The sequence below is a fragment of the Trichosurus vulpecula genome, chromosome 3, assembly GCF_011100635.1.
Source record: "Trichosurus vulpecula isolate mTriVul1 chromosome 3, mTriVul1.pri, whole genome shotgun sequence".
Classification (NCBI taxonomy): Eukaryota; Metazoa; Chordata; class Mammalia; order Diprotodontia; family Phalangeridae; genus Trichosurus; species Trichosurus vulpecula.
The window spans coordinates 258,896,791-258,968,879 of NC_050575.1; the positions used below are offsets into that span (position 1 = coordinate 258,896,791).

Below are 72,089 nucleotides of genomic sequence, written 5' to 3' on the forward strand. Positions count from 1 at the left end.
CCAGGTACTCTCCACATCACAAAGATACTCTGGAGAATAGAGTTCCTCCCCCCTACCCCAAGTTCCAAATGTTCTGCATAGTCAACAGAGCCTGAAAACATTTATCCTGGCTCTTACCTGATGTTGCCAGGGACAGGACAAAGACACCAATGAAGAGAAAATACAGGAATTTCATGGTAGAAGGGTGATTGATGGCTGTCTCAGAACCCAGAGAAATGAGGGTTGAGTTGCTGATATCTTAAGTGAGGTGTGTAAAGAATCTCTGAATTTATAGAGCTGCTATCACCCCACAAAAGCAGAACTAATGTAGTAATAACTCAAGTCCTTCTGACACTCAGAAACCACACCCCTGGCAGACCAAGACATTAGCAAATGTCTGTTTGACCACTTCACCAAACCAAGGACCACAAATATAACTCAGTATCAAAATTCACAGAATCTTAGCCTTGCCAGGGATCTCAGAGGGCTTTTAATACAATCCGTTACATGAGCAGGAATTATATGTACTGAATGCTTATTATTTGATAAGTATTTGTCTGGCTCTTGTTTGAAGACCTCCAATAAGGGTAAACCTACCCAAATCTATGCATATAGCTTTATTCTCTCTCCTGAACTCCAATACTGCATCACTAACTACCTTTTGGACATCTTGAATTGACTGTAGTAGAAGCATCTTAAACTCAAGATGTCTAAATCAGAACTCAGTATCTTTCACCTTAAAACTTTCCCCTCTTCCCAACTTTTCTGTTACTGTCAAGAGAACCACCATCATCTCAGTCACACAAGGTTGAAATCATGGTATCATGCTCAACTCCTCACTCTTATCCTATTTTTACCTTCACAACCTCTCTTATATATTTCCCCCTCACTCACACAACTAACTTTTCACAGGCCCTCATCCCTCTCATATAAACTATTCAATGTCCTTCTAATCAGTCTTCCTGCCTGTCTTTCCCCACTACAATCTCTTTTCCATTTAGCTTCCAAAGTGATTTTCCCCAAGTGCAGGTCTGATGATGTTGTACTGTCATTCCCCTCCAATGAACTCAAGTAATTCCCTACTATCTATACTCTACTATCTTACGCTGGCCTACTTGCTGTTCCTCACACACATGTAACACTACATCTCCACACTCCAAGAATTTGCACAAGCTGTGCCCCATGCCTGAAATGCTCTCTCTCATCCTGAACTCCCTGGAATCCTTCATGACTCAACTTAAAATATGTCTTCTGCAGAAGGCCCTTCCTGCCCAATCCGCCAGAGGCCTCTCTTTTTTAAATACCCAGTTATTTGAATGTTGCCCCCCCTATAGAATTTGAGCTCCTCAAGAACAGGTACCATGTTTTTGTCTTTGTATCCTTACGGTGGATTAGCACAGGACCTTGCAAATAGCAGGCAGATAATAAATGTTTATCACCTGGCTGACATCATGAGTCAGTCTATTCCACTTTAAATAACTCTAATTGTCAGGAAGTTTACCTTATCTCAAGGCCAAACTTGCATCTTTTCAATGTTCATTCGTTGCTTCTAACCTCTGGGGCCAAACAGAAAAAGTCTATCCGCTCTTCAGCATGATGGCTTTAAGTCTTCTTTTCTCCAGGCTGAATACCTCCAGTTCCTTCCATTAATCTTAAGCAATGCCACCATTCTGGGTAACCTTGCTCCTCACCTTGTCAATGTCTTTATTAAAACGTGGCTCCAAACCCTATTCATATGTGGACTCACCATAGCAGAACATTGTCTACATGGTCCTGAATGCCAGTGTCTATCTTAATGCAACCTAAAATTGTACATATATTTTTCCTGACATATCACGCTTATGTTTCCATGCCATTTTTTTTGCAGGGGAGAAGGCAGGGCAATTGGGGTTAAGCGACTTGCCCAAGGTCACACAGCTAGTAAGTGTACATGTCATTTTTTTGTCATGTGAGTAGGGACCATTCACCACCAAGAGTACCTAGCTTTCCAAGCTTTCAGTGGCAGAATGGTGTCCTTTAGGATCGTCCTTAGAGCTTCCTGAAAAGACCCTCACCCAATAAAGGGTCACTGTCTGCCTTGGCATGTCAAAAGGGAGCTAGGTAGCAAGCTGATAAAGCTTTAGAAGAGGGGTCAAGAAAACTCGAATTCAATTTTGGTCTCACATACTAACCTTGATTGACTCTAAGTCTGAAACAGAGATCATAATAGTACCTACCTCCCTAAGCTATTATGAGCATCAAATGAAATAGCATTTGGAATATGTTTAGCATACTGAATGGCATATAGTAAATGTGTAAAAAAAAATGCTTATTTCTTTCCTGCTTGCCTTCCAAAGGACACATTTCTCTCAGCTCAGTTGCCTAATGCCAAAGTGTTCTACTCCTTGGCTGCTCTGACCCTTTAGGGGAAACTTCTCCTTTGTTTGTAGGAAAGAAATTTTACCAAGGCTTCATGTCTTATCTTTCTTTGACCATTCTGAGGGGCCAATGTCGCAATATTTTCAGGAAGCAATCTGGAATAGTGGAACAAGTACTGACTCTGGGGTCATAACTGTCATTGTTTTACTCTTTGTGACCCCACTTGGGGTTTTCTTGGCAAAGAAACTAGAGTGGTTGCAATTTCTTTCTCCATCTCACTTTACAGATGAGGAAACTGAGGCAAACCGGCTTAAGTGACTTGCCCAGGGTCACACAGCTAATTAGTGTGTGAGGTCAGATTTGAACTCGGGAAGATGAGTCTTCCTGACTTCAGGCCCAGCACTCTATACACTGTGCCATCTAGCTGCCCTCTGGAAGAGCTTAGAAACTTTAAAATGACATGTATAGTCTTAAATTGGAAGAGAGTGCTTTTTAACCCTAAAAGGTCAATCTATGTGAATAATATGTTGCTTAGGGGGAAAAGGTCCAAGGCAAATAAAAATATTCCCAATATTTCTGCCTTTATCAATATTACCCCTTCCTAGGACTATTGTTATAACTAGTCTCCCTGCCCTCTACTCTCTTCTCCACATCTATCCATTCTGCATACAATTATTAGATTAGGTTTCGTTTCTTAAAGGACAGGGTAGGGAGGGGCAGAGAAGATAGAAAGGAGAGAGAGCTCTATATTTCTAACACTTGGAGCTCCTTTGCAGGTCTAACCACTGCTGCTGCTGCCTGGGGAAAATGAAGCTTCTGGCTATTATGTGCACTAGATGTCATCGCCACTCCCTCTCTTTCCTTCTCTGCCCTCAAAGCCCCTTCTCAGGTACTAGTCCCCGTGCTCTCTTTGACCAGCTGCTCTGCACAGGCCCAAGCTCCAGTCATTTAGCGAACTCAATTGGCTACGATACATACATATAGATTTATTGCAGTATATATACAATATATACATGTATCTATATGTATGCGTATTTGTATGCTGACCAGTCCCAAATCCTTGATGATGGCTTCACTGAGGCAACAATTCACATTTCCCAGAGGGGCTATATATTTAGTCCTTGGAAGCTATATTTCCAGGAGAACAGACATGATTTTATTTGATGTCCACAATGTCTAGTCCCATCTAGCTCTTTTAAAAGGAAGTATTCAAGATACATAAGATGTGCATTAAAAATTAGGTTTCTGAGTAGTGTGCGCAAGTCTTTGACTTCTTTCATTTCATTAATGCTACTGTTTTTCCCAACATGTATTGGGGGGGGAGGGGTTTGTTGGGTTTCTTCTTTTGGTTATTTTCTCTTCTGCTCACCTTCTCATTGTAGACATCAAGAATCAAGGTATATGTGGATTTAGTCCCATTAAGGGTTCTTGTCAAGTTCTACAGAGAAATTTTCTTCCTCTGAAACAGATGTTGGCACATAAGCTACCAAACATAGAGGCCTTCCTTGGTTTTTAAATCCCTTAGCAGCTTGACCCTAAACTATCTTTCCATTCTTATTACATAATATTTCCTTTCTCAGTCTCAACAGATCAGCCAAATTGGTCTTTTCCCTATACATCACCCATAGCACTCAATCTCCCATCTCCATGTCCTCCATGCTTGGAATGTACTTCCTCCTCACTTCTATCTCATAGAATCTCTCACCTCCCTCAAGACTCAGCTCAAGCACCAGCTTCCACAGCAAACATTTTCTGTTCCCTTTACTGATGGTAATCTCCCTAACTACATTGTGTTTGACTACCTTCAGTTTGCTTTGTATTTGTTCTTTATATGTTTATTCAGTATACATTTCTATATGTATATGCTGTCTCCCCCCAATAGACTATAAATTCCTTGAGAGCAGAAATCATTTCAAATTTTGTCTTTGTATACCCAGAGCTGGGACTGTGACATCTTAAGAACTTAAAAAAAAAAACATGGTGATTAGTCAACTGATTAATTGAATATCTTCATTGTGGTCTCTTTGCTTACATTTGCCATGATCATTTCAAGGGCAATTAACCAAATATTCCATCAAATTATATTTTTGTTGCCTTTGGGCACATAATGAAGCCATCTCTTAACTTATCTTTTTTTCAGGAGGTTCGGTGAGTTGTCCTTCCATTTGGCTGAAAATTTCTGTTTTCCGGTTTTACTGATAGGCCAGAATGTCAATAAAAATAGAGTCCAATTCTTCCAATAGAAGAGCAATTTGTTAACTGTTGAACAAAATCTCACGTCTTGAGTACCAAGAGTTACACTCATGTCAAATAAAATTATGTTATATCCCTTGAGAATGTAGCTTTCAGGGACTAAATATATAACCCTGTAGGAATCGTAGTTTGCTACTCCACCAGGGAAGCTATCATCAGAGATTTGGACCTGGTCAGTATATGTGTGTACACACCCACACCCACACCCACACCCACACCCACACACATATACGTATAGTGTGTATGTGTATAAATGTGTGCAGCGCATATACATGCTATGTATATATATGTGTGTGCATGTATGTGTGTGTAGATGTGTGTATATATTATTGTATATGTGTATATATATATACATATATATATATATATTGTGTATATGTATCTATATCCAGTCCCACTTCTACTTGGTGGAAAAGGAATAGAAAAGATGACAGAAGGTGCTATAATCACACAATTCATAGGCCTTCTAATTAATACATATATACACACATGTATATAACATACAAATATCTATATATGTGTATTATGTGTATGTTCATATGTGTATATATATGCATAGTATATATGCACAATATATAAATGTATACTGTATATATAAGGTATAGAATATGCATATGCATGTGTATTTATATGTATGTTTGTGTGTACATGTATGCATATATGTTTATATCTACATGCCTGTATGTGTTTGCTGTGTGTATATTAATTGTGTGGTTGTACTTTGTCCTTCGTTCTCAAAGAGGACCATGATATCAGGAAGAAGATGCCACTTGCAAGTTACTTGGATTTAAATGAGGGAGGGTTGTGCTAAGTCACCAGCCTCACTCTCTCCTCTGGATCCATCTGGGTCCGGATATAGATCAGGACACCTGGAGATGGTCCAAGATGCAGTGGGAGACATTGGCCTTTTTAAGCTAAAGTCTTTCAGAGTTCTCACTTTGACTGAGGCAGTGCCCATTCAGTAATTAGGGCTGTTTAAGAAGTGAGCCAAGGGATGACCCCTTTAATAAAAAAAAAAAAATCAAACTAGGTGGGGAAGACCCTGAGGATTTCTGGCCAAAAGAGAAACAATTGCTATTTACATTCACTCTGAGCCACCAGGGCCCAAACAAGAACCATTAAGTTGTGCTTGGGTAAGGACCTATTGTTGGCCAATCAATGAAAGCCAGACCACTCTGGCTTTAAGACATGGTTCTGTAATGTTAATGGGATATGAAGATCTTCCCAGCACATTAATAGGCCTCACATGGAGCCCATTAAGGGAAGCTTGATTAGGTGAGGCTTGCTTGTAGGAAGGCTTTCACACGTTTTGGTACTAAGTTGATTAGGCACTGAGTCAGGAGGGTTGTGACGCCTTCTGGCTCTGAGCAGTGTATATATACCCTGAGTTGGTATTTTGCTTTGGGGAGCTCGCTTAGGAGAAGGATCTTGTGATTCTCTGGTCGAGACTCTGAGTAGCCGTATGTTCAGACCCCCCATAGCTCAGATATAAGGGCTCTCACGATCCAGTGGTATATGTAAAGTGTATAGCAATATTGCTTTGATTCAAGCAGTCAGAGCCCTGTCTGTTGGTCTTTGTTGTAATTTCTCTGCTTGTATTTTCTCTAAGTCAGGGTGCTGACTTTTCCCCTGAACTAGTGATTAAAGAAGATTGTTGACACCCTTTAAAAGCAGATTAAAGAACCTGTGCTAGCAGGCCTGGGTATGCTAAGCGGCTTGCTACAACACGTCCTTAAGAAAAAATTTAGCTAGTAAACCCCAAGATATCTAGGTAGGTTTCAGCCTTCTAAATTTGCCTTCCTTTTGGCACAGTACTGTTAGGTGGGGGCGTGATACCCCATGTGGAGAGAAGAGAGGAGGGGAGGGGAGGAGCTGAGTATATTAAAGAGTAAGTAATAATAAGAGGACTTGACCTGGGATTCCCAGTGTAGGTCAGCACCAGCTTTGCAACCTGTGGCCTTAGAGAGTTGCCTGAAATGCCAAGAAGTTAAGTGACTTGCCCAGAGTCACACAGTCAGTATGTGTCAGAGGCAAGTCTTAAACCCATGTCTCCAGGGCTTTGAGGCCAACTCTCTGTCCACTACTTCACAATTTGATCTTTACAACAGTTCTGTACAGGATTCAGGGCAGGTATTTTTATTGTCTCCGTATTATAGATGAAGGAGCTGCAGTTCAGAGATGACATAGTTTACTACCCAAGTTCACCTAGAACCTGGGTCCAATGGGACTAGAAGCCATATCTCCTGGTTCTAAACACAACACTGTTCCTCAGTACCATCTTCCCTCTCTATAACCTTCGGAGTTTAGAAATAAGGAGCCAGGAAATGTATCTTTATCTGGCACAGTGCAAAGAAAGCAATAGTTTTGGGGGTTTTTTGAAGAACCATTTAAACTAATAATGGGCAATGCCTAACCCATTCCGGGTCTGCCCAGGGAATCACTACATCTCACTGGCAGGAAATATGCTAGCTAACCTTACTCAGCCACAGTTTGATCATTTCACTAAACCACCTAATCCCCCTCCCCAACAACCATCCAGTGAGTGACTCGTTATTCCACCCACAAGGGAACCTACCAGATTGAATGAAAATCCTTAAAGATCTGTGAAGAGTTAACTATTGAAGAGCTAATAAGCATGTCAAGTCAATGATAACAAATATTAGCTTGTTGTGGCAAGAACCTTATTAAAAACAGTCTGTGAATTTTATCTTCCATTATAAAATACCTCCTTAAGAGCTTAGTGGACTTTTCTCACCTTTTCTTTGTTTTTTTTTCCCCAACTTCTCTTTCTCCCCGTTCACTAACTTTTCTCCTTCATGAAATTCTCTGTCCTCCTGTCTTTCTTTCTCCTCTTTCTCACTTTGAATCCCAGTTCTGTTGCTTACTAGTTGTGGGGGCCTTAAACTGTCTGGATCTCCTTGCTCTCATCTGTAAAATGAAAAGCTTGGATTGGGTCACTTTTAGGTCCCTTCCAGCTCTCAGTCTATGATCCTAAGGTCTTTGAGGCATAAAGCTCTTCTCCCTGCCTCTACTCCGTCTTTTCCTCTTCCCTTTTCTCATTCTCTATACCTGTCCCGCTTCGATCTCCATCCATCGTTCATTACTTGAATTGGAAATACATCTATGAATGTTGTTCATTGCGTTCTTGTGTTTTTTAATGCAAAATCATTCCCTGTTGTTCTTAATTTTAAAAACATGTAACTTGAATGTTTTATTCTTTTAAAAAATAACTGAAGACTGAACCTCTCACAAATTAAATTTTACTGGTTTGTTATGTGTATATGGCCCTAGAATTGCTTTTTCCTATGTGTCAGTATCTGCTGAAGAAAATATTTCCTTGATCCTGACTAAGATGCTGCTTCTCTCACTTCCTCTTTACTTGGTCCTACCCCTCAAACTGTTTTTCATTTCCCTGGCACATTGTCTGGTCAACATTCACAGCCTGTCTCCTGTGTATTCCCTCAACCTGTTGCAACCAACTGACAGTTAATTTTGTAACCCTCCATTACCCCCAACTTTCCACTGGGAGCATTGCCCCAAGTTCCTACACTAGCACCTGCTGACTTTCTGTCCCGACATCTTTGAATTAAAAGAGTCATTGAAACTTTCCATTATGTGAAATTGGATTATCATTATAGCTTAGGGGCTTCATTACCTAGGCTTTCTTTTCTGACCTTCTGTTCTTTAAAGGTCATTTTGTTCTAATACATGTCATCTATAGGACCTGTATGGAGAACCATTCTAACCTTAACCTCTGGCCACCACAAATAATAGCGGACCACGGCTGACAGAGTCTCAGAACTATTGTTTTCTACATTCCCTGCTTTACGAAGTTTTCGTGAGCATCTCCAGAAATGGCATATTTAAAAGCATCATGACCCAAAGAGATTTACCCACATCCCCAATATGAGAATTCCTCTGGCAGCAGAGGTCTTTCACCACAAACCTTATCTTGGCCAACTGATCCCTTGCAAGGAGCTATTGGTTTTGTTCTCCTGCTGCCTATCTCTCTCTGCCTCTCTCTGTCTCTGTCTCTCTGTCTCTCTCTGTCTCTGTCTCTGTCTCTCTCTCTCTCCCTCTCACCCCTCCACCCCCCACACCCCAAAATGATGATCTTAGCCTCAGAGAATAAACAGGTGGAACTTGAAGACAGGCAACTTTGATTACATATTTTCTCACTTGATAGAAAGTAAGCCCCTAGTGGGCACAGTATTTTATTTTTGTCTTTGTGTGTGATTGCCTAGCACGGTGTCTGGCTCATAGAAATCGCTTCCTAAATTCTTCTTGATTGATAGATTTATTAATTAAAGACCATCTTCCTAACAGTGAGCATTATCCCAAAAAGGAATGGGTTACCTTAAGACGTAGAGTTTCCTTTCACTTCTTTAAAAGTCTTCAAGCAAAAATTGTTTTTGCTGGGATTTTATTGAAGGAATCTTTGTCCTGGTATAAGTTGTCACTAAATGTTATCTGAAGAAGCCACTAATTCTGACATTCTGTTATTTTTTTTGCACCAAGTACAGGCCAAGAGAAAAAGTCATATGTGCCAATCATGAATCTCAGACTAGATGTTAGAACTTCCTACCCCCAGGTTCATGAGAAACCATCAGGTCTATGAGAGTCAGAGAATTAGGGTCTTTATGCCTCAAAATCATTGGATCATGGGTTTAGAGCTGGAAAGGGCCTATAAGTTATCTGGTCCAACCATTCCATTTTACAGATGAGGACAATGGTATTCCAAGAGTTAAAGATAACATAGCTCGTAAACAGAGAGGAGATTCAACCCCAGGCAATGTAACTCCTCATATAATGCTGCCTTACAAGGGCACATCATGCACATGCCTCAGAAGATGCAATTAGCATCCCTTGTCACAGCCTTAGTAAAAAGTCAATCACCTAAGGAGGGTTGTTTTTGTTATAGTATCCCTGCCTCATTCTTTACTCCATGCCTTAAGGAAGGAATTCCATTAATTTCCTATCACATTCTGTACTTGGCAAAACTTCCGCATGAGATTTGATTCCCTACACCCCAGATAGGCTGTGGTTGTAATGATGTGGAAAAAAAATAAGTACTCAAAGAAAGTACTTAATAACTATGTGACTCTAGGAAAGCCACTTATTTCACCTCAGTTTCCTTCGATTTCCTCACCTGTAACTTAGTAACACCTCCCTCATAGGGTTTTTATGAAAATAAAATAAGAAAGTATTTGTAAAGCATTTTATAAAACTTAAAGTACTGTATAAATGCTAGCTATTATTATCATTATTTAAAGGGGAGAGTGGGAGGTATGTGCCTTGTAGACATTTTAATTGATTACTCATTCACCCAACCAACATAATTTTATTAAGTGCTGCTCCATTCCAAGTACTGCAGTAGTCCCAGAGACAAAGAGACAAAACCTTAAATTACTACACTCAAGGAACTTCTTATATTTTACTGTGATAGTAATTACATGCAGCAAGTGTCAGAATCAGGATCTAAACACAGGTCTTCTGACTCCAAGAGCAGCCAGCCACCTTTCCTTTATCCCATGTTATCTCTTTACCTAACAGAATCTGGTGCCTTTTTTTGGTGTCATGTAAATTCATTGTCTATTGTAACTTTCAATATTAATGAAATTTCTGTTTATTTTTTTGTTATTACTTTACCAAGTTCCATAAAGTATCTCTTCAATAATTTGATTAGTATATTAGCATTAGTTTTAATATATTAGTTTAGTTTATTAGTATTTTAGTTTAGTTTTATTAGTAATATTATTAGTTTATTATTAGTATATTAGTTTAGCATATTAGCATTAGCATATTAGTATATTAGTATTAGTATAGCATTAAAGCAATAAATTAACATCAGTAGTTGTCATTTTTATTACATTTGCATGGGTCCAGCCATGAGCAATGAATACTCTTCCAGTTATTTCAGGTATTTTTTATTTCTTTAAAGGACGCTTTGTAATTGAATCTGTGCAAGTGTTTTCCATGCTTCGGTAGATTGATCTCCAGATGCTTAACGCATTTTGTAGTTATTTGGTAAAGTATTTCCCTTTTGTTGTAGGTATTGCTCTAAAGCTAGCACCCTCTTAGTTCAAGTTCAACATTCGGATGATAGGACTTTGTCAAGTCACTAAACATTGAACAATGAAGGGGGTTTACTCTGCCTTAAAATAGCAAGGGTGTGCCACAAGTGGGACACAGTAGCACCTCACTTCTCTGGGCCCCATCTCCATCTGTCAGTCAGACATCAGGATATGGTGACTTGTGTAGTCTCAGATACTCACTAAGTCAAAAGCTTGAAGTCCACATAACTGTGGCCAGGACACTGAATGAGAGAAACTGGGGCCAATCAGGTTTCATGGGGACAGAAAACTGCACCAGGAAAGCTGAGAAAGAAGCTGTGGCCAGTGGAGGTTGTGTAGTGATTTCCATGAGGAGGAAACTATGTCAGTGAAGCCTGGGCCATCACGGAGAAGAAACTGCTGTTGCTATCACATACCACCCCAGGTGGCAAAGTCCTAAGAATTTTCAAGAAGATACTTCCACCATTTAAATGTTAATAGGGTTTTTTAATGGACCATCTTCCTATCATGAATAGTATTAAGCAAAGTGGAAAAGCAAAATAAAACAAAAACAAAAATGAATATCAAGTCCCAAGTCATTTCCTAAATAGTTTTCTCAGGATGGATTGTAGTAAGCTGGGAGTGAGAGGGAGGAGCAAGGAGAAGAGGAAGGAGAAGGAAAAAAAAAAACAAGATGTGGAGAACAAAAGCAGAAATTCTAGACCTTTCCTCCAACCCTTCAGAAGGATCAAGTCTCAGGTCTTTTACTCCTCCTCACATAAAAGATTTTTTTAAATTTAATTTAAAAAAAGAAAAAAATTAAACATACAAAAAGTACAAAAAGAAGTACAAAAGCCAGAAATCCTAAGCCTTTCCCTTCTCTTCCAAAAAGACAAAGTCTCAAAGTCTCACAATCTGTTTGTTATGGGTGATGTCACATCTTTGCAGTTCACAGTAGGTCTCTTAATGTAAAGGGGTAATGGTGAACCAGAGAACCACCAAAGGCATCAGAGCCACAGCAATGATGGTTATACCTCCAATATAGTAGAAAATTTCTTGTCATAATGTGAGACGGTGATGAGCAGCTGCTCTGCTAACATCAGGGACTCTGCAAGGACACTATGGTAGAGTCAGCATTTCTTTATCCTAAATAAGGGCTGTCCAACCTTAGGTTTTTATTGAAACAATAGACAATATATTTTGATTTGCCATTTTAGTGAGAGCTCTCCGGTAGGTTCGTTTACTAAAGCATTTATGCAAATTTCTATGCTTGTAGGTGGGTTTCATAAATTGCACTGTGGGCTGCATGTGGGGGGGGGCACATTTGGGACAGGCTTGTCCTAAATCAAAGTCATCTGGAGTGATGTGACTAAGAGATCACAAGCTCTTGCATGCATCCCATTCCAGGATCTAAACCGATAGAGACTCTCCCTGTACAGCCACCCACTGAATATTCCCTGGAACACCTGGCAAAACTTCCCCACCCTAGAGAAACTCCCTTCAGTTGGTACATCTCTTTTCCCCTGGAATGGTTCAGACTTTCTTCCCACTCCCATGGCTCTGGAGCACCACAAGGTACAATTATTGGGAAATGCTCTACTTTCTAATAACATGGGGGAAGAATCACACCATAATAGTCTTTCAGAGGTGGGCAATTTTATTGGAAGGAACAGCATCATTGGACAGAATAGCTGCTTCATCCTTTGTTGAGGGATCATATATCATCATGAGCTCACTGCAGCATGTCAGAACAGCCTTCATGTCCCAATTGGCAATGGACCCACTTCCCAAGCTCTGTCATGCTTGTAAGGATATCAACTTGCTTATTCAGTTCAGCTGAGGGCATAGGATGTTTCTAATGGGTATTAACATGCCCTACAATGATTGTATAGTGGAAGGAATAAGCAAAATTCTACCATTGTTCCTCACCCCTAAGGGGAGAGCCCTTGATTGTCCAGTCCTGTCCCTTCTAGCGTCCACATCATTCTGCCAGACTCATAGGAACTTAGGTTTATGGGGGTAATATTTTATTTTAACTATTTATTGGCAATGATGACAAAAGATGGAAATAGTCCATGTCGGAGGCTCTGTGGAGAGATAGAAATGCTCATACATTGCTGGAGAAGCTGCACGAAGATGATTCTGGAAACCAATTTAGAATTATGTAAATAAAGTAAGTAAAATATCCATACCCTTTGACCCAGAGATACAAGGGAAATTTAGTTAAAGTAATAACAAACAAAAAAAAGTATCCCCCAAACCATAATGAGGGATCAGTAAATGTCTGAACCGAAGATGATGATTATGATTATGTTTATGTTTATCATACACTTCTGGAAGGGAGATAGGAGGCAGCTTTGTCATGTTAACAAAGTACTAAGAAAGGTTCTAATAGTAATTTAAAACTGACATTTGTAAAACATAAGCATCTAGAAGGTAGGAACTTTCTGTCTCTGTCTCTGTCTGTCTCTCTCTTTGTGTGTCTCTGTGTCTCTGTGTCTCTGTCTCTCTCTCTCTCTCTCTCTCTCTCTCCTCTCTCTCTCTCTCTCTCTCCCTCCCTCCCTCTCAGTCTTTGAAACTCTGTGAATTTGTACATTCCCCAATTTCTTTCTTTCAGTCTTTCTATTTTTCTTACTTCCTCCCTCAGGTTTTCCTGACTCCAGAACCAGCACTATATCCACCATACTAGGCTACTTCTCTTTCATTTCTTCTTTCATTTTCTTTCATTTCATTTCATCTTCTTTCATTTCATTCATTTCTTTCCTTCTCTTTTTTTCTCCCATTGAGCCTTTATCCCTGTTTCTCCTCCAACTTTTTGACTCCCGTTTTCTCATTCTTTCTCCTTCCCCCACTTACCTTTCAATCTCTCCTCTTCAACTGCCCATTGCACATGGAACAGTAGCATATCCATCAATATAATTGTGTCGTTTCATTTCTTTAATACAGATTTGTGTCCCCATTGCCCTTAATTTTGAAAGCATGTGTATGTTTCATTTGTATATTTCATTTATTTTTAGGAGCCCTCTCTCCCTCCCTCTAACACTGAACATCATTCGAATTAAATTTCAATGATTTTACTTTATGTAGTCCATATCTCCCATGACTTATCTTTTCTATACAACTACGACCTGTTTAGGAAAAAAAAATGGTTACCAGTTTCTGAGATGCCGGTTCTCTCACTTCCTCTTTCTTTGCTCAATTCTAAACCACAAACTGTTCCTGGTTTCCATGGCATATTTTTTACCCAAAATTATGTATTACTTTAAATATTCCTCTTACAACCAACTGGCTGTTAATTATGTAAACTTCCTTTACCCCCAACTTCCTACTAGGAATATTGCCCCAAGTTCCTACATCAGCATCTGCTAATTCAATGTCCTTAAGCTTTGGGTAAAAAGTGTCATTGAAACCATCCATTATATGAAGCTGAAATATTTTATCAATATGGTTATGGAACTTCATTACTGGGACCTTCTCTTGTCATCCTCTCTCTTCTTATAGGCTACCATATCCTGTCACATGTCACCTACATGTCCTATTTAAAGAATCATTCTCATCTTAATTTTCAGCCACTACTAGATAACATAGTTATAAGGTTGACAGAAGCCCAGAATTATTGCTTTCTGCACCCTCTGTTTCACAAAGCTGTTGGGAAGATCCATAGAAATTATATGTAGAAGCATCATGACCCAAAGTTCAAGGGACACTAGGTCATCTTTGTCTCAATTCTTACCTAACCTTTAATCACTGAATTGGCCTTGCCTCAGACAAACTGAGACCTGGGAAAGTCCTTAGCTTAAAAGGCTGTTCTCGCACTATACCCTGGACCATTGCCAGTTGTCTCTACTTATGTCTTGCTGCTGGACTCTGATGACTCTGGAAGAGAGAGTGAGGCTAATGACTTTGCACAGCCCTGCTTCACTCAAATCCAATTCATTTGCAAGTCAAGACATCACCTTCCTGATGCCATCAGTCCTCTTCAAGAAGGAAGGATGAACGACAACAACAGACACTTTGGAGGACCAAAGGTCATAAAAGCTTGGCAAATTGGAATGTGCATAGACAAGCATTTCCCAGATTCATACAGTTTCTAGTCCTTTGGCCTTGAAAACATTTGCTGAGCCTTTTGGTGCACATGCATGGAGAGATATAGACAAAAGAAGGGAAAGGAATAACCATTCTGGACTCCATGGATGTCTTTCCAGTAAGGAGTAGGATAGATATCCTGCTCCAGTGATTTCAAGCAAAAGTAAACAAAGGCAAGAATTCCGAGAGTAGACATAAAATGTTGGGTTGTGGAGGAAATGAGATCACTCTTTGACAAAGTTTATAGTATAGTAGCAGCTTGTGAGACAATTTGTGATTCTGTGAAAATCGTGAAATTATACTAGGAATAATCTATACTGAATTTAAGAGGCAAAGCCTCATTTACCTTCTTGAATAGCTTTAGGGAGGAGGGAAGCTACTGGGCTGGGAATAATACACTGCCTTAGTTTACTTAATATTTAATTATTTGTCTTTTATATGATAATTTTAGTAGGGGTAATGGAATATAGGCCTTCCCAGTCCATTAATAGGCCTATGGGACCACATGTGTCCTCTTTTTTCCTGGAACAGGGGCCATGTTCCCAGGTCTAAAGGTGCACAGGTATTTCATTTGTTTGGGTTTTTTTGGTTTTGGCAGGGCAGTTGGGCTTAAGTGACTTGCCCAAGGTCACACAGCTAGTACATGCATCAAGTGTCTGAGGCCGGATTTGAACTCAGGTCCTCCTGACTCCAGAGCCAGTGCTCTCCTCACTGCACTGCCTAACTGCCCTGTTACACAGGTATTTCAATCAGGATGTCTTGCTGCTTTGAGCTCTGGCCCGGCGCACAGCTGTGATACATCCTGAGTCACATAGAACCCATTGGGGGAGGAACTTCCCTAAGGAGGAGCTTGCTTAGGGGGAGACTTGTTTACTGGGAGACTTGCTTGTAGGAAGGCTTTCACACCTTTTGGTACTAAGCTAATTAGGCACTGAGTCACAGGGTTGTGATGCCTTCTGGCAATGAGTCTATTAGCCAAAAGTATATCCATATTCTGAGGTGACATTTTGCTTTGGGGGGCTTGCTCATGAAAAGGACCTTTTGATTCCCTGGATGGGACTCTGAGTAGATATTTGTTAAGAGCCACCACCACCCCAACCCCACCCCCAAATACTCAGATATTGATGTTCCCTCGATCTGGTGGTGTATGTACATGGTTGTATTGCTTTGTTCAGACAGTTGGAGCCTTGTCCATTGAATCTCTGTGCTAACTTCTCTGCTTGTATTTTCTACTTATCTATAATTAAAGTAAGATTGCTGACCCCTTTAAAAGTTGTCTTTCCTTTAGAAAAACAGATCAAAGAACCTGTGTTGGCAGGCCATCCTGGGTGTGCCAGAATGCCTAATGCTACATCTGCCGCAGCAAGCAGTGTTGCAAAATATCCCATTGCTGTCACAAAAAGCACTAAAGTCTTGGTCCAAGAAAGGCTAAGCTGAATGGTTTCTAGATAGAATCAAAACCTGGGAATCTGAGGAAAATTTACCTGGCCAAGGTTATCAGGCATATTGGACAAGCCTACTGGGCATGGAGATGGGAGAGGCAGCATGGAGTGTCCACCCTGGGATCAGGAGACAACTAGGTGGTGTGGTGGGTAGAGAGCATTGGGCCCGGAGTGAAGAGTGACTTTGATTTGAGTGAGGAAAGGTTGTGCAAAGTCACCAGCCTCACTTTCTCCTCCAGAGCCATCTGGGTCCAGTGGGCTAATATTCATCAGGACAACTAGAGATGGTCCAGGATGCAATGGAAGCAAAAGCAACTTTTCCTATTGTTACATTTTGTTAGATAATTGACTCACTGTAAGAATCTTAAGTAGGTATGTTCAGTTTGGCACCTATACACCACCAGAAGAAGGGAAGGCACCTCTTCCATTTCTTCGTTAGGCTATATATCTGGAGTCTTATTACAAGTCCTAGAATTGGAGGTCATGCCAAGATCTTCAGAGCATAATGTATCTCCCAGAGGGATAAGAATCCTGTCTTTAACTATTTCCTCCACTTCTTTAGAGTTATATCTCACAATCCTCTCTTTAGAAGGGCAGAGGAAAGGCAATGAATGAGTGGGGACCAACCATGGTGAGGAATCAAAGGTTCTATGTATGTATATGAAATAGGCTGATTCAGCTTTAGTTCCCCAACCTTCCAGGTCATCATATGTAAGTTAGGGGGTGGGGAAGGATGGTATCTTTATTTGCTTTCCTTACCCAGATGCAATAACACAAATTTCTTTTCCTTCTCCTCCACTGGAAAACTGTCACTTGAAAATACCTGCCTAATGTATTCCATACAAATTGGCACATCCAGGGGTTTTTTCACACAAACAAGTCACTTATAAAAATTATATCTTTATTTTCACTAATTTCTATACAATTTTTTTCATCCAAGTTCACATACCTCACAAAATCTACGCTCATTAAGGGATACAAGGATTCTTGTTCAAGAATTCTTGTTCTACAACATTGTGCAATGACAGCCTTTGATAGACTTAATTCTTCTCAACAATGTAAGGATCTAAGACAACTCCAAAAGACTCACGGTGGAAAATTCTATTCACATTCACAGAAAGAACTATGGAGTCTGAATGCAGATTGAAGCGTATTGTTTGCTCTCTCTCTCTTTTTTTTTGTTTTGTTCCTTCTTTCTTGTAGTTCCTCCCATGCTTCTAATTCTTCATTACGACATGACTAATGCAAAAATATGTTTAATATAAATATATATGTAGAGCCTGTATCAGATTGCATGCCCTCTTGGGGAAGGAGAGAGGAGGAGAAAATTTAAAACTCAAAATGTTATGGAAGTGAATGTTGAAAACTGAAAATAATTAATTTTTAAGAAAGAAATTTAAAAAAAGAATTCTTGCTCTAAAGCTATAAAAAGCAGAATAGGTACTGCTATTCATCTATGGAAGGAATTAGTTTGTTCCCTGGGAGTTCTTCACACTCATGAAATCACAAATCTATTTTTAACAATAAAATAAAATTATTCATCTCAGTATATTTTTCTTGATTTGGGGGTGGTTTTCTACATTATAAGGCACTTGTGCTTTCCTCTAAAATGTCAAAGGTGAGCCTACCTCAAAGGCAAAAACTGTTGGGGGCAGAGAATAATTCAGATGGTTCAGAGAGACAAGGAGATCTCCTTGTACCCTGTTCCCCATGCTTGAGCAACCCACCTGCTCTGCCTAGGCTGTCACTCTCTCATTGAGGAGCTGGATCACCTCCTTCCTTTAAGCTTCATGAAAACTTCTTTCAGGAAATGAGAATTCACAGAATGTTAGAACCACAGGGGACCTTAATGGACATTTAGTCCATTCTGGTTAATTGACAAATGTGAAAACTTTAACCCAGAGAGAAGATGGGACTTGTCCAAAGTTACTCAAATAGTTGATGCCAGAATACAGACTTTGGACTCCTGGTACAATGTTCTTTCCATTGTTCTATAACAATACTAACAAAATGTCAGGGAATTGGCTTTGTTTCAGCTACATCTGTGAATTCTTCTCTGTAGAAAACTCTCTCTACTAAAGAAGATTAGCCCCTCATCTCCAATTTCAATCCTAGAGAGCTGCCTGAAGTTCTAATTAAGCACCTTGACCAGGGTCACAGCTATTATGTGTTAAAGGTAGAACCTGAACCCAGGCCTTTGTGATTGAGGCCAGTTCTCTACCTACTTTGCCCTACAGACTCTTAAGAATTCATTATATTTGCCATTTTCCAGGTCCCAGTGGGCTTTCATATATGCTCTTTCATTGATCCTTACAACAAAACTGAGCATCAGGTAGGTCAGGTGACATTATCCAAATTTTACATATAAATAAACTTGGGCCCAGAGAAGTTAATTTTAAATCTTAAATTGAAATCTGATTCCAAGTCCATTTTGAAATCATGCAACTTCCTGAGCCAAATGAAAGATGGACTGGCTGGGGGAGACACTTGAGGCCAACCAGAAGGCTATTGTAATAATAATGTGTGAGGTAATAAAGACCTGCACCAGGGTGACAGCAGTGTCAGAGGGGAGAAGAGGTCATATCTGAGGGATGTTGTGAATAGACCCAACTAGCATCTCCAAAATTGTGTTCCTTAGAAACCTTGGGTTCATCAAAGGAAAAAAAATATTTGTAATAGAAAAGAAGGAAGTTTTGATGACAGACAAGCACACATACACCCACCAAATCCCTATATTTCTACTCTGTATCAGGCCTTATGCAGTTCAATGGAATCAAAAAGTTGGATTCTTATTGGTAACTAAAGAACTGTATTGTTTGTTATTCTGCCTTCACAAAATGTGGGCATTGGGGCATACGTGTGGATTCTTAGTTTCAGTTAAACAAAACAGAATTTATAGTCAGAGAATCTGAATTCAGACTTTTGGCTCTGTTACTACTACTTGTGAGACCTTGGGGAAGGCATTCTGCAGCCTTCAGTATCATCACCTGTAAAATGGGAGAATTGTACAAGAAAACATCCAAAAGCCTTCCTACTTTAAACAAATGAGCTATATTTTATACTATTGCTCTTTATGGTTCAGTGTACAAAATTGAGCAGAGGCAAACAGATGGGTTTACATCCAAAACTCTGACAAAATAAATAGATAACAACTAAATTGGAGCCCTTTAAGGAACATAAAATTCCCCAGAAGACTGTAATTACAATGATCATGAATTTGGGTTTATATTTAGGGATCTTGAAGCACAATGATTATTATATTATCCATGGTTCCAACAAAATTATACTTATAAAATATGGGTGCATGATCCAAACAAAATTACAAGGGCGTTTTACCAACAGAAGAGTGAATTTAAGAAGAAAATTCTCAAAATTTTCAGGTATAATGTGGTAAAGTAGAAACCCTCCCCGCCTCCATCTTGGTTCATGTCTATAAAGGAAAACATGAAAATCTTGGCTAAAAAATTTAATTCATGGTTTTAAAAATGACCACAACAAGATAAGTGGAAACAACAACAGCAAAAAGATATTGAATGCCATGTAATTATAGTGAACAAGCTTGGATCCAGAGAAGAGGTTTGCTTGTTTATTATTTTGTTGTTGTTGTCTTGCTGTTGTCATTATCTTTATTTTTTTTAATTTAAATTTATTTATTTAACATATTTAGTTTTCAGCATTGATTTTCACAAGCATTTGAATTACAAATTTTCTCCCCATTTCTACCCTCCCCCCCCCACTCCAAGATGGCATATATTCTGGTTGCCCTTTTCCCCAGTCAGCCCTCCATTCTGTCACCCCACTCCCCTCCCATCCCCTTTTCCCTTCCTTTCTTGTAGGGCAAGATAAATTTCTATGCCCCATTGCCTATGTATCTTATTTTCTAGTTGCATGCAAAAACTTGTTTTTTGTTTTTGAACATCTGTTTTTAAAACTTTGAGTCCAAATTCTCTCCCCTCTTCCCTTCTCACCCACCCTCCCTAAGAAGTCAAGCAATTCAACATAGGCCACATACGTATCATTATGTATAACCCTTCCACAATACTCATGTTGTCAAAGCCACAGGGCAAAATAGAAATTGAAAGAATCCATTGATCGCCTCCTCAAATAGATCCCAAAAAGAAATCTCCTAGGAATATTGTTGCCAAATTCCAGAGCTCCCAGATCAAGGAGAAAATATTGCAAGCAGCCAGAAAGAAACAATTTGAGTATTGTGGAAACCCAATCAGAATAACCCAAGATCTGGCAGCTTCTACATTAAGAGATCAAAGGGCTTGGAATATGATATTCCAGAGGTCAATGGAGCTAGGATTAGAACCTAGAATCACCTACCCAGCAAAACTGAGTATCACGCTCCAAGGCAAAATATGGATTTTCAATAAGATAGAGGACTTTCAAGCTTTCTCAGTGAAAAGACCAGAACTGAATAGAAAATTTGACTTTCAAACACAAGAATCAAGAGAAGCATGAAAAGGTAATCAAGAAACGGAAATTGCAAGGGACTTACTAAAGTTGAACTGTTTTATTTACATTCCTACATGGAAAGATGACATGTATGATTCATGAGACCTCAGTATTAGGGTAGCTGAAGGGAATATGCATATATATATATATATATATATATATATGTTTATGTATATATATGTGAATGTGTATGTATGTATATATCTATGTGTGTGTGTATATACATATATATATATACATATATATATATGTATATATATATATAGAGAGAAGAGAGAGAGCAGACACAGGGGGAGTTGAAGATGAAGGGAAGATATCTAAAAGAAATAAAATCAAATTAAGGGATGAGAGAGCAACATACTGAGAGAGGGAGATAGGGAGAGATGGAATGGGGTGGATTATCTCACATAAAGGTGGCAAGAGGAAGCAGTTCTGTGGGAGGAGGGGAGAGGGCAGGTGAGGGGGGGAATGAGTGAACCTTGCTCTCATCAGATTTGGCCTGAGGAGGGAATACCATACACACCCAATTGGGTATCTTACCCCACAGGAAAGAAGAGGGAGGAAGATAAAAGGCGGGGGGATTATGGAGGGGAGGGCAGATGGGGGTGGAGGTAATCAAAAACAAACACTTTCGAAAGGGGACAGGGTCAAGGGAGAAAATTCAATAAAGCAGGATGGGTTGGGAAGGAGCAAAATATAGTTTGTTTATTTTTTTAATGTACCTCCCTTTCTTCATTACAGAAATGTAGAACTATGAGTGTAGAATTTCATATGAACTTTCAGACACAGATGATATGTTGGTTAGTTGTGCTGAACCATTCTTTTTCTCTTTATTTTTAAATCTTTGTACATGAGGTGGCTTGCTGGGGAGAGGAGAGGAGAAGAACATAACTGGAAATTAATTTTTTCATAAGCAAGAAAATCATGGTGAAGCACCTCCTGATATGAGCTATCCCATTCAATACTATGAATAATTATAAAGCACTTTTTGATGGCAATTATATTCTACTCACCAAGTATGCTGTTTATAATATTCCTAGCATTATGAGATTGATTTGAAGATCCCTCCACTGGGCTCTGATGTTTGAGGTTAAAGTTTTGACCAATTCACCCCCTACCCACCCTCTCAGTATTCATGGGTTTTGCCTTTCATCTTCATTTTAGTCTCTGGAGAAATGGGGTCCTTTCCTATTTGGTCCACAGGTACACATAGTCAAAATTAAGATGTTATTGTCATCACTTCCTTTACCAAAGAAGCTTATGTTTCTGGCTTCTTCTGCCTTAGGAATCAATTGTAGTTTTGTTTTGTTTTGCTTTCTAATCTCCTTGGTCAGCCTATGCTATGGAGAAAAAAAAGACATATTAGAGAGGAAGCTTAATAATGGTCAAGTGAAAAGTTGGAATATCATGGGAAATGGGGGGGGGGGTGGCAATTCTGCCACAGGCTACTCTATAGCAGACCTATACCATCCTCTTGCTATCTTAGTTCTTCTCCCTGCCCATCTTCCTATACTTCATCAATTGCCCAGATTTCTGACTTGGTATTCCTATTCTTCTCTCCCCCATTTAAAAGGAAGTATTTTATTTTTTCAATGAACAAAAATAAGTTTTCTGTCCTTCTGATATTCCCACCCTTCCCATTGGGAAAAGAAAAAAGAAAACCTTTATAAAAATACATATAGTCAAGCAAAACAAATTCCTGAATTGGCCATGTTCAAAAATATATATGTCTCAGTCTGCACCCTCAGTTAATCACTTGTCTATCAGGAGGTAATTAGCATGTTGCAACAACAACTTTGCTAGCAGCTGCTGTGGAATCGAAAGACCAACAACAAGAGCACACAGGAGAGCTGCTAGCACAAGTTCTTTGATCTGCTTTTCTAAGGAAAGCAACTTTAAGGGGTTAACAATATCACTTTAATTAAACATACATACATATATATGTATACATACACATATATTCATATATACAAATATATATACATATATATATATATATCATTCATTTGATTCAGGAGGAAAAGTGAGCACCCTGAACTTCAAGGAAAACATAAACAGAAATTACAAGCAGAAATTATATAAACAGAGCAAATAACACACAGAAATGAACAGACAGGCCTCTAACTGTCTGATCAGGGCATTACCTACACAGTTACCAGAGAGAAAGGCACCAACATCTGGGTTTTCAAAGCCAGGGGGGCTCCTATGGCTACCCAGAGTCTTGTCTGGGCAAATTACCAACACTCTTCCAATGAGTGTACCCCTGTACCCCCAAAAGCAAAACACTAACCTCAGAGCTCATATACCCTGTTCAGGGCCCTGAGGGCTCAGAGCCTACTTAGCAAAAGGGGTGTGGGAAAGATCTTTAATCACTAGCACCATGTCATATACATTGTTTCCAATCAATGACTCTTGATTCAAACATAGGCAAGACTCAAAGACATCCAATTGCCTCAGTGCTGAGAAGCACTCCAAAACAAAAGACCCCACTTTGCTTGCCATTACATTTGAAAGGCAAGACTCATCAAAGGTACTTGATTATCTCAGTGCTGAGAAGCACTCCAAAACTAAAAACAAAAGGTCCCATTTTACCTGCCCCATTCAAGCAAAGGCAAGACTCAATAAAGGCACTTGATTGCCTTAGCATTCCAAAAGAGAAAACAGTAAAAATGTCCCACCCTTCTTACCATTACACATGTTTCATCATAAGTCCTCTGGAATCGTGATTAGACTTTGTATTGATCAGGGTTCTTAATTGTTCCAATTTATGGTGTAAATTATTCTCGTGGTTCTATTCATTTCCCTCTGCATATGTCTTCAAATAAGAGTTCATACAAGTCTTCCCAAGTTTCTCTGAAACCATCTCTTTCATCATTTGATATACCATAATAGTATTCCTTTACATTCATATACTATAATTTATTTAGCCATTCCTCAGTTGATGGGTATCCCTTTATTTTCCAGTTCCTTCCTATTATAAAAAGAGCTGCAAAAATATATTTCGAACATATAAGTCCTTTTCTTCTCACTTTGATATGTTTGGGATATAGGTCTTATTAGTAGTATCACTGAATCAAAATGTATGCGCAGTTTACTAACTTTGGGCTTAATTCAAAATTACTTTTTTTTCATAATGACCAGACCAATTCACAGCTTAGCTAACAGTACGTTAATGTATCTGTTTTCTTGCAGCTTTTCCAGAATTTGTTGTTTTCCTTTTTGCTCAATTTTACCGATCTGATTGGTGTGAGATGGAACCTCAGAACTGCTTGAACTTTCATTTCTCTAGTAGTAATTTAGAATATTTTTCATATGGCAATTGATAATTTGGATTTCTTCCTTTAAAAATTGCCTGAGAGAGGATTCGGGGAAGATGGCAGAGTAGTAGGTCAGAAAACTTTTGGCTCTCCAAATTTCCTCCACAAAAAAAAAACAGAATATTGCTTCAAAGAGAATGCAGAGCAGCAGAAATAAACAAAAGTCAGAGTAAATCCATTGTTCTCCTAAGACAACCTAAGAAGACCCTAGGAAAGACCTGAGTTAAGTACAAGCACCTCCAGGCCAACTCTGCACAAGGAGTAAGATCACTTGTGGGATAGTGTGACCATCAGTAACTCAGGAGTGGAGAGGAGACCCAAGGTTGAGCCCTAGGACAGACCTCAGAAAATAACAGTAAGAAGAACCTGAGGCTTGGGGCATTATTCCCCATACCTCCTGACTAGAACTTGATCACACTAATAGCTGCAAAAAAATTAAAATAAAACAAAAAATAAAGAAAAATGAGCAAACAAAGGAGAGAGAAGTCAACCATAGATAGCTACTATGGGGTTAGAGAAGATTTGGGTTCATATTTGGAGAAAGATAATGGAGCTAAAAAAAAAAACTTCTTTTTTTGTTTGTTTTTAGCAGGGCAATTGGGGCTAAGTGACTTGCCCAAGGTCACACAGCTAGTACATGTGTCAAGTGTCTGAGGCCGAATTTGAACTCAGGTTATCCTGACTCCAGGGCTGGTGCTCTACTCACTGTATCACCTAGCTGCCCCACTGCTTCTTTTTCAATAAGAAATGTCAATGGTCCCAAACACAAAAAGCTTTCTTAGAAGAACTTAAAAAGGACTTTAAAAATCAAAGAGAGATTGATAAAAAAAAATCAGGAAAAAAATAAGAGCCATCCCAATAAAACCAAGAAAATTATGAAAAGTCAACCAACTTAAATAGAGAACCAAAAACTTAAGGAAGAAAATAATTCCTTGAAAACTAGAATTGGGCAAAGAGAAGCTAATGACATTCTAAAACAGAAAAAAATAATAAAACAAAATCAAAAGAATGAAAAAAATAAAAGAGAATATGAAACATCTCATCAGAAAAACAACTGACCTGAAGATCAGGAAATAAGAACATATCGAGGAGAAATAATATAAGAATATTGCACTGTCTGAATGCTAGAATGTCTGAATGTTATATACAAAGGTACTGTCTGAAAATTACGATTTAAAAAAAGAATCTTGATATAATATTACAAGAAATTGTCAAGGAAAATTGTGCTGAAGTTCTAGAACAAGAAGGCAAAGCAGAAATAGAAAAAATCCACCAATCAGCATCTGAAAGAGATCCCAAGAGGAAAATTTGCAGGAATATCATAGCCAAGTTTTAAAGGTCACAAATTAAGGAGAAAATAATTGGAAGCAACAAGAAAAAAAATAATTTAAATATTGTGGAGCTACAATAAGAATTACCCAAGATCTAGCTGCTACTACATTGAAGGACTATAGGTCTTGGAATATTATATTTCATAGAGTAAAAGAGCTGGGGTTATAACCAAGGACAATTTACCCAGCAAAGTTAAATATAATCCTGAATGGGGTAAAAAATGACATTTAACAAACTGAAAGACTTTTAGTTATTTGTAACAAAAACAGCAGAACCTAAGGGAAAATTCAACATATAATATCCAGGAGAAATATAAAGTACACATTAAGGACCAATTGTAAGGGACTCAATAAGGTCAAATCATTACTTCTTATATCTATATATGAAAATATTATCAGTTCTATTATGACTGTCATTTTTATTTGGGTAATTTGAAAAAAAAGGCTTGGGCTGAGCTGAGTATGATGGGGTGATTCTAAAAAAAAACTGTATAGGGAGAGATAAAAGGAGCAATTATCTAGTACAAATGAGGCAAAAAAAAAAGAAAAGAAAAAATTGATACCGAAGAAGCTAGTAGGGGGAGGGCAGGCAGTATTGAAACCTTACTCTCATCAAGAGTGGGTTAAAGAGGCAACAACGTATGTGTGTGTGTATGTATGTATATATATATATATATATATATATACATATATGGCATAGAAGTCTTCTGTATTCAGAAAGATATAAAAGAGCAAGGGGATAGGGTGGGGGAAGAGAATAAGGGAGGGATTCTTGGAGGAATGGGTAGGTGAAGGAATAGGAGAACAAGGTAGTGGGTAGAAGTACAGCAGAGGAGTGAGGAAGGATAGGAATAGGGTGAGAAGGATAATGAGGAAAAATTGGAAGGAAGAAAATATACAAAAAGTAACTATAACTTAGAATGGGAATGGGATGAATTTACCCATCAAATGGAAACTGATCACACATTAAAAATTTGAATTCAAAAGTATGTTGCTTTTAGGAAATACTATAAAAATGAGAGATACACACAAACATAAAATAAAGGTCAGGAATAGAATTTATTATATAAGAAAAGCAGGGGTAGTAATCATGATTTCAGAAAGTTAAAACTAAACAATTTAATCAAAGGAGAAAAATAGGGAAGCTATACTATATGTCAATCATATTAATTAGTATTGTTTTAGACTATTTAAAATAACTAGACGATATGAAGTATCTGAGTGTATACCTACCAAAACAGACACAGGAACTATATAAATATAAACATGGAACACTTTTTATACAAATAAAGTTGTATCTAAATAATTGAAGTAATATTTATTGTTCATGGGTAGAAGAGCCAATATATTTTTAAATGACAATTTTACCTAATTAATCTATTTGTGTAATGCAATCCTAATTAAATTACTAAAAAATATCTTACTGAGTTAGGAAAAATAATAAGTTCATTTAGAAGAACAAAAAATCAGGAACTCTAAAGAATCCAGGGGGAAAGATATAAAAAAAGCACATCCAATAGTATTTGACCATATTATGAGGTGAGAGCATTGTTGAAGTATAAAATGCACAATTTCAATTATTTTAAATTAAAATTTTCTTATGTAAACGAAACCTATACAGCCAAGAATAGAAGGAATGTAACAAATTGGGGAGAAAAAGCTTTCATAGACAATCTCTCAGATAGAATGAAATTGGGATGGAATATTGCTATGCTGTAGGAAATGATGAGCTGGTTGATTTAGAAAAACATAGAAAGACTTGGACTTATGAAACAAGATGCTATCTACCTTCAGAGAAACAGATGACAAGTAGAAATTAGCATAGTATGATCTTACACATGTGTATGAGTGTATATGTGTATATATGTGCATGTTTATAGGTACATATGTATAATATATGTGTATGTATGTGTGTATGTGTATCCCCACTTTATTATAACCTTCTTGGGTGGGAGGAGGAGGAGCTGTAAGGGGGAGGGGGAGAGGGAAAAAATAAAGTAAAAAGTATACAGCAGATAACAAAAGAAAACCTACAAGGAAACATAGAAAAGTTGGACAGCTTTGAAAATATTGTCTAGTATTTATTATACAGGTTTTCTTGAAATGGAAACATATTGTTTTATATTGAATCCTCTCTTACGTTCTGCTGTGTACATGGCAATTTTTTTCTTTTCTTATTTTGTACTTAATTTTAAAATAAATTTAAAAACTTGAAAAATAAAAGAAAAATAGAATAACAGCAAAAAAAAAAAAAGAAAATTGCCTCTTCATATCTTTTGATCATTTATCAATTAGAAAATGGTTTTCTTCTCAAAAATTTGAATTTCTTTATAATACATCTTAGAAATGAAACATTCATTGGAGAAATTTGTTAAAAAAAATTTTTCCCAGTTACCTGCCTACCTTCAATTTTAGCTACATTGGTTTTGTTTGCATAGCATCTTTTTAATTTTATATAACCTCACTCCCACTGTTTTTTTTTAAGTAAGATGCCTTTTAGTTCTTCACAATTTTGCCCTATAGATGTAATCATCTATCCACCTGGACCAGTTAGTCTCCTTCTACCATCTTGCTTAATCCTTTTATAATCATCTGGATGGCCAATAATACACATTTAAATGTTAAAAGAAACTGCCCAAGGAATTGCACAATCCCTGCCCCTCTCCATTCACCCATTGTCACTACCTTTAAATTTAGAAACCTTTAAGACCCTATTCTTCTCTTTCAACAAACAGATCTGACATCTGGCAAGGAAATGAGTGAAGGGTAGAAGGAGAATGTCCCTAAGTTCAATTATTTTAGAGAGATAGAACATTTATCATACATCAGTATGGACAAGAAGCACCTGTGCTAGGGAAAAGGCCAAATGGGACATTGAAGAGAGCATTGCATTCAGAGTCAGAGAACCTGGGTTTGAATCCCAGCTCTGTCAATTACTATCTATGTGGCCTTAGCCAAGTTACTTCTCTGGGTGTTAGTTAACTTATCTGTAAAATGAGGTGGTAGGACCAGATGGCTTCTAAGGTCACTTCTAGCCCAAAATCAATGATTTCATGAAAGATTTAGAGTCAGAAGACTTAAATTCCAGCTTTTTATTACCAGCATGACCTTGAACAAATCACTAGGTATTAGTTTCCTCACCTCAAAAATGAAGAGTTGGTGTTAGTTTCTTTATCTGGAAAACAAATGATTTGACTCAATTAGATATCCTCTAAGGTCTGCCCCAATTCAAATTTATGATTCTATGTTACGGAACAGAGGCATTCAGAAGTGTGTGAACACTAAGTAAGCCCCAGGACCTTTATTGGACAACATCTACTCTAAACTCATTGAGGGCAGGGACTGTCTTTTTTCATCTTTGTATCCCCAGCACTTAGCACAGTGCTTGGCACATAATATTATGCTTATTATATGTTTCTTGATTGATTGATCTCTGCTACACTTACTACCTTATATTGCCTCATATCAAAGGAATTTGTGAACATGTCTATTTTTATTGACAATAATAGCTAGCATTTATATAGTTTGTTTAGTGTTTTATATATTTATATAAATGTATATAGTGCTTTAAAGTTCACAAATCACTTCATAAATATTATTTCATTTGATTCTCACATTAAGAGGTAGGTACAGTTAACCTGTGCCTGCCTCAGTTTTCTCATCTAAAAAATAGGATAATAATAGTACTTATCTCCCCTAGTTGTATAAGCATAAAATAGACTATATTTATAACGTGCTTTGCAAACTTTAAAGCATAATATAAATTCTGGCTATTGTTATTATTCTAAAGATGAGGACACTTGGGCAACAGAGAGGTTAAGTGTTTTGCCCAGGGTCATACAGTTAGTAAGTGTCTAAGGCTGGATTTGAACTCAGAACTTCTTTACTCCAAATCCAGGACTTCACTATACCACCTAACCAACCCCTTTTCCCAAACCATCTAAAATAGTGTCTTGAACAAAGATCTTCATCGATAGTTTATGAATGAATGTAAATGGATCATCTTTAAAGGAAAAAGCACTCAGGTGGAAAGAAGTGGTCAAGCCTACCCTGGACCTCCCAGACCTAACAGCCCAGCATACTCACCTTTAGTTTTTAACTTTAGAAGGATTCAAGTTGTGGATTTTAAATGACTTCAAGCAGCATGGAAGAGAATTGGGGCATTTCCCAATTTTTAATTCAAATGTTTGACAATTCCTCCGACAAAGGGCAGTACCATAGCCACAAATCTTGTCATCAATGCCACTTCTTACTGTACAAAAGAAAGAGTTATTTAGGTCAGGAGGCCCCGAGCCATGCCCTTGAGCTTCTGGAGTGGGACCTCAGTGATATTCATCTTTAAGGACTAACAGACTAAAACTACAAGTGTGGTTCAGAAGCTGGCATGTGCGTGTATACCACTTCAGGTAACTTGAACCTCTAGGATGCTTCACTTCCCACTTCAAACCCAAAGAATCCTATCCCCTAAGGAAAGTCTGTCACACTGATGGACCCATCAATATCCTAACATCCTAGGCTTTGGGGAGGACTACAGGTCTTATAGTCCCTAAGTAGCAGCCTGCCTACCTCTAGCCTCGAATCTTCTCTTCATTGGTGCTTAGGCCCAAGCAGGAGTCAAGGTCTACCCCCACTCCTGTCTTCACCCTTCTTTGGAGGGGTTGTCTTGGTCAACCAAAGGTTGGAGTGTCTTACTACAAGCCTGCAAGCTATTGAATTTTGACATCTTGGGCCATTTTTCTAGTCATACGATTATAAAATAGAGAGACTTAGAGTTGAGCAGAACCTAGTAGGACACTAAAGACACTGAATCCAATCTCACTCATCTTAAAGATGAGGAAACTGAGGCACAGAGTGCCTGCTCAAGCTTCCTCAGGGTCACACAGCTAGTAACAGTCTAAGGCTGTATTTGAAACTGGGCCTTTCTGACTCTTAGCTATTATACCATTCAAGGATTCCTTCATTGTCTCAGAGGAGAAACAAAGTGGAGTATCACGGAGTGAAAAGGATGGTGCTGGGTCTTCCCAGTACCCAGGAGCACCACAGTGTAGTGAATAGTGCACTGGACATGGAGCCAGGATGACATGGCTTTGAATTCTGCCTCAAACACTTACCAGCTATATGACCCTGAGCAAGTCACTTCATCTCTGCTTGCCTCAGTTTCCTCATCTGTAAAAAACAAGGATTGGGTTCTGTGGCCTCTAAGATCTCTTCCAGCATTAAGTCTATGACCTTATGATCCTCAGGGGTGAGAAGAAAGAGCTTCATCATAGAGAGCTATGCCTCTCAAGAGAATCCTTCCATTCAGAGCAAAAATATCAAGGAAGATAAGTGGAGTCAAGAGACCTGGTTTTGAACATCAGCACTGACACTTAATAACTACAAAATGAGAGGTTAGGGTTAGAGTTAAAATAGAACCTTAAGCAACTTACATTCTCTTCCAGAATTATCCTTTTATGTATAGACTATCCCTTCTCTCTGATCTCCTTTATTTCTCAGTTTCTCTTGAGGATGATGCTCTCCATTTTGTCTACTTCCACTCAGGAGGGCAGGGGCTCAGTCACATCTCCATCCCCTCTATTGACCTTCTGGTTGTCTCATTGTCCTCTGTCTTTGCTAGGCACTTTATGTATAAGATAGGCATGATAATATTTGCAATGTTGCAAGAAAAGCTTTTGGTAAAACAAAAACTACTGTGGGAGTATGAGCTATTATTTTTATCTCTAGTTAAGACCTCTCCTGATCTAGGCAAAGAGGGAGTCTGTATCTCCTTTTCATGCTTGTAATCATCTGCTTGCATAAAGTTTGTGGGTGATCTGTTCTCAAACCAATGGTAATTTAGGAGAGGGGAGGAGTTTGGAGGGATTCAAGGAGTGGATTGGAGAGGGTACGGGTTCTGAGCTAAATTCTCCAGAATAGGGGTAAAGTGCTGGGGTACACAGCTGTATTTATGAGGCCAATTCAGAAGAAACCCTTATCCCTCATCTAGTGCCCACCATGGAAGCAAGTCTAGCATTTTGCCATACTGTTCTAGCATTCTTCTTGGCACATATCCATTCCTCAAAAGAAATTTTGTTCCCAGTGACTGATGCTAACCCTGATGAGTTCGCTAATGCTGGTAATGAGAGAACATAAGTAAGACTGACAATAAAAGAGCCAGACAATTGGACTCAGCCTAGCCCTGGAAGGTCTTCTATACCAGTTTTGCCACCAGGATGCCTGATGGGGAGACTGTCAGAACTGCAGTGCAGCTAAATCACCAGGAGCAGCCTGTCATAAAAGCAGGAATGGCAGCCCCAGAAGGAGAGTCAGACACTGGGTTTTTTTGTTGCTATTGTCTATAGGTTTTGAGGCTGGAGTCAAGTGTGTCCAGTAACGAATGGACCGTTTCAAGGAGACAAGGTAAGTCAGGGTAACTATTGCCTTAGACTGAAGGACAATAAATCTGAATTACTAGCTAGCAGAGACCTCTGCGAAGACAGAGGACAAGGAAACAATCAGAAGCCAATAAAGGGGATGGAAATGTGACTAATTCCCTGCCCTCATGAGTGGAAGTATGGGATTCAAGACAAAGTGGAGAGCATCATCCTCAAGAGAAACTGAGAAATCAAGGAGGCCAAAGAGAAGGGATAATCTGTGTTCACATTGGATTGATAAAATAAGCTATGTCAATGTGAGAGCCCTAATTTTGGAATAAGGAGATAGAAGTTGGCTAGCACATTCCTGTAAATAAAGCAGACATGGAAAAGGGCCTGCTATTGAGAAATACTATAGTATCTATCAGTATTACATTCAATATAATACTATTTCAATCAATATAATACCATAATATTAATATTAAAGTATTTTTGATAGCATAGTACTTCAAGAACTTATGCTTGCTTAAAGGCAATCAAAAATTGGTATTGCTAAGGCATAGGTATGTCTGTCAGTCCCCTACTCAAGAAGCTCCATGGCTGCTTATTTGCCCTCAACAAGTAGATTGCAAACTATCTATGCCTTAGCGGACAGTTTCCATGAACTATGAGTGCAGAAAAATTCATCCCTCTGAGACTACCCTCAAATAGAGCCTCTCCAAACTCAGCCAGGCTGGTCCTCACATATATATATATATATATATATATATGCTCCATCACCAAGAATCTCCTTCCCTTGGTAGGATATATATATATATATATATATATATATATATATATATATATATATGCTCCATCACCAAGAATCTCCTTCCCTTGGTAGGATAGACCAAAGTTCATGTTCCACTGGTAAAACCTTTGAGAGGAAACTCGGATACCCCTCCACTCCAGAATGCAGAACCAGAATTGAATCAAAGAGCAGTTGCTATTCAATAGCATCAACAAATTCTTTTGATAAACATGGTCAACATGGGACATGGAGGCAGGGCCCCACTGTGGGGTTAGAGCATCAGTGGGATAAGTGTATCTCTGACAACTCTGAACACCCCATTATTCCCTCTCATTCAACTCTCCACTGTTTGTACATGATCACATCACAGGCTACAAAAGAGACCAACTCTGGATACGCCAAATTTTTGAGGCTGGAATTGGGGTGGAGGAGTGAAAAGAGGAGGAAAGATACAGATAGTTCTCCCAAAAGCAACAGTTTGACAATTAAAGCTTTTCAACAATGAGAAGCATTGAATAGAATGGTAGTGGGAGCCTCATCAAGAAGACACTAGAAAAGCATTTATTGGGATGCTCTAGAAAGCATTTTTCCATTGGGTTAGAGGTTGGACTGATGACAATTTATGTTCTGTCCCATCTCTAAATTCTAGGACCCTATGAGCTTCTCTCTACCACTTGAGTATAAAAGCCATGCTATACTTGCCCTACAAAGAAACAGAAAAATACAGATGGTGACTGGGAGCCCCCTAGGACTGTTGTTGCCTCCCTGGAGACTCCACCCATCAACCCCTCTCCAGATTCATACAGCTTCCTGTTGAGATTCCCATTTTACCTGTAAGCATTTGGACGAGTAAGAGGCAAATAGCCAAAACAAAGAAAAGGCTCCTCATGGTTTAGGTGTTATGAGGAAGACTGGAAGAGCGGTGTTCACTGAGGATAGAGGCCAGGAACAGGTTTATAATGGGTACAATGTTCTTACTAAGCTTATCGAGACCTATTTTTATCATTCAAGGTTGCATCATTGCAAATTTCAATAACCAACAAAAGAGACCATGGCTGACCAATTATGGGACCTGACCCATCCTGCCATTACCAAAGGCACCTTGCAGAATACTATTTCCACCTCCTTAATTCGCTTATCATGTAACATCATATATCATAGCTATGCATAACCTATAGCAGACACTTCATAAATGTTGGTTGGGTTGAATCAGTTTTGATACATTAACCCCCTACTAATCAGAGAATTCCTTGAAGGCAGGAACACTATCTAAACTCTGCATCTTCTTTTTTCCCCTCCTCTTTCCTCCCTTCGCCTCCCCTCTCTATCTTTTTTCTCTCTCTCTGTCTCTCAACACTGCCCAGCACAGCTGACTCTCTATACTAAATAAATATTGGTTGAATTAATTGGAAAACTGCAACATTTTGCACTTGAACTCGAGTTAACCCCTAAGGCATCCATTAAGACCTTTTGAGCTTGGGGCAGCTAGGTGGTGCAGTAGATAGAACACTGGTCCTGGAGTCAGGAGAACCTGAGTTCAAATCCAGACTCAGACCAAAGACTTGATACTTACCAGCTGTGTGATCCTGGGCAAGTCACTTAACCCCAATTGCCTCACCATAAAAAAAAGACCATTTGTGTTTAAGGTCAAATGAGATTGAGTCCCAATTTAATCTAGTACCACTTTAGTTTAGGACTAGGACTAGAGACACAAATATATCCTACGTGTATTTCAGTTTCATTCATTCCTTCTCTGTGTAACCTAAATCCTTATCTCCAAGAAAAAAGTAGGAGATTGTTGAGTACGACTCTGTGTGTGTGTGTGTGTGTGTGTGTGTGTGTGTGTGTGTGTATTTGGTAGGGGAACAGGGAGAGTGGCATTAGGATCTCTAGAGGGTACACAAGTTACGAGAGCGGGTTGGAGAGAATTTGCTAGTTGGGCAGACTAATCTGATAGAGGAATGAAGATAATAGAGTATACACATTTCAGAAAATGGATGAGTTTTGTGGGTATTGTATAGGATTTTTGGGGAATTCACTTAATTCCACAGTTTTTTGAATTATTGGGAAATGATGAAAAATCCTGTTTATGTTGGTTGGAGAGAAACATTCTATTGTTACATAGTGCACCTCCAAGGAGTTTTTCTAATTGTGAACCTGTATTCTCACAAGCTATTTATCTGAGGAAGGGAATATTAGCTATGATTCAGCAGTCTAGGAACAGAGCTAGAACCAATAGCAGGACATGGGACAGATGTCATTAGACTATGAATGACTCTGTTCTCCTACACCTGCCAAATATCTCAGGTTCAGGGCTAGTCCATTCAGAGGCCTAGGTCAGAATAAAAGGGATAAACCCAGGCTAAGAGGAGGTCTAGGAGCAGAATAGGGGTGCTAGGTTGAGTGGGGAAGTTCACAGAGACCTAGCTACATGGTCCTGGCCACATGGTCTTCAGAGAAGAAAGATAAGATTCTCAACCAGCCTAGCCCAGCAGGTAGAGATGATTTCATTACCAATGATTTTCATTAAGGTCAGGGACTTTCTTTAAAAAAGCCAACTAGGACTTTGAGGACAGGTTCACAGGCAAAGGAAAATCTGGCTGCTCCAGCTATATAAACCAACTGACTCATTCTTGTAAAGTAAAATCCAAAGGAATAAATTTTGAAGTCAGGCAGACGTAGGTTCATTGCTTCCAAGAAGCCAAGGACAAGAGCTTGTTGGGAGGAAAGAGAAAGGTCACTGGGTGAATAGGTTCCTGTTATCACATAGTGATAGATGTTAAGTGGGGGAGGGTAATATTAGCAAGAACTGGTCAGTCAGTATGCCAATTAGGTTATATCATGGTCCTCAGTGGTAGGTTAGTGACCAATAACAACCCAGAGATCAGTAATGCCATTCGGGAGAAAGGTGCCACTTATAGGACTAAGAGAAGAAATCAAGTAATAATAGCACTTATGCAGCTCTTTAACATTTGCAAATCATTTTATACATACAAATTTATCTCATTTGATCCTCATAACAACCCTGTAACTTAGATGCTAATATAAACTGAAGTGAGAAAGGTTAAGTGACTTGCTAGAAATAAGTAGTAAACGCCCGAGGTAGGATTTGAACTTAAGTCTTCTAGGCTCCAAGGCCAGTGTGCTAACCACTATGCAACCTAGCTGTCAAACTATAGCAAGTTACTAAACTCAATTGTTTCCACAGATGAAAGTTATTTTCACCCTTCTACTTGTGCCTTTGATTCTATCTCCTCTCTTTTCTTTGGGGATCTGGCCCTTTCAACCATTCTCTCTCTTTCCCTAATTTTTAATAACTACATATCCACTGGTTCTTTCCTTGATGCTTCCAAATATGCCCAAATTTCTCCCACCCTAAACAAAAAATGTTCACTTAATCCCATGATTCCCATCCCTTCAAGCTACTACCTCATAGCTCTCCTACTATACAAAGCCACATAGTTAGAAATAGCTGTCTACATTTGTTGCCTCCACTTTCTTACCTCCCACTCTCCCACCATCTGGCTTCTAGCCATATCACTTAATTGAAACTGCTCTCTTCAAGGTTTCTGATCACCTCCTAATGACCAAATTTGATAGCAGACCTCTTTCTTGACCCCTCTGAGGCATTCAACAATATTAATCATCCCCTTCTCTTAAGGTTCTGTGGCACTGCTTTCTCCTGGTATTCTTTCTTAATGTTTGATTCCTCCTTTATCAGATTATCATCCATGTCCCATTTCCTGTTCATACTCTCAGGTCCCTCAGGTTTTGTACCAAGCTACCTTTTCTCCTTTATCCCTACTTTACCCCCCTCCTCCGTGATCTCATCTATGAATCCTATGGGTTCAACTATATCAACACTCTCAGATCTACTTCTCCATTCCTATTTTCTCTCCTAAACTTTAGTCCTGAATTACCAACTGCCTATTAGACAGCTCCAGTCGGACATCCCATGGGCATATCAAACTCGATATCTCTGAAATGTAACTCATTATCTTTCCCACAAGATCTTCCTCCCTTCCTAACTTATTCATTAATGTTCAGAACATTACCATCCGCCATTCTTTTAATCACTCAGGTTTAAAACTTAGAATCATCCTCAACTCTTCCCTATCCCTCACCCTCATATTCAATATTCATATGGACTATTTGTGTCCAACCTGTGGTAGAGCCTTCTGAGCTCATATTGGTCTGATCAACCACAGTCAGACACATTGTACCTTGATTCTAACAGACTGAGATCATTTAGGTCCTCTTCAAATATGAAGGACAACAACCATTCAATAATTTTTATCAAATCTTCTTGATCCTACCTTCTAATCCATCTCTCATATCAATCTCCTCTCCACTCATGTGGCTATCACTCTATTCAGTCTTTGATCACCTCTTAACTAGAGTATTACAATAGTCTCTTAATTGATCTCCCTATAGCTTCCTTTTCTCTTCTGAAGTCCATCCTCTCCACAGCCGCAAAATTGATATTGCCAAAGCACAGATTTGAACATGTCAGTCTCTTAAGGGCTCCAGAGCCTTCCTTCTACCTCTAGAATAAAATTTAAACTCCCTTAATGACAATTAAAACTCTTCAAAAAACTGAGTCCAGCAGGCTGCCTTTCCAAGATTATTGTACATTACTAGTGGATCTGAGGATTCATCTAGCCATTCTCCAAACAAGTTTGGAACTATGCCCAGATAATTATTAAATGTTCCATTTGATCTAGTTGTAGTATTAAAAACCTATACCCCAAAAGAAATGAAATAAAGCAGAAAAGTATCTTTATATACAAAAAAAGATTATTGTACGTTACCCCTCCCCTTCCACACTAGATTTCAGCCAAACTAAACTACTTTCTATTTCCCAAGTGTAACATCCTACCTCTGATTTATACCTTTGCATGGGTACTCCCCTACCTGGAGTTTTCTCCTTCCTCGATAGTACTTCATAGAATCCTTGGCTTTCTCCAAGGTTCATCTCAAGGGCTCCCTCCTATACGAACCCTACTCTCATCCCCACAACCTCCCCCTTCCCAATTGTTCATATATTTCCTCCTAGAAATTACCCTGTATATATTTTGTGCATATTCTGTATTTATTTTGGGGGGATTGTGTTGTTTTCTCCCAATAGCATGTGAGCTCCTTAAGAATTGGAATTGTTTCATTTTTGTCTTGTACCCCCAGTACCTAGCACAGTGTCTGGCACATAGCAGACATTTAATAAATGTAAATTGAATGAATGAGTGAATGAAAATTAAGTATATTAGAAAAGAACTATATTTCAAATCAAGAGATTTGGTTTCAGTTCCAGCTTCAACACTTGGAAGTGGGAGAAAAGGGAGAAGAATCAAGCCTCTTTCCAGCTATCCCTTTGAGAAAGCATTTTCTGCATTTTCACTTAAGTAGAAAATAGTAGCGAAGCAATGAAGGCCATCCACTGAGAGAGGTATGTTTGAAATCACGGATCTTCTTCCTTCCTTCCTTCCCATAGTCATACTTTTACCATGCAACACCAAAAATTCCTAGCTAATTCAGCCACTTGTTCACTTGGCATTTTATGTCATGTAGACCAGTATTGTCAACCTCAACTAGAAATGGGGACCACTAAACCATACATAATATCCCTTTAGGAAGCATATTGCCTTAGAAAACCACATATTAATGTTATCTACATTTTATTATATTTTATTTACTTTATGAGATATTTCCCCATCATATTTTAATCAGGTTTGGGTTTGTACATGGGAGTGCTGGCCACAAATAACCAGTTATCTCATAGAGATGTTTATTTTTCTCCCACTTGCTAGGTTGTCCCATAGATACATCTTCAATAGAGCTCACTAATTTTTTTACTTATCCAGATGGTTTGGAGGCAAGATCATTTTCAAGTTCATCTAAGTGACAAATGATTAGTATGACAAGCATATAGATCATATTCAATTAAGATATTTCATATTAAATGATTTTTAGATTGTGGACTGGATTCACAGACAACATCCTAAACTCGGACCTAGTAGATCCCATCTGCTATTAGTCTGCCTTACTTTTAAAATTCAAATTGCTTCTTATAGAGGATTACATTAAAAGGTATTGTGCTTCTACATAGCACTAAGTACTTAAAGATCTTTTCCTTGGAAAGAGAGAGGTTCATTTAAAATTATACTTTTCCATGATACTGAGAAAAATGCTAGTGCAGACTATCAGAAACAGTCATCTGTAATAATATCAGTAATAAGAAAGTATATGGCTAACTTTGTGTAATAATCTTTTTCTTTCTAATTACTAAAACATCATGATTAGTAATAAAGATTCTTATGATTAATGACAAAATCAGATTATTTTCCATAGTACCCAAGAAATTACAATATATTCCTAGGGTATTTTGCCATATTCTGCCACAAAAAGGTTAGTACATAAAAATAAAATCTATTCATCATTCCAACTAAATTCATAGCCACAGTGGTAATATGCTCGAGATATAATTGTTAAGTACGACTAGATCAGAAAAGACCACAATCCTGAGATCAGACAAAGCTATTGCACCAGGTCTGATAATAGAGAAAGCTATTAGCTAGCAAGCACAGAAAAATTTCAGGCCAGAGGGCACATGATGTTGAGGGCATGATATTGAAGGAAACAATGATAGATCATGCATAGAGACTCTATTAGGCTGGCAGCTAGTCAGTATCTGAAACATTTGGCCACAAGGAATAGGAAATGAAAATTTGGTAATGATTTAGATAAGTTGGGTATGACTCCAATGTCCAGTGGGCCTAGAAAAATAAAGCATGATCTTAATCTCAATCTATCCCTGTTTAGGGGCAGCTAGGTGACACAGTGGATAGCACCCTGATCCTGGAGTCAAGAGGACCTGAGTTCAAATCTGGCCCCAAACACTTATTAGCTGTGTGACCCTGAGACTGAAAAACTAGAAGACTGCAGAGACAGGCTGGATGCCATGCCCATTCCCATAGCTGGGGAAAAAGAGAAACCTAAGTAAACTAATAACCTTTGGAATGTCAAAGGAGGGCCACATTTACCCTCTCACCTCATCATTCTTGGTGAATCTTATTGTCCTTGAATCATCCTTGGTGGTGGTTGTGGCCAGCTTTAGAAGGAGGCAGGGGTGAGGGTGAAGGAAGTTCAGGCCAAAGTTTTCCCACATTACTCTCTGTTCTCAACCCTCTGCCTAAGGAGGTGATAAAATCACTATGTAGTGTTCCTATGTCCATCTCCAAATGGGTAAACAAGTCTGTTGTGCTGATTGAGGACTTCTGATTACAGAGGAAAGTACATCAGAGTAGTGGGGTGGCTGGGTCCATCTCGTTGATCTCAGGGAGAACTGGAGACTTTGATTTGGAGACCAGTGGCAAATTTGGTTGCTCAGCAGATCTTGTGTAGTCACTGGCATGGCTCCATCAGCTTGCAGCATTTCTGAAACTTGCTGCAGAGAGCAGCAAGCTCTTCATTTATCTGGCACTTACTCACACATCTTCCCTGGTATTGCTGACATTTCATATCAAGGAATCCAGCCCCAACTATATAAGTGAAGGAGTCACAAGAATTATTCCCCTAGGAAAACACTGCTGATTTTTAGATAAAATTCCAGTGATGAGCTGGTCACAACTCCTGAATAATTGTTGGCTGCCAGTCTAGCCCTAACCTTAACAAGAGGAGAACTAGTCAGTGCTGTCTCCCTGATGTGATTCTTTCCACCTTGAGAGGTGTACAAAGAATAAGCTTAGACCTGAATTCTATCAAAAGGGACAGTAGATATGGCATCTTCAAAGCACAAAGCTGTCTTCTCCTGAAGATTCACCTGAAGATTCATCTGGTTATTGATCATGCCTACAATGCATACTCCTTGAATTTGGAATCCCTGGTTTCTTTCAAAGCTCAAGCACCAGCTCCTACATGAATCTTTTCCTGGTCCCCATCCTCTCTCCTAAATGTTAGTATCCTCTCTCTAAACATTATCTTGTATTCATTTTACATACTTTTTTATGTACATGTTATTCTTGTCCACGTTATCTCCCCTGTTTGAATGTAAGCTCTTTGAGGAGAGGGCTGTTTTGCTTTTGACTAGACCTTTCACAGTTAGCACAGTGCCTGGCACATAGTGAATATTTAATAAATGCCAAATCCCACTTTATAGCTGCTAGGGATGTGGGATAGGCTATTCTGTAAATATTTATGTTCTAGGTTTTCCATACTGCTCCCAGATTGTATCACCAGGGCTGGGATTGGCTTCTGAAATTCGGGGCGGGGGGGAGGAGAGGAGGAGCAATTCACAGGATTTTATCTTGTATAGGCTACAAGCAGTGAGTACAGGTAGAATATTTTATTGACCAAGGGTTGACCCTTGGAACTCCTAGGATGAGTATAAAGACATGGTTTCTCTCCCATCATTATTACTCTCTCCTGTACTTCCTCTTCCCTTTCTCTCATCTCTCCCCTCTAGGTCCTCTCTTTCTTACTGCTTATTAATAATTGAGCCTTTAATAGACTTATAAGCCACCACCCCTTTCTCAGCTCATATCAGGAAGTATAAAACAGGAGTTTGGGGACAACCCTCCCAATACCCTACCTATGTGGCAAGTCTTATTCACAAAAACCATAATTGTGTTATGTAATATATCTCAAAGCACAGATCCCCAGGAGAACACATGTCATGACTTTTTCTATTGATAGCTGTCCCTCTGACTCCAGGGCCCTCTAGTCATTTAGGATTTTACACCAATGGGAGCACCCTCTCTCACAAGAGATTAACTTGGAATTTCTCCCAGTCTATATCTGACCTATTCCTACAGAAATACCCATTTTACCTGAGTCAGCTTGAGCCAAAAAGAAGAAAACAGCAAAGAGAAAGGGGAGCATGCCCATAGCAGAAATCACCAGAAGAAGATCAGTAGAGATTAGAGCACTCCATGAGACCAAGCACCCTTGTTTATAGTTCTTTCTGGGCCAGGAAGTCATTTTGATCAGTGAAACGTGTCAGGAATAAAACGTCTTCCATTGTCTACTGAACCATGTCACCAGCAGAAAGTGAGCCATGACCTTTGTCGGTTACTCTCTGTGGGTGTCATCAGGACACTGGTCTGGAGCCCTTCCTTTTCTCTAACTCTGAAGCAGAGAAAGTGGCTTTGCTCCTCTAATTAGATACCAAGAGTGGAGGTGTAACATCTCCTTAGAGGCAAAGGAATAAAGTGTAACAGTCTGTGAAATCATAATGACCAAGCTTAAGATGAGAAAATGCAGCTCCGTTAGCCAAAGTGAGGAGCTATGGATGTGTAATATTAAACATCCCATCTCTCAATTGATGTGTTCCTTTTGTTGAGCTACTTTTCTTTCTCTTTCCTTTTCATTTTGTGTTACCCTATTTCCCCATGTATAAGATGCACCTTAATTTTGGGGTCTGAAATTTGAAAAAAAATTTATTACATAAAGTTATCGAACTCAAGATTTATTCATCTGCTCACGTCTTTCAGGCATCTGTTGGGAAAGTCTGGTGCATGTACGCATGCTTAGTCCATTCCATTTCATGAATCTGAAGCACCAACTGTGTCCTCCTTTGAAATGAGTAACTTCTTTTTCATCAGCAATTCTTCTTGCCTCATGCTGAACCATCTTTGTGGAGACAGGAATTCCAATGGCCCTTTACTCTTCACTCCATATCTTCAATTCCCTCTCTAAATCAGGCCATTTTGCTGACTTCCTCTCATGGCCTTCTTCTGCCATGGAGTTTTCAGCAGTACGGTTTCTTCTTCCTGTATCCAGTCTCGGATTGTTTTCTCAGTTGGAGGAAGACCAAACTTACGTTCAGCAGCACGATTTCCACTCACTGTTGAAAACTGGATCACTTTTAACTTGAATTCAGCACTGTACGAAAATCTTTTCTGAGCCATTTCTGGGCAGAAGGGCAAAACATAACCTAATATACCGGTAACAAATGTGAAACAATAAGCACAAAGACAAGTGTGAAAAAGCAGGAAATGAAAGTAAAAAAATCTACGAGTGTAAAAACAAGTGCGAAAAAGCAGGAAATGCAAGTAGAAAAAATCTACAACCATGTATAAGGGCAGCTAGTTTTTAGACCCCAAATTTTTCGAAAAAGGGTATGTTTTGTACATGGGGAAATACAGTATATGTGTAGGTGAACTGGTCTTCAACCAGCCTCTGAGTCCAGAAAGCCCAGAATGTCATAACAGAGTAAAGGGCATATAACAAGCTGCTGAACCAACTATAAGTCGTATTCATAAGCCCTTTTCAAAGAGTGAACAAGTATTTCCTTCATTGGAAATTGGAAGGGGAATCTCTGGGATGTTGCCCCTAACTTGCATTTACATTCTCTGTTTGGGACCTTAGAGGATGCCTATTACTTTCAAGGGTTTAAGAGTTTTTCTACAGATACACATTCCTAAAGCTAAAACAAACAAACCCCAGCTAGTGAACTTCCCTTAACAGTCAGCCAGTAGAAGGAAGAAAAGTACCTCAAAATAAAAGCATTTACTAAAAGGGCATAATAAAAAGTTTCTCCAAAACTCCTCCAACCACTTAAACTTCAAAACACTTTCCAACAAATACAGAATCCATGAGAAAAGTGGACACAGACTACAATGGTAATAAAGCACACATGTAGGGAACATGTGGCCAAGGCCATTCATACCTCTGATACTGGAAGGCCTTGTTATCTTTTTTTCTCCTGAAGGAATACTCACACTGCTCCCAGATTATTTTCCTCTCCAAATCTCAATTTTCAAATGCCAGTTAGTTATTGCTTGACACAATTGGCATTCTCCTCTGCTACCAGAGGTCACGCTCCTTAAAACTGCCATTAGATTAGTAATTAGGTTTGGCAGTTAAGAGATCATTGGTAACTTTGGTGAGAGAGGTTTTAGTTGAATAAGGAGGACAAAAGCAAACTTTAGAGAGTAAAAAAGAAAATAAGAGGAAAGGAATGGAGGCACCTATTGTAAGAAGGTTCTCTCTAAGAGTATATACACAAAAGACAAGATATGTGGAACAGCAACTAACAGGGATAGACAGATCAAGTAAGAGTTTTTTGAGAATGTGAGAGTTATAGGAATGTTTATAGATAGCAAGGAAGAAGACACTATATAGGAAGAAATTGAAGATAAGGAAGAGAGTGGAGATGATAGAGGTAGCAGTCTTCTAGAGAAGACAGGATGGAATTTTATCACTTGTACATGTAGAGGGGTTTGCTTCAGCAAGAAGGATTGCCATTTCATGCGAGAAGGGGTGAAGCAGGAAATATTGCGGAAGGCGTATGGGTTATGTAAATTGAAGAGAAGGGAAGAAAAAGGGACTTCTCCTCCCTTTCAGCAGGAGACCTCATCTCTAACTAGAAAATTGAAGCTTTCTTTTAATAATTCCCTTTTCTCTATAATCTGACTTGAAATTTCCACCGTTCCACATTTGCTCCAGTCTCAGAAAAAGAGACAGACCTTCTCCTCACACAGTACAATACATCTTCTCCCTTGATTATCCTCTCCTATCTCCTTCTGGAGTTTGGCCCCTCAATCATCTCCATTCTTTTTATAATATTAAATCTCTATCTTCTGGCTCCTTCCCCTTTACCCTAAAATAGGACCAAATCTCACCTACTCCTACAATCCCTTCACTTCATCTGCTAATGCTTTAAATTATCATGATAGCTCTCCCTTCTTTCACTACATAATTCCTAGCAGAAAAACTATATACAGCTGATGCCTCAACTTCCTCTCTTCCCAGTGACTTTTCAACCCCTTGTCATCTTACTCCAACCCTACTGCTCAAATGAAACTATTCTGTCCAGGGTTACCAATAATCTCCTAAATGATGAACACAATGGACTCTTTCTGAATCCTCCTCCACCCTAGAACTTCTGTGGCTTACGACATTATTGACTCCAAATCTCATTGACACTCTCTCCACCCTGGTATTTCCAGACATTGCTCTCTCCTGTTTCTCCTCTATACGTCTGAATATTCCTTCTTAGTCTCCTTTTTTGGACCTGATGGGGTTATGGAATTCATGCTAGAAAAGACCATGTCTTTGAACACATCTTTGAATGCAACCCAGCCCCTGAACTTTCCCACACTGGTGAAAGACCTTGTCTTTGCCTTCAACTTCCCATACTGGCATTTCACCTGAGCCATCTGGCCTACCTAGATATTCAATAATCCTTTTAACTGCCCTATGAACTCTCTGGAGCTCATAGATTAGACAATAGGTCCCTGCCCTCCTAGCACAGAGTGAATGTAAATACTAAATAGTAACTGTTTCTCTTTTAGGCTGGAACCCTGAGTGTCTTCACCTCCCAGTTTGATTTTTTTTTTTTTGAGATTTTGATTAAAGGGTCTATCCCTTGATTCACTTCTTAAAGAGGCCTATTCATTGAATGGACGTTACTTCACTCAAAGTAAGAACCTGAAAAGACCTTAGCCTGAAAGGGCCAGGGTCTCCTACTGCATCCTGGGCCATCTCCAATCGTTCTCATGAATATCTGGCCACTGGACCCAGATAACTCTGGAGGAGAAAGTGAGGCTGGTGACCTTGCACAGCCCTCCCTCACTCAAATCAAGGTCAACTGCAAGTCATGTCATCATCTCCCTGATGTCATGGTTCTCTTTGGAAACAAAGGACAAACACAACCACACAACTGCCCTTTCACTGTGGCTCTCCCACTCATACCAGGCCACTTAATTCCTTTCATGGTCTGCATTTGCCCCATCCCAGTCAACCTGCCACTCCTTAATCACATCTAGACTCTTTCTCTATTGCCCCTGGACCATCCCAGGCTATTTACCACTCCTTAATCCCATTCACATCTTCTCACAGTCTTTTTCTGTATGAGTATCAGTTCTATCCTCATCAAATTCACAGATTTACTAGGAATCTTGCCTATCTAACCAGTATTATAATAAAACCTCACTACTCTGACTGAAAGAAGGCTTGAATGGTCAAATTCTTTTGAGGCAGACCCCCTGTACCCTTGCATTTCAGGGTTCCCAGCACCCCAAACTGCAACAGATCCCCGTTTGTGTTCCACCCCTTATACTTTGTCCTGCCCTCTCTCTCTTTGCTTTCAACCAATAAACAAGTTATTTACTGAATTCTGCTATATGTCTAGTCCCGTGTTAGGGGTATGGATCTATTTTTTCATGGCCACCCAAAAAATGCCAGATCTGAATAGTATATTTTCCATTTATTCACAGAATCACAGACCATTAGAGCTATCTAAAAATGGGATGGGCTACCTTGGGAGGCAGTGGGTCTCTTCTCACTTGATGTCTTCAAGCAAAGGTCAGATGGCCACTTAGAGAGGATATTGTAAAGGTATTTCTCAGCCAGGTGTAGGTTGGACTAGATGGCCTCTGAGTTTTTCCTGAAATTCTGTGATTCTATGAGTGGATGATATATTCACTCAACAAGGAATCAACAAGGAAAATAAAGTGTTGCATGAAAGGAAGAGGGACAAGGAAAGGTCCTTGAAAAACAGTGATGTGAAGGGTTTGGGAAAAGAATGATAAACCAAAGAATGGAACAGAAGGTAAGGGGAAATGGTGTCTCTTAAACCAAAGTGAGAGAGTATTCAGCAGTATTCAGTAGAAGTGGGTGATCAATAGCCAAATGCTACGGAGGGATCAAAGAGAATAAGAGTTGAAAAGAATCTTTTGATATGTCAGTTAGAAGATCACTGGCGACATTAGAAAAAAGCACTTCAGCACAGTAGTGGGGGAGGAAGCCAGATCATAAGAGGCTGAGAAGAGGGTGGCAGATAAAAAAAAGTAAAGAATTCTGAGTTCATGTTTTTTAAGATAAATTTAGTAGTCAAGGGGAAAAGAATCAATCAACAATCACCTACTATGTGGCACAGAGAAGGAATTACGTTCTGCCTTTGACACATACTGGCTTTGTGAAGATGAGCAAGTTGTTCCATTTCTCAGTGCCCCAGGAAACTCCTTCCAAGACCTGCAAGTTACAATGGTAGAAAGAGTTTCCTAGACTAGTGAAAAATCATAGGTCCACTACTAATTCCTATCCCTACTCTGTGGTAGATATTGAGAATATACATATAAAATCAAGACAATCTCTGCTTTTAAGAAACCTAGATCATGAAAGGAGACTCAGGTTTAGCCTTCACTGAATGCAGGTTATAGGCAAAATAAACATAGTAATTTGAGAATGGCACTAACAGCTGAGGGGAATCAGGAAAGGCCTCTAGAAAGGTGTGGCATTGGAGCTAAGCCTTGAAGGGAGTTAGAGGTTCCAAAAAGCAGAGATGAGGAGGGAGAGCATTCTAGATATGAAGATAGCCTATGAAAAGTCATAGGAACAGGAGATGTGATGACATGTTTGGTGATCAGAAAGTAGGGGAGGCCAGCCTTGCTAGAGCATAGAGTGTGTTAGGAGGATTAATATGTAACAACCCTGGAAAGAGAGCCATTCCCCAATAGATAAATGGTTGAAAGACATGAAAAGGCAATTCTAAAAAGGAGGAATGCAAGCTATCATGATCATATTTTTTAAAATGCTCCAAATCCTTAATCAGTATAAAGCAAGTTAACACAACTCTAAGATTCTACCTCACACACATCATTTTTTCAAATAGAACAGAAAAGGAAAATGACAAATGCTGGAAGAGGAGTGAGTAGATAGGCATGCTAAAAAGCATTGTTATTGAAGCTCTGTATTGATTCAACCACTCTGAAAAGCAATTTAGAACTACAAATCTAAAGTCACCAAATTGCACATAGCCTTTGACCAAATGATACCACCACTAACCCTGCATCCCAAAAAAGTCAAAGGCACATGGAAAAGATATATTATAAAAAATATTAATAGTATTAAGGTGGCACAGTGGATAAAGCACCAGACCTGCAGTCAGGAAGACCTAACTCAAATCCAACCTCAGACGCTTTCTAGCTGTGTGACTCTGGGAAAGTCACTTAACCTCTGTTTGCCTCAGTTTCCTCATCTGTAAAATGAGGATAATAATAACACCTATCTCCCAAGGATATTTGGAGCATAAAATGAGATAATAATTGTAAAGCACTTAACACAGTGCCTGACATATAGCATGCACTATATAAATGTTAGCTATTATTCTTATCATCATGATTATTATTAGCAGCAGCAGTATACTTTTTGTTATAGCAAAGAAAAGGAAACAAAATTGATGTCCACCAATTGAGAAATAACTAGACAAATTGTGGTATATGGATGTAACAAAATATTATTTCACTCTAAGAATTGGTGAAAGGACAAATTCAGAGAAACATGGGAAGATTTGTATAGACTGAGGCAGATGAAAGTGAGTGAAAGCAGGATACTTCATCACGTGTCTCTCTGCTATTGCTCTTGACATCTCTCGTCCCTGGAATGGACTCCCTTCTCACCTCTACTTCAAATAGCCCTTCTGTTCCTTTAATACACAGCTCAAGCTGTGGCTTCTGCTTAAAGCCTTTCCTCATTTCCCCAACTGCTGGTGCCCTTCCTCTCTATTTTATATTAAACACAAATATCACATATTTGTGTTTATTCACAATCATTTTAGGCTATATATGCATATATATTAACATATACTGACTGTCACCCCTACTAAAATGGCATCTCCTTAAGTGTAGGGATTGTTTGTTCTTTGTATTTGCATCCCTAAAACCCAACACAGTGTTTTGGTACGTTTTAAGTGCTTAATAAATATTTGTTGATTGATTGATTGATAAGAATTGAAATGATTAAAAGAAAACCAAATTTGAAAAACTTAAGAACTTCTTATAACAATGGCCAACCATGACTTGAGGAGAGTAATGATTAAGTGTGATTCCTTCCTCTTGGCGGAGAGACTAACAGAGCAGAATCAGTCATTTTCAGAGAGGGTTAATAGGAAGATTTGGGGATTTTGACTGTGCCTATTACAAGGAAGGTCTTCTACTGGTGGTTGTAAGGTGCCTATTAAGCACTGTAGGGAAGGAATTAGTGGGTAGTAATAGTGGTGAAACAAAAAGAAGAAAAGAAAATAGGGGCATTGTTGATACATTAAAATAACATACAAAAGAGCAAAAGGAAGTTCAGAAGGAGACAAAGGCAAGCAGGGCAGTTTATTATTAATGTACTAAATGTAATATTTTTACTAACTATAAAATAATTCATAGCTTCATATTCAATCCTCTTTTAATGTTCTTTGTCTATCAAAGTGTTCATGTTTATTGATGTTTAAGTTCTTAATTTTAAAAATTAAATTGAAAAAGAAAGGGGGAAAAAAAGCTCTGTTGGAACAGAGGTATCAAAGGTGGCCAGTGGGCTGCATTGTAGCTGACAACACACCCCATCATGCTGAAACATATTAAAATACAATTGGAAAGTATTTAATAAAATAAATAAAAATACAATAGAACATAGATAATGTTAATATGTGGTTTTCTAAGTCAATATGAATCCATAGGGATCTTTATGTACAGTTTAGTATCCTTTTTATATTTGAATTTGACCACTGGGCTGGAACCATCCTGTAAAAGGTTTTAAACGCCAAAGACAAGAGTTTTTACTTTATCCTAAATGCAATAGGAGCCACAAAAAGATGGGATGGCAGTTGGATGAATGGAAGAGTCAGTAAAAGTCTTTTTGTTATTGGGGAGGCACAATCATATCTCCCTCCTACACTCCAGTCTTGAATATTCAGCTTCTGGCTGCTCTATTTAGATATCTCATAGTCTTCTCAAACTCAACATGTCCAAAACAGAACTCATGATCTTACACCCATGACCTCCCTCCCTCTGCCTCTTTACTTCCTGATTGCTTGTGAAGGCACCATCATCTGCCCAGTCCCTCCTGTTCACAAGCTAGGAGACATCCTCAACTTTTCACTCTCAACCACCACCACCCCTAAACCCAATGAATTGCTAAGTTTTGTCAGTTCTTCTTCCCTATTTGTCCCCTCTTTTGCATTTCTATCACATTGACTATGGTCAAGGCAACATCACCTCTTGCCTAGATTATCATGATAGCCTCTTAATTGCTCTGCCTGCTTAGTCTTTCCCCTTTCCAGCCCATCCTCCATTCAGGTATGAAAGGGATTCTATTTCTCTCAGTTTTGTGACCAAAACATGGGATGAGTAGAAACAGTTTGCTTGAGGACTTGAGGACATTTAATAGAGAGGACTTTGATATGAAGAAAAAAAGAGGCAAATGCTACAGCTTAATGGTTCTTAAGCACATTATTCTCCTTCACATTTGGGTTCCTGCCAATCTGTTATCAGTATCAAGGCAGCTTAAATGGTGTAGTGGATAGAGTACTGGGACTGAAGTCAATATCTGAGTTCAAATCTGACCTCAGACATTTGCTAGCTCTGTGACCCTGGGCAAGTTACTTAATCTGTGTTTGTCTCAGTTTCCTCAACTGTAATATGGGGATAGTACCTCTCTCTTTGTGAGAATCAAATGAGATAATATTTGTAAGCACTTAGCACCGGACCATAATAATGCTTGTTTCCTTCCATCCATTATAGGACATTCCACCTCCCATATCTATGCCCTTGCAGAGGCTGCCACCATGCCTGGAATCCCTAGCTTTCTTCAAGGCTTAGAACAAGAGCCCTAAAGAAATAGAGTGATGGATTGATGGAATAGATTAGGTATATAATACACAGGAGGAAACAACCATAGTAATCTTGTGTTTGATGACTGCAAAGATCCAGACTTTTTGAACAAGACCTGACTAATTGACAAAAACTTCTGAGAAAACTGGAAAGCAGTTTGGCAGAAGCTAGGTATAGAACAACATGTCACACCATATACCGAGATAAGATCAAAATAAGCACATGATTTAGACATAAAGGGTGATACCATAAGCAAATTAAGAGACCATTGAGTAGTGTACCTGCCAGGTCTATGGATGAGGGAAGAATTTATTACTAAGTAAGAGACAGCATTATAGAATGTAAAATGGATAATTTTGATTACATTAAATTAAAGTGTTTTTGCACAAACAAAACCAAATGAGCCAATTAAAAGGAAAGTAGAAAACTGGGGTGGGGGGATTTTTACAGCAAGTTTCTCTGATAAAGGCTTCATTTCTCAAATATATAGAGAACAGAGTCAAAATTATAATAATACAAGTCATTTCCAAAGTGATAAGTGATCAAAGGATATGAATAGGCAGTTTTCAGACAAAGAAATCAGAACTATCTATAGTCATATGAAAAAATACTCTAAATCACTATTGATTAGAGAAATGCCAAATTAAAACAACTCTTAGGTACCACCTCATACCTATCAGATTCACTAATATGACAGAAAAGAGAAATGACAAATGTTGGAGAGAACATGGGAAATTGGGACACTAATGCATTGTTGGTGGAGTTGTGAACTGATGCAACCATTCTGGAGAGCAATTTGAACTATTCCCAAAGTGCTATCAAATTGTGCATACCTTTTGATCCAGTACCACCAGTAGGTCTGTATCCCAAAGAGATCATAAAAGGGGGGAAATGCACATGTGCAAAGATATATTCTTTCTGTGGTAGTAAAGAATTGGAAATCAGAGGGATGCCCATCAACAGGAGAATGGTTGAATAGATTGTGGTATATGATTGTGATAAAATATTATTGTGCTATAAGAAATGATGAACAGGATGCTTTCAGAAAAAACTAGAAAGGCTTACATGAACAGATGCAAACTGAAGTGAGCAGAACCAGGAGAACATTGTACATAGTAATAACAATATTGTACATGATGAACTATGAATGACTTAGCTATTCCCAATAATACAAAGATCGAAGACAATTCTGAATATTTATAATGAAAAACATTATCCACTTCCAGAGAAAGAACTAATGGAATCGGGATATAGATTGAAGGCTTTTTTTTCAAACTTTCTTTGTTTTTCTTGTAGTTGTTTGGTCTGTTTTCTTTTGCAACATGACTAATGTGGAAATACATTTTACATGACTGCACATATATAACTTTCATCAAATTGTTTGCCTTCTCAGTGATAGGGGAGGGGAAGGAGGAAGAGAGAGAATTTGGAACTCAAAATTGTCATTAAAAAAAGGTTTAAATTGTTTTTACTCAGAATTGGGAAAAATATTTTTTAAAAAAAGAACGAGAGCTCTAACCTTATCCCCCAAGTTGCTAGTGCTCTCTTTACCCTCATTTCCGGAAATTATTTTGCATTCTTTTTTTATATTTTCTTATCTGTATTTATATTGTTTCTCCCCAGTAGAATGTAAGCCTTTAGAAGGCAAATTTCTTTTTTTCTTTATATCATCAACTCATAGCACAATGCCTAATAAATGCTTGTAGAATGAATGAATGACCTGAGGCCTTTAGCCAAGAATCCAGGTTGAAGATTAAAAGACTTCTTTTTCATTTCCTGTCCTAAGAGAATAAAGGTTAATGAAGTAGTACAAATCAAAATTTGTGGTTCTGGACTTTTATCAACTTCTTGATCTTTAACAAACAGAACTGGTGCTATCTTCTTTGAATTCAAACTTTCTTAAAGCCAACTAACCTTGCCAGGAAGGGATAGGTACTTTGGGATGCTTGGTTGAAAAATCAAAGGAGAGTTTGATTCCTCTTCCTACTCATTCTTTGTCCTGAGACAGTCATCCATCCACTGCCTTATGTATAATGAAAATTCATAGACCATGTGTTTTCTTTCGCAACATGACTAATATGGAAATATGTTTTCCGTGACTGATCATCTGATTGCCTTCTCAAGGAAGGGTAAGGGAAAGGAGAGGGAGAGAGAGAATTTGGAACTCAAAATTTAAATAAAAAATGTTAAAAATTGCTTTTAAATGAAATTTTTAAAAAGATAATATTTTTAAAAGCAAAGGAAATTCATAGACCAGATTATTCCTAATTATTAGACCTAGTTAACCCTAAAGACATAGACCTGGCTATTCCTAAAGAAGTGCCCTTTGAACTCATGATGGAAAATGCTATCCACATCCAGAGAAAGAACTATGGAGTCTGAATGCAGATCAAAGCATACTATTTTCCCTTTTTTTGTTTTTGTGGCTTTTTCCCTTTTGTTCTGTTTCTCCTTTCACGATATGACCAATGTAGAAATATGTGTACATGATTGCATATGTATAACCTATTATCAGATTGTTTGCTGTCTTGGGGAGGGCAAAAGGGAGGAAAGGAGAGAGGGAGGGAGAAAAAAATTTGAAACTCAAAATTTTATATAAATGAATGCTGAAAAATATCTTTACATGTAATTTGAAAAAATAAAATACCAGTTACCAAAAAAGTGCCACTTGAATGAACTCAGTAAGGACCATTTCCATTGCCCAATGTTGGAACTTCCTTTTTCAGCTTTCTGCTTCCCAGGGCCCTGCCACAGCATATAGGACACACTTAGGAAGAGCAGTATTTGGTGGAAAAATTAGTGCTTACATCTCTAGTGTCATTTGATGACAATATCTCAAGATCATCCTAAGAAGCAGATAGGAATAGCAAGAGTTTATGGCCATATCTGTAATATAATTTGAAAGAATGAGTCTGTACAATCTACTAGTAGCCCCCTAAATATCTCCCAGATCTGAGTAACACAGTATCTAAAGTTTCACCATTAGAGATTCATTTTGGTGGGTTCTCCTCCCTTTTGTTGTTATTGTTCAATTGTTTCTGTCATGTCGGACTCTTTATGACCCCATTGGGGTGTTCATTGGCTTGGCTTACCATTTCCTTCTCTAGATTATCTTACAGATGAGGAAATTGAGGAAAACAAGGTTATATGACTTGCCCAGGGTCCCACAGATAGTAAGTGTCTGAGGCCAGGTTTGAACTCAGGAAGATGAGTCTTTCTGATTCCAGGTCTGGTGCTCTATCCACTGTGCCACCTAGCTGCCCTCCCTGCTGTATGACAATAGTAAAATCACATAGTGATTATGGGCATTCAATCTTCAAGAAGTGTAGAGAAAATGTGTAGTACAGTGAAAAAGAACTGGTTTCTAATCCCGGCCATGCAATTTAGCAAATGGATGACTGGACATCAATTAACTTATCTGGACCTCAATTCATCATCTATAAGATTGAATAGATGGGACTTGGAAACTTATTGGCTATGTAGGTATAAGAAAATGAGAAAAGAGAAGAATGGGTCTGTAACTATGGGCATCAGGATATAGAGCATCAGGAATCCTGTCTCATTGATTTCTGTGTCCATCATATACTAGAGCTTTCTACATCCATCATATACCAGAGCTCAGTATTTTCTGAATAAATTTGTCATTGAATGGAAGCAGAAAATTTGAATGCTGGGAAATAAATGGAAAGGGAAGATAAAAGCATCAATTGTCATAATTTTGGCCAGAGTCAGTCTAACAAACCTCATGGGAGCATATTAAGCCATATCAATGATATCAAGAGAATCTGAAAATGATTATCTAGAGCCTCAGTTTTCTCAATTGTAAAGTGAGGATAATAAACAGCACCTACCTTTCAGGGTTGTTGTGAGGATCAAATGAAATATGTGTAGAGCAGTTAGCACAGTGCCTGGAGCACAGCAAGCACTATATAAGTGCCTATTCCTTCTCTTCCACTCCCCTTCCCTCCCTTTCCTTTATTTACTTATACACATGCAAACAAACATTATTTCAATCATACTATCACCAAATGACTGCAATTTTCTGTCATCGATTTTTCTCTCTTCCTCTTCAAATACCCCTGTCCTATTGAATTGTTCTTAAGTGACTTTTTCCTCTTCGAGCCTTCCTCGATACCATGTGAATAAAAGCATTAGTCACTGAATGTCAGGGGCCATGCAGTAGGGTTTGTCCAACCCTGTATTTCCTGCCAAAATCCTTCTGTTGTATATCTTTCTGTGCAGAATGCACTAATGGCTGGCTTATTGGTCATCCCATTAATGAAAATTCCTTATTAATCAACAGTAATCTATATTTACATCCAGGATAATAATTAATTGTTCTAAGGAAGACTGAGCTACTGCAAGACACTGAAGGAACCATTGGTCTCATAAAAGTCTCTTAATATTGTTTTAACATTAGCTGAATTTTCTTATATTCTAATTCTTTGAAAACTTGGTAACATGCATGCCATACCTCTCTATCAATATGTAGTAATGATTCAAAATAGTTCATTTCTCAGCCATGCTAGAGGACAGGGTTTGCTACCATTGCTTCCGTGCACATTCATCACATTACAGTGAAATGTGCTGAATTTAAATCCTGGCTCTGCTACTAACTTGTTGTGTGACTTAGAGTAAGTCATTTATCTTCTCTGAGGCTTTTTTTCTTTTTATCTGTAAAATGAAGTTAATGTGCATCCTGTCTGACAGGTCTTATTTCAATTATCAAGTGAGATAAGGGACATGAAAAATATAAAACCTTTACCAGTATAAGGGATTACTACATGTCTGTCCTACCCTCCCTGCCTAGTGTACCTACTAACTGTTACTTCTCGTTTCAAATTAAAAACTTCTCAAAGGTCTCCACGAGGTCCTGCATACACTGAATGTTGTTTCTGTTCGGTGATAGGTTTTTCAAAGAAAGAGGCTTTAAAGGGTGTTGGTATTCCTTAGCTGTAACTTCCATCATTCATAATTCACAAGCATTTCTTCACCAATACAATTACCTGTATTGTCGATCCTCACAAAAGTCCTTTTCTTGGAGGCTATTAAAAGGATGAAACAGAAAAACAATTTTCAACATAATCAAGGATTCATGTTCCTCTCAACCTCTCAACCTCCCTTAATTCATATGAACTAGAAGTTTTGCTTGGATCCTGTACCTTGGATCTTCATTTGTAAAAACAAAAACTGAGGATGTAGAAAATGACAACTTGTCAAAATGCTTGTCTCATTTATCCTGGTATCTTTCTCCCCTGCCCCTCATCAAGCATGGTGCCTTGTATATAATACATGATGAATGAACAAATGAATGGTTCCAATAGCTGGTCTAGCATAGCTTAGAATCATAGACATTTACAACTAGAAAGGACCTTGGAGATCTTCTGGTTTAATCCCAACATTTGACAAGAGTAAATTGAGGTTTGCCCATAAAGGACATGTAACTTGTTCCAAGTCACATAGTGAACTAGTGAGCTCACCAGTGAGGAGATAAAAAGCACTGGGCTGAGACAAAGTATTGCTCAATTCTTGGTGACCATCATTTGACCTTTGCAATGGAGCATGGAAATGTGCTTCCTTTGGCTGCACTTCATTAAACACCATTATTCCAAGCCTCTACTCCCCACTACATATATAAAGGAAGGCTCCCTTTGCTTATATCCTAGGGACTTGAGCCTGGCCTTCATCTGCTGTACTGATTCCTCTCCTCCTCAGAGCCCCTCCTCAGCCATGTGGCGGATCCTTTTCTTATTCTTTGCCATTATCTACCTTCTGATTCAAATTCCCGCAGGTAAAGGAACTTCACTCACTCTGGAAATCCTGATGATGCAAAGAGCAGTGGAAAGAGCATGGAGCATCAGAGCATTGTGTTCAAATCCTGCCACTGCTACTTACTTTTCTGTGTGTCCTTGGGCAAATCACTTAACCCCTCTCTGGGTCTCCATTTTCTAAAATATATGGACTAGACTAGATGGTGTCTAAGGCCCCCTTCCAGCTCTAGATCTGTGATCTTATGATTAAGATGACAAAGATATTCTGTCTTAGACAGAGAAGCTCTCATTGGACCAGGTAAATGGGTCCTTGCTAGAGTTGATCTCACAAGGGTTCCATCCTGGTATGTTACAGTGCAGAGAATGGGACCCCACCAGCACAGGCACTTGAAAAACATATGGAAATGGAATAGAGGAGGGAAGGCCAACAAAAATAGTCCTTGAAGTTGCCCCAAGCATGCCAATTGTTTTAGAGAAACAGAATGGTGTGCTCTGTGGATAGATAGTCTTGGCCAAAAACAGATCTCTCATTCTTCTTGTTTGTTCTGACTAAGGCCAGATCTGTGCTTCTGTGACCAAAGTTAGACTCCATCCTTGAATTCTGACCTCCTTAGGGTCAGGGTAGGGGTGAGTCACATGATATAGGATAATCTTTTCCCTACCCCCCCCTCCACCATTTGTGCCAAACTAACCTCTGGAATTAATGTAATTGCCACATACATTTGTTTTTGACTTTAGGTTGCAAAGCAGGACTTGAAGAAGAACATCCAGTTATAGGAGGTAAGTTCCTCTGTTTTCCTGTTTCTTAAATTTCAGTAGTAATAATTCACATATTTTATAATTCTTCAAGTTTTATAAAGCACTTTCCCTGCAACAATCCTGTCCAGCTATTTTTTATTCTCTTTATATGTTGTGGAAATGAAGCAGGAGAGGGTGGGGAGAGCCTTGTGAAATGGATTACCCAGGATCACATCTTTAAATGTCCAAGTGTTACCATTTCCCTTCTATAGATTGGGAAACTGAGGCAGAGTTGAAGGAGATGACATGGCTTACCCAGGGTTGCATAGCTAATAAGTATTGGGGGCAAGACTTTAGTTAAGCTTTCCTGATTCCAGGTCCATCTTTCTTTCCACTACACCACAGTATTGGAAGCCTTCCTAATCTTGACTCTGGGAGTTTAGGAAGCTGTTAGAAGCCATAAAGGAGCTATCTTGGAGCAGTTTAGAGGCAAAGAGAAGATCGCACACTAGAAAGTCCAGATCATTCCTCTTCCCCCAGTCTGCTATTCCCATCTTCTTACTCCCTACCTGTTGCCCACTACCAACTGTTATCTTATGCCACCTTCCACAAAATACTGTCTTCATTCCTTAGGCCATGATTTGTCCCTGGTAGTCAGGGCTGGTTTCCTTAGTCAGATAAAATATAATGCTAATCAGCCTTCAAACCCCACATCAAGCATTTAACATTTCACAAAAGAAAAGTCTCTGCTGCACAATCACAAGCTCCTCACCTGTAACTAGCCATTCATCAGATATGTGGATGCCAGTGGGCACCAGGAAGACTATGCAAGAGAATGTGAATGATCAAGTGCAAGATTCTTGCCAGGCCTAGGAAGAAAAGATAAATTAATTCCAAATCCACGCCTTTCCTGAAGTGGAGTCAGCCATACGTGAGAAGGATCGCAGACTACTGTTAGATTTCCTGTTTCCCAGGTTATAGGTTTAGAGCTATAGGTTTAGGTTAGAGGTTAGATTTAGATCTCATATTGAGATTTAGTTTATAGAGATTTAGAGTAAGAGATGATAAAGATGGGAACCATAAGGGACCGCAAAGATGTGGAGTCAGAGAGGTTAAGCGATTTGCCCAAGGCCGTATAGCTAGATAGTATTAAAGGAAGGTTTGGGACCCAAGTCTTCCTAGCTCTCAGTATAGCAAACTATCCATTGTGTCGCATGGAGACTCAGTTAAAGTAAGATCAAATAATTTAGCACTTGAGATTATCTGGCAAGAGCTTATTGGTTTTTATATAGCCAAAAGGAGACAGGGGCCGGCAGATCGCTACCTTCTATACTAAGACCCTGGGCAAAACTTCTCCCCAAGTGGAATTTCTGATGAAATGTTTTGTCTGTGTGGTTTTTTAAATATTTTCACCAGCTTTAACCTGATGAAAATCGAAGCTTGAGGTATCAGCAGTGAGTGTGAATAGGTTCATCTGAGGCTGCTACTCCTTATAGACAGAAAACTCAGCCCTGTTCCTACCCAGTCCCAATTCTCCTCTACCATATCTTTCCATCATTCACTCTGGAATTCTATTGTGGCACAGTGGGAGAATCTTCAGATTAAGAATCAAAGGACCTAAATTCAAATTCTGATTCCACAGATACTATCAATATAACTTCCAGCTACTCACTTCTCAGGGTCTGAGTTTTCTCATCTATAAAACAATGAGGCAGGATTGGCTAAATTCTGAAGTCTTTACTTGCTCTAAATCTATTCTCCTAGATCCTATGATTTTAGAACTCTTGCTTAAACATTCCTTTGATCTTCTGGTTCTCCCTGAAACCTAGCTTTCTCCTATATCTCTTGTTACTCCCTACAACGTCTACTACTTCTTAATTAACATCCCCTGATATCCAGGCCCAATAGAAGGAGTTAACTTCTTCTTTTTTTAATTTTTTCCAATTACATGTTGAAAAAAATTAGCATTCATTTTTTTAAATGTTGAGTTTCAAATTCTTTCCCTCTCTTCCTTTCCTCCTCCTCTCCTTTGAGAAGGCAAGCAATTTGATATAGTTTGTACATGTGCAGTCACACAAAACATATTTCCAAATTAGTCAAGTTGTGAAAAAACAGACCAAAAAAGAAGAAAGAAAGAAAGAGAGAGAGAGGGGGAGAGAGAGAGAGACAGAGAGACAGAGACAGAGATAGACAGAGAAAGAGAGACAGAGAGACAGACAGACAGAGACAGAGAGAGAGAGAGAGAGAAGGAAACCCCAAGAAAAACCAGGAAAGTTTAAAAAGTATGCTTCAATCTGCATTCAGATCTTATCAGTTTTTTCTCCAGAGGTAGATAGTATTTTTCATTATAAGTCCTTCATAATTATCTTAGATTATTGTATTACTCAGAATAGCTAATTCATTCACAGTTGATCATTGTACAATATTGCTGTTACTCTGTACAATGTTCTCCTGGTTCTGCTCATTTCACTTTGCATCAGTTCATGTAAGTCTTCCCAGGTTCCTCTGAGAGCATACTGCCTGTCGTTTCTTATAGCACAATAGTATTCCATCACAATCATATGCCACAACTTATTCATCCATTCCCCAATTGATCAGCAACCCTTCAGTTTCCAATTCACTAACCTAACATCTTAGTCCCCCCACTGACTCTTCCAAGCCCTTCTTTTGCCACCATCACTTAGGAGCCAACTTTATCTTTTAGCTTCACCCTATTTTGTCTAGATCATTATTGATGCCACATATAGACCTCCTAGATACTCTCTCTCCTAATTAATAACTTCAGTGGCTGACCTCTAGCCTGCTAGAAGTCCAATCCCTGTCCCCTTCAAATACTTCCAACCTCACAGTTCTTCAACCTCCTCAATTCCCATTTCCAATCTTTCCAGTCTACCTCAACTCCACATGGGAGCACAGACCACATACTAGCTCAACTGAACTTTTTCCATATGCTGAAATTCCAAATTAAGACTTTCTTCAAACTTACTCTTCACTGTACTATGTTGTTTCTTTTTTTAAAGCCTGCTTTTCACTTCTCTGCAGACTTTGCAGTTTTTATAGGCATCTCTTAAAAAGCTGGACCTAGGTAGCTAATCATTTTTTGGTTTTCCTATTTAAGTTGGGTACCATTTTCACTTTTATTATCTACCCCCATTATAGGATAAACTTCAAGAAAAAAAGACTGTACCATCTTTTGTTGTTGTTGTTCAAGTGTTTCAGTCAAGTCTGACTTCATAACCCCCATTTGGGGTTCTCTTGGCAACATTACTGGAGTGATTTGCCATTTCCTTCTCTAGCTCATTTTACAGATGAGGAAACAGAGGCAACCCTCAGTCAGGGTCACATAGCTAATAAGTGTCTAAGGCCAGATTTGAACTCTGTCTTCCTGACTCCAGGCTCCTAGCTACCTACATCATCTTCTTCCTTGGTAACTCTGAGGGTCCCAGTGCATTCAGTGCTGACTATGGATTCATCTTACAAATGGCAATAGTTGCATGGACCCTTTTTCTCTGCCCATTCAATCAATTTCAGTACCTTAGAAAAGTGTCAATGAATGTCTGATCTCAGCAGATCTCTTTTTCAGTGCAGATGAGCATAAGATCTGTGCAACATGCAGACTTGGGAGAGGAAAGTGTCGCAGAAAATGTAAACCTGAGGAAACAGTTTCTGGACCCTGTAAGAACAGTATGCTCTGCTGCCACACAAGAGTACTATGACCCAGTCAAGACAATCTTCACTCCAAGAAATGGAGCCAACCATTCATAGATCCTTATTGCAAGATTCAATGGGCTATCTCCAGAATGTAACCCTTGTATGAAAGACTCCTTCCTGACACAAAAACCTCCAAGGACACTTTGTGGGCTTTTTAATTTTTCTCTGGCTTATTTTGTCCCTATTTAGGTAAAACCCAGAAATGTCTGTATTTGTAACTCCTCACCAAAGCTATATGGTAACCTTATTAGTCTGTCTCATTTCCCAGATAAAACCTGTGTCAGTATATAGCAATTCCCCATAATTGGCCATCAGCTCCCCTTGCAAATACTCAGACTCACAAAATATCAAAACATAAAATAGGCTTCATTTAATCTTTTTCTTTCTTTCTTTTAAACTCAGCTCAAATACCACCTTCCTCATGAAACCTTTCTTGATCTTCCCATCTACTACCACCCTCTCTTCCTCTTTAAATCACTTCATATTTATTTTGTATAATATACTTATATATGTATTTGCTGTCTCCTCCAATAGAATGGAAGTTCCCTGAGATCAAGGGTTGTTTTTTTACAATTTTTATGTTTATATTTTCAATGCCTACCAAGGTGCCAGTTGCATATTAATCACTTAACAAATGCTTGTTGATCGACTAATTTCATTTACACAATAAAAAATATAGAAAGCACTCAAGGCCCGTGTCAACAAAAAGCCAAGATAGCACAGTCCTCATTCCAGAGGATCTCCACCTTCCTCTAGAACCTCTACTTATTTATTATTTACGGTACTGCACTGGCTGAAGCCTCTTTAAGGGGAAGGATTCAAAGTTTGCTGTCAAGGGGCAGTTAGGTGGAGCAGTTAGTAGAGCACCAGCCCTGAAGTCAGAAGGACCTGAGTTCAAATTCTACCTCAGACACTTGACACACTTATCAGCTGTGTGACCTTGAGTAAGTCACTTAACCCCAATTGCACTGCCTTTCCCCCCTCAAAAAACAAACAAAAAAAGAAATTCCCCAAAGTTTGCTTTCAGTGTCAGAGCTCTGGGTCTTGTATTCCCTTCAGCATATCCTCTGTGCCTGTCCTCCACCTTACTACTCTTTCACTGGTCCTTCTCTGGCACAGAATCAAACTATCTAAGAACTGGAAGGTATCACAGAGACATCTGATTCAACATATATATGACCATTAGTCAGTTCTCAATTATACTACTGCCATTGCCATGCATTCCTGGTAAGCATTGTGGTCCTTCTCAACAATATTCAGTCCTCCTCAATGCTGCCATTGTCCTGTGATTCTGACCACTATCACATCTCCACTCCCAAACAATAAGAGGTCCTCTCTACTCCATCTGTATGACTCTCACCAGCATTCACAGTGGCTGTCTAATATCTATAAGCTCACCTTGTAGGAATAGAGGAAACCTAGATATAAGAGCCTCATATTAAATTCCTTTCCTTTTTTAACTATCTAAATGCCTAACCAAACTTCAGGTTTTACTTCCTCCATGAAACCATCACTGATTATTTTAATCCAAATTTATTCTCCTTTCTCTGAACTCCTGCATAATACACATGTGTGGGTATCATAAAGTTCATTAAATCTGTAAATTAATTTAGGTAGTATTGTCATTTTTATTGTGTTGACAAAACCCAACCATGATCAATGACTATCTCTAAAATGATTTGTTCCCCTTTATTTCTGTAAAGAGTACCTAGTAGTTATATACATATACAAGATACGGTATTTAGTATAATGGCTAGAGTGCTGGACTTAGACTCAGTAAGACCTTGGTTTATTTTCTACCTCTGACACTTACTAGCTGAGTGACTGAACAAATCTCTTTGCCTCTATGGGTTTTAGTTTCCTTATCTATAAAATGAGGAGGTTGGACTCAATGACCTCTAAGGACCCTTCAGGTTCCAAATGTATGATATTATGAAATTTCATGTGTGTATTGGTAAGTTAACTCCCAGATAGTTTATTATGCATTTTGTAGTTACTATTTATTCCTAGTTTTTGTTTACCGTATAAAAATTCTATATTTTATGAATTCAATTCTTTGAGGTTTCCTTAAATTTTGTTACACTATCTACAGTTAAGGATAGTTTTTTTTTTTCTTTTCTTTGTTACTATTTATATCTTTGAATTTTCTCTGGTCCCATTGTGATAACTAATATTTCTAAAACCATGTCAAATAATCATGAGGAGAGCGGACTTCCTTGTTTCATCTTTATTTATACTAGAAAAGCTTCTAGCATTTCTCCTTTACAAAGAATGCTGGATTTTACTTTTTTAATATTTATTTTTGATCATATTTAAGAAGAATTTTTCATTTTTTTAGTATTTTTATCATAAGCGAATCTGAATTTTTTCAAAGATTTATATGAACTGATACAAAGTGAAATAAGCAGAACCACAAAACTATGCAAAATGACCACAATAATAAAAATGGAAAGAACAACAACAAAATAAAAACTGAATGTTGTATTATTATAATGGTCCTGAAGGAGAGATATAGTAAGCACTTCTCACTCTGCTTTGCAGAGGTGAAGAGCTATGGTTATGTAACACTCCACATACTCTCAGTCTTGGTTAATTTGTTGTTTTGTTTTGCTAAGCTACTTCTTTTTTTCTCTTTCTATTTTATCCTCTGTTACAAGGAATGGTATTCTGGATGGGTGAGAGAAAGGGATATAATGGGAAATGAAAATAATGTAAAAACAAAAGATATCAATAAATTTTTATTTTAAGCTTATGGAGGTCAGGCCCTCCATGCCCACTTTGAAGGAATTAGACTTTGTTCACACAGTCTGGGATAAAGAAGAACATTATGAGACTGTGTAGTCACTTTCTGTATTCATAGGAAGTGAATAGTAATCACTTCCACTGCATCCATAATAATTGCTCAGACAGCCTCTGCTTAAAGTCCTGCAATGACAATAAACCTCATTACCTCCATCAAAGAAAAATATATATTAATATTGTATTCTACAGCTAGACGCCAATCTGCCAGAAATGATTTTAATTTACAATTATCCAATTCTTAAGTCATTTCAGACTTCAAGAGAGAGAGAGAGAGATTCAGAATGATAGTTTCTCCATGTTCTAAGTCATGCCTCTGCCCCAAGATGTTTTTAGATGTTTATATGAATCTTGATTAAGGAAAAGATAATAAGATATTAAAATTCTGGGTTGACACTCCAAAATGGTCGCTATTCAGTTCCTTCCTTGGACCATTCCCCTCGAGGGCTGAAAAGAACTTCCTTTCTGAGAGCAATATCTTAACTTTTAATGGAAAAAAGGGTACTGTTCTTAGTGAGTGCAGAAGCAATGATCTTGGGTAAACTAGAGGTACTATACTCTTTATTAAATTTCAGGTTACCACCCTTAAACCAAGCACCTAATGAAAGGTCTTTTTTTTTGGTCCTGACCTATTTCATCTTCAAACAGTATAAAAAATGGATTCTTAATTAGTCCAGAGATAATATTATTTCATAATATTTTCAGTTTTACAAATAAGATTGTTTTTAAATACCTTCCATTCTCCCAAAGCAACCTATTCCACTGCTCTCTAGGTTCCAGGTTTCACAGTAAAGAGAAAATATTTATCTCACAGATTAAATAATAATAAACTCCTCTTTCTCCCTAACACATCAATAATGAACAGTTAGTCACATATAGTAGCGCAGTGATTGCTTGAGAGATTCAATATAGTTTTTTTCATCTATTTATTGGGAAAATTTTAATGGTTCCTCGGAGTCATTTCCTTTAGAAATAACTCTTCTCCTCCCAAGCTGGGATGCTTTAAAATTTATTTCCATGATAACATAAAAGAGAATCATGGATGTAAAAAGATGCACTAACATGGAAAAATATTCTGCACACATCTCATGCTGGTGCCCCACCCAGGCCAGTGCTTTATGTCCATAGCATCAAACTCAAATAGAAACAGAGACCACTGAACCATATATAGATGCATATTAACTTAGAAAATCACATATTAACATGATGTAAAATCACATATTAACATGATGTAAAATCATATTTTTATTTATTTTGTTAAATATTTCCCAAATACATTATAATCTGACTTGGGAGGCCACATGGGGCCTGAGGGCTACATGTTTGATACTGTAATGTTAATGGGATATGAATATCTTCCCCATCCATTAATAGGCCTGCTTTGAGCTCTGGCCCAGCTCACAGCCGTGATACATCCTGAGTCACAGAGCCAATGGTGGGAGGAGCTTTCTTAGGGAAGGCTTGCTTCTAAGAAGGTTTTCACACCTTTTGGTAGTAAGCTAATTAGGCACTGAGCCACAGGGTTGTGATGCCTTCTGGCTCTGAGTCTATTAGCCAAAAGTATATATTTACTCTGAGGTGAGATTTTGCTTTGGGGGCTTGCTTATGAGAAGGATCTTGTGATTTCCTGGTTGAGACTCTGAGTAGCTATATGTTCAGAGCTCCCTGACTGCTCAGATGTAGAGACTCTCTCTATCCAGTGATGTATGTAAAGTGTATAGCAATATTGCTTTGGTTCAGGCAGTTAAGAGTCCTGTCTACTGATCTTGATGCTAAGCTCTCTGCTTGTATCTTCTCTGATGTTCAGGGTACTGACCCTTCCCCTGAACTAGTGAATGTAATTAAAAGTATGACTGTTAACCCCTTTTTGAACAGTCTTTCCTAGAAAAGCAGATTAAAGAACCTGGGCTAGCAGGCTGTCCTGGGTATGCTAGCGTGCTTGCTGCTACAGATATCTCAACTTTAAGTGACAAAACCTTTACAAATTTCTGGGAGAAGACTGTTCCTTGGACAAGAATGTTGTAGATAGGCAACATGGTGAATACAACCTTGAACTAAGAGTCAAGAAAATCTGGTTTCAGATCCTACCTCTGACCACTACTGTATGACCATGAATGGTCTATAGAGCCATTGTGCTGGCCTCATTGTTTTATGCTTGTGAAATCTGGAAAGTATACCAGTACCCTGCAAGGAAATTTAATCACTTCCATTTGAATCATCTTAAAAAGATTCTGAAGATACTGGACATTGAGATCTTTCCTAATTTGAATTGCCAAGCATTCAAACTCTTCTACAGAGAGAAGCAACTCCAATGGGCTGGCCACATTGTTCAAATGCCAAATGGATTTTTGCCTAAAAAACTAATTTACAGAGAACTCACAAAAAGCGAGCATTCACACAAGATCAGAAGAAGCAATACAAGGACATTGTCAGTAAGATCTTTAAGACTGATTGTACAACATTGGAGACACTGGACAAGGACCACCCAGCACGGTGTGCCTGCATCGAAGAAGGTACTGTACTCTATAAGCAAAACAGATTTGTAATAGCTCAAAGCAAATGTGTGATATGCAAATTTAGAGACATCTCTACACCAAATGTTCATATGGACTATTTATGCTCACCCTGTGGTAGAGCTTTCTGAGTTCTAATGTCTGATCTGCCAAAGTTGGACATATTGTACCTTGACCCCAACATAGTGATATCATTTTGGTACTCTTTGAGCATGAAGGCCAACAACTAATCTAACTCAAATAGAAATAGGATGCCTGCTGGCCTAGAAAAAACATAAATTGACATTATCTATATTTTATTGTATTTTTATTTATTTTGTTAAATATTTTCCAATTACATTTTTCTACATCTTTTCATTTATTTTTTCAATTTATTACATGTTAAAATAGTATGTTCCTCCTTCTACCCTCCACATTGAAGAAATATTTATGAAAATGAAAAATAAAGCCCCCGATTACATAATCGCTTAATCCCATAATACAAAGTCCCACATTAGTTATGTCCAAAACCATATTTCTGCTTCTGCACTTTAAGTTAATCACCTAGCTGGAGGTGAGTGGTATATTTCATCTTTGTTCTTTTGGAGTCATGGTTTATTTTTGTATTAATCAAAGTTCCAAAGTCTTTCAAAGTTACTTTTCTCCATAATGTTGCTTATGTTGGATGGATTGTTCTACTAGTTCTACTCACTGAAATCTGTGTCAATTCATCAAGGTCTTCCAAATTTCCCATGAAACTGTCCATTTCACACTCAGATTCAATCTGGCCCACTTACATTAGCGTCACAAATGTTCAGATTCCTTAAGAGTCTGATCAATATGGTAGATTTTTAATAAACCTTGTTTTTCTTTGGCTGAAAGAAGGCTTGAGTCATCCCTAAACCTCAACATATGGTTCCCTGACTGGGAAACTGCCAAACCTCTCTCTTCTCCTGCCAAGTACGTAAGCTTCCCCTCTCCCTATCCCTTTCTTGCCCTGTAGTTAGGGTCACTCTCCAAGTACCTGGGAAGGGTTGGAGGTGCTCTTTGGACAGACAGTTATGAGGCTGTCTTGCACTCGGCCTGATGCTCTCAAGCTCCAGTCTAGTGGTTCAGTTGGAGGCCATGGACCTGAGCACACCTTACTCAGCATAGAGGCCAAGAACAGACCCCCTATGCAGAAGCATATGCCCAATTCTGTCAATTCTCTCAGCACTAGAGAACTGCAAAAACTGCAGGTGCTTTTTGATTCTCTGAGGCTTATTTACTCCTTTCCCTCTACACCTGTAGGTTAGAAGTGGAAAAAGCTCGATCTGCAAGACCTTGAAATGGAAAGCTTTGTGCCTGGACTCTGTGATCTGGAGGACTAAGATAAAATGCAAAAGTTCAAAGAAAAGTTAAAATTCATCTTCCTGTAGTTCTGGCTCTGACCAGGCTATAAGGCTACAGTGAAAAATTAGAACAGCTAAAAACATATTAGCAGATTCTGGAGGTTTTGTGATTGATCATTAAGCAGTTTTGAAACACCTCCTTACAACCCTGGTCACTCCCTTTCCCCATTCCCTTCCCTTGAGTCAAGATAATTTCTCAGTTCAGGGTTTGCGAACTACCCCAGATTTTTCTGTTAACACTTATCATAGGAGAAGAGAGTTTCATCCTTTCCTACCACCTTCTAATTCACCCTCCTCCACCTGGTAAAAACAAGGAGGTGAGAGGGGAAACAGCTTACAGCTTGAGCCCCACTGGCTATGGCCTTGAGCTCTGCGGTAACCTCAGAAGCCTGGAAGTATCATAAGGCAGCCGGAGGTGAGAAGCCAGCCAGCCTCCTGAACATGGGTAAGCCCAATCTTTTAAAGTTGTAGTTTTAACGTGTTAATCATGAGATGCTTATTCCCTGTGTAAAGTAATTTGGAATGCATTCAGCAAAATTGAAGGTAATGGGTTTGTTTCAAGTTTCAAACTGGTAAACTTTTTTATCAGTTATGTCAAGCAACTTTTCATAATTTGGTTACAACTAAAACAATTTGCCTGTCACTTATGAAAATTCTAAAATTGCTGGCTATTGTTTTAATGTGTAAACATGCCAAAAACCTTGTTTGGGTTATGTAGTTCCTGAACGATGAACTTGACTTACTGAGAATTTGCAAGTATATAGAAATTATCTCTAATGATCATCTTTTACACCTGGGCAAATTTAAAATTTGAGATATAAATCCTGGAAAAGTTTTCCCCAAGCTGAGACACAAGCTACTCAGAGAGAATGTGGTACAGGTGGGGGTTCTGTATCTGGGGGAAAGCTGAGAGGACAATTTTAGCCTTAGTCTAAGATGGGATCCTCCTGAATCAGTTTCCCCATTGTGTTCCTCTGAAAAGGAATGTTATCCACCTAGCTAGTCCTGAGTCTGGCTATGAGGTGGAATTAATAACTGCATGATTGGAAAACTGTGAATTACCTGAATTCTAAGGATGTTTTATCCTGTATAAATCTTGTCCTTGCTTTATCCTTTTATAACAAATTTCTATAATCAGAGCAAGTGGTCAGTAAAATATATAAGCACAATGCAAGTGTATGAGATCTTGCTGTTTTGACCTGAATGTGTAGTCCTTCCATACTCCAAACAACTGAAATTAAATCAGAAACATCTTCAGCTTGGTTTGGGGAAGAGAATTTCAGTACAATTTTCTTTGAGGGAGGTAACCTATTTGACCTAATCATTACTTAAGCAACCTCCCTAGTCTTTTGTTATAATCGGAGTAAAAGTCAGTCCCTTGCCAAGGATGGAAAATTTCTACCCACGAAAGTGTTATTTAAACTTTTGAGAAAGTAACAAGATCCTACAGATTAAATGTAAGTGATTTTAATGGGGTTCTTGCACTATTCTCGCTATATTTGGGTCCTGCAGACTTGCTTGTCACATTTGTGCCTTCCAGACTAAAGGCCATTCACCTACAGTTGATAGCAAACAGTGGATACCAGCCAACGTCTCCCCATCATCCCCTGGATGCAGCCTGTGCTCAGTTCCAGTCAACCTCCTCTTTGGGACCCCCTCAAGGCAGGGACAGTTCTGCAACTTTTGCCAGTAGGAAGCAGTTTCAGAAGTGGAGACCTTCGCTGTTACCCTAAAAGAATTTGGGTCTCATTTGTTTGAGGGGGGAATGATGGGGCTGGCATCTGAACCCCTAAAAGGAAAAGCCCATGTCTTTGGGATCTGGATCCCAAAAAGGAAAAGCCCCTGGACTTTCCCATGAGGCCCAGGTCCCTGGTGTTTGCCTGGGGCAATCAGCCCTTCTCAGTTAATTAACTGCCCTTTCTTTGTCTGCACCTGACCCCACCCTACACCACAACTCCTTAACTCCATATAGACCCCCTTCTCTGTTCCCACAGACTTCTGTATAAAAGATCCATCTTGTTTCCATGAAGGTACTCAGATTCAATCTGACCTGCTTACATTAGCATTACAAATTTTCACATTCCTTAAGAGTCTGGCCAATAAGGTGGATTTTTAATAAACCTTGTTTTTCTTTGGCTGAAAAAAAAATTGTCCATTTCACATTTCTTATGACACAATAATATTCCATTTTAGTCATTAAATTGGTTTAGCCATTTCCCAACGGGAAGCTACATCCTTAGTTTTCAGTTTGTTATTGCCACAAAACTGCTCTAAATATACACATATAGATCTTTTCCCTCTTTCTCTGATTTCTTTGAGGCATAGACCTAGTAATGGTATAGCTGTGTGTACCCAGTATGATAACTTTCTGTGTGTAGGTCCAAATTGCTTTCCACAATAGCTGGACCAATTCACAGTTCTATCAACAAGGTATTCGTGTACCTGTTTTACCACAGCCCCTCTGACATTGTGACTTTCTACATCATTCCCATTTTGATAGGTTTGAGGTGGAACCTCAATATTGCTTTAAATTCCATATCTATAATTAATTATTTAGACCATCTTTTCATATGATTGTCAATAGCTTGGAAAAGCTATTTCTTTTGAAAACTGTTCATATTCATTGACATTTATTTTGTGGGGAATTGTTTTTAGTATTATAAATTTGAATCATTTCTTTTGTATTCTGAATATGACTCCATTACATTTTAGTCTGGTTCCAGTGGTCAGCCCATGAGTCATTCAACTGAGTTTGGAAATCTATTCACGTTCAGTCATTTTTCCCAAGTCAAAGCATGCCTCAAGACTTTCAAGAAGAGTGACCACTGCAAGACTTTTCTCTGTCAGAAGAAAAGGATAGGGGTAGCTAAGTGGCATAGTGAATAGAGAACCTGCCCTGGGGTCAGGAGGACCTGAGTTCAAATCTGGCCTCAGACACTTGATACTTACTAGCTTTTATGACCTTGGACAAGTCACTTAACCCCAATCGCCTTGCCTCACCCTTCTAAAAAAAAAGAAGAAGAAGGAAAAGATACTTTCATTCCATATATTTACAAGTCAGATGAAAGTATTTGGCTTATCTTTGCTGCTCTGGCCCAAATTTTTTGAGGTAAGGTATGAATTACTGGTAAAAAGAGAAAAAAAAAGTCAAGAAATCCTCTTGGAAGGCCCATCATAATTCTTGGGAAAGGGAAGAACAGAGGTAAGCTTAGCATAATATACTACAGAAATTCAATGAACAATTGAGCCTTTGAGAATTTTCTGTTCTGAGCCACAAGTGAAACAAAACAAGAAAGTCAGCCCAGGAACTAACCAGTGTATCCAAGGGCTGATAGAAGGGTTCCCAGGTGCCTTTGCCCTCCCCAGGCACTTTTTTCCTTCCCCTTCCCAGGCATTCTCATACTCACTTTCAGTATGAAAACTATGACTCAAAAAAGTCTGTCACATTCTCAGGGTACACTCCAGCCAGTTGAGATTGGTTATAGGGAACCAGACTTTTAGTCCTCAGCCTAATTCTACATACCTTCATTCCTCATTCAGGTTCTTCATAAGCTGTGTTTTGATCTCACTGCTAGGTGGACCACTCTTTAATTATTATTGATAGTAATGGCTACCATTTTATAGTATTTTAAGGTTTTCAAAATGCTTTACATTCTCTCTTTTGATCTTCACAACTCTGGGAAGTAGGTGCTATTATTATCCCCATTTTACAGATAAAGATACAGAGAGAGACAAGGTCAAGTGACCTACCCAGGATCTCACAGCTAGTAAGTATCTGAGGCAGGATTTGAATTCAAGTCTTCCTAACTGCAGGGGTAGTGCTCTATCTACTATATTATCTAGATGCCTAACTCATCCTTGGTTTCCTAGGGTCTTATCCTGCTCCTGGAGTTACTACTGAATCTACTCCTCAATCCCCAATTAGCCTACAATAGCTCTATGTACTTCACTCACTGGCCCCCTCCCCAGCCACTCCCTTCAGGAAGCCCCACTTCCCAGCATATAGTCCAGAACAGTGTTCAAGAAAGTCTTCTTAGTCCTCATGGCTTGATTCCTCTAGTTTCTCTTCCCTTCTTCACCAGCTTCCAAAGCATCTCTAATAACTCATCCACCCTGTCTCGAACTCTCTATCTGCCCATCCCTTTCTCAGGCCTTTGAACTTCTGAGCTTCTCTTTATTATAGTGACAATTTGCATTTGGTACCAGATCCATAGTATTGTGTCACAGTGACCGACCTACTGGAAGTCATGGGTCAAAGAGGAATCACTGTGGTTTGAAGAAGGGAGAGATGCATATATTAGAGGAGAGGAGGACCTAGGGAATGGACTTGCTTTCAATAGTTGCCATTCTCCCATTCCCTGCTTGATAGTTGCTCACTACCCTTCTCTTCAGACAAATGATTCTCTTCTGTTTCTAGTGAGAAACCATAAAAGTGGTGGACTTAGTCATGGGGAGACCTTAGAATCACAGAGTTTGGAGGGATCTCAGAGGTGATGTAATACAAACTCTAAATGAATCATGAATCCTTATCAAATGGGCTTTCTCTTTTGGCTTCTTCATTAATTCACCAAAAAGTATTTTGGAGCACCCAGAGACAGCTGGACTCATGGAAAGAACACTGGATATTGGATTCAGAAGACCTGGACTCAATGCCTAGACAAATTTCTTACTGACCTACGACCCTATGCAAGTCAATTAACCTCTTGAAATATCACATGTCTTGTCAATTAAATAGGGATAAGAATACTTCCTACATCATAGGGATATATCAAGGAAATTGTTCTATAAACTGCTCTACACCAAATAAATGTGGGCCTTTATAAACACAAGAAGCAATATGATTACTCTCTTTCCTTCAGAATTTGCTTTTCCTACTGATTTCACTATCTGTCTGCAATGGAAGGAAGAAAGGAAAAGAAGGAGGGATGGAGGAGGAAAGGAGGGAAGGAGAGGAAGAATCAGGAGGGGAAGGAGAAAGGAAAAGGGAAGGAAGGGAGGGAGGGAGGAAGCGAGGGAGGGGGAGAGGGAGGGAAGGATTTAGAACCAAAGAGACAGAAGTAGAATATACTGGCAAAGAATCTTCTAAAGACCTGAATGTGGAGAAGCAGAGTGAAGAATCAAAGATGAAACTTCCCAAGGATGAATGTCTGGCACATAACAATTCCTG

At 38.7% G+C, this 72,089-nt stretch overlaps 1 protein-coding gene across 1 annotated transcript; it reads right to left on the reverse strand.

Moving 5' to 3' along the window:
- Positions 1-29,368: 29,368 nt before the first annotated feature.
- LOC118842461 (beta-defensin 104A-like) lies at positions 29,369-33,312 on the reverse strand. The gene is made up of 2 exons (XM_036749954.1): positions 33,255-33,312; positions 29,369-29,532 (listed from the first exon to the last, which is right to left on the reverse strand). The coding sequence occupies exons 1-2, from the start codon at positions 33,310-33,312 to the stop codon at positions 29,369-29,371; spliced, it is 222 nt and encodes a 73-aa protein (XP_036605849.1).
- Positions 33,313-72,089: the final 38,777 nt, after the last annotated feature.

Excerpts from the sequence above, each read along its gene's own strand:
- LOC118842461 (XM_036749954.1), bottom strand. The coding sequence starts at position 33,312 with ATGAGGAGCCTTTTCTTTGTTTTGGCTATTTGCCTCTTACTCGTCCAA. Across the intron at positions 29,533-33,254 it reads ACTCGTCCAAATGCTTACAG|TAAGAAGTGGCATTGATGAC; the intron begins GTAAAATGGGAA and ends TCTTTTGTACAG.